This window comes from Podarcis pityusensis, assembly GCF_964106645.2.
Source record: "Podarcis pityusensis genome assembly, chromosome: 11".
Classification (NCBI taxonomy): Eukaryota; Metazoa; Chordata; class Lepidosauria; order Squamata; family Lacertidae; genus Podarcis; species Podarcis pityusensis.
The window spans coordinates 31,449,331-31,510,278 of NC_138036.1; the positions used below are offsets into that span (position 1 = coordinate 31,449,331).

General features: G+C 41.7%; 4 protein-coding genes across 8 annotated transcripts in view; 3 read left to right on the forward strand and 1 right to left on the reverse strand.

Moving 5' to 3' along the window:
* The window catches only part of ATG10 (autophagy related 10), a 109,120-nt gene extending 92,707 nt beyond the window's left edge, over positions 1–16,413 (forward strand). For all 4 annotated transcript variants that reach the window (XM_080973077.1, XM_080973074.1, XM_080973075.1 and 1 more), the window contains 3 exons: positions 2,381–2,478; positions 3,480–3,595; positions 4,808–16,413. In XM_080973077.1, the coding sequence (XP_080829203.1) occupies positions 2,381–2,478; positions 3,480–3,591 (210 nt within the window). In that variant the 3' untranslated portion in view covers positions 3,592–3,595; positions 4,808–16,413. The remainder of the gene's footprint in view (positions 1–2,380; positions 2,479–3,479; positions 3,596–4,807) is intronic.
* A 6,392-nt stretch (positions 16,414–22,805) lies between these two features.
* LOC308458860 (small ribosomal subunit protein uS12) lies at positions 22,806–25,708 on the reverse strand. Its single transcript, XM_080973721.1, has 4 exons — positions 25,600–25,708; positions 24,523–24,682; positions 23,412–23,532; positions 22,806–22,998 (listed from the first exon to the last, which is right to left on the reverse strand). Exons 1-4 carry the CDS (start codon positions 25,601–25,603, stop codon positions 22,852–22,854), a joined length of 432 nt encoding a protein of 143 aa, XP_080829847.1. The 5' UTR covers positions 25,604–25,708; the 3' UTR covers positions 22,806–22,851.
* A 490-nt stretch (positions 25,709–26,198) lies between these two features.
* On the forward strand, positions 26,199–29,295 carry LOC308458861 (small ribosomal subunit protein uS12). The gene is made up of 4 exons (XM_080973722.1): positions 26,199–26,355; positions 27,249–27,408; positions 28,256–28,376; positions 29,102–29,295. The coding sequence occupies exons 1-4, from the start codon at positions 26,352–26,354 to the stop codon at positions 29,246–29,248; spliced, it is 432 nt and encodes a 143-aa protein (XP_080829848.1). The 5' UTR covers positions 26,199–26,351; the 3' UTR covers positions 29,249–29,295.
* An 8,487-nt stretch (positions 29,296–37,782) lies between these two features.
* LOC308458953 (V-type proton ATPase subunit S1-like protein) lies at positions 37,783–56,617 on the forward strand. 2 transcript variants are annotated; one of them, XM_080973836.1, is made up of 7 exons: positions 37,783–37,957; positions 44,576–44,616; positions 45,752–45,813; positions 47,484–47,716; positions 49,816–49,866; positions 50,332–50,575; positions 55,155–56,617. In XM_080973836.1, the coding sequence occupies exons 1-7, from the start codon at positions 37,863–37,865 to the stop codon at positions 55,455–55,457; spliced, it is 1,029 nt and encodes a 342-aa protein (XP_080829962.1). In that variant the 5' UTR covers positions 37,783–37,862; the 3' UTR covers positions 55,458–56,617. The 2 variants fall into 2 exon arrangements, with proteins under 2 accessions (XP_080829962.1, XP_080829963.1); XM_080973837.1 differs by having other exon boundaries at positions 37,929–37,957; positions 45,752–45,839.
* Positions 56,618–60,948: the final 4,331 nt, after the last annotated feature.

Sequence of the window (60,948 nt, forward strand, 5' to 3'; positions counted from 1 at the left end):
TCATTCAGATTGGCATTTACTTCATAATACAGAATGGCATCAGTTCACTAGCATGGATAGCAGATGGTAGCATCCTTGCATGAATTTGTAGTTTGGGTTGTCTTCTGAATTAAAATAAAAGGAGCCTCAACAATTTTTAGTGTTCTTCTACATAAATTTTGTTGAATTAGTAAATGTTGCTCTGTTGGGGTTGTATCCGATTGTGTCTTTCCGTTGACAAAAGGCTCTTTGATCCAGTGAATGATTTATGTGAATGAAAAGGGGGATGGAGTATTTTCCACAGATCCTGCCTTTCTCCTACAATCTTCCCCACACTACTTCCCAAATTGTTCTCAATCCTCTGGAGCAGATTTGTTTGGGGCAGGACAGAGATACAAAGGAAAGGGGAAATTAGCAACAAAGTCCATTTTAGTATTTCAGGTCTAAACATGGGATTACATGTTTGCAGAATTCCAGTTTCTGGCTGGCAAGTCAGTCTTGAATGTTGGCACTTGCTGCATTTTGTTTCATTGTGTAATCAGACATGGAAATCAGTCCTGGGTCTACAAAAGTGTAGATGGTAAATTGAGATCTGTAGCAGTGCAGATGTAGGCTGTGCTTTAATGTGAAAGAACATTCATTGGTTTCAATGTACATGTAAGTTGGTGAATAGAGAAAGCATTAGTATTCAATCTTACAGACGGCCAGATAATTTACTTTCCAGCCTTCCTTAACCGGGTGGCTGTGCTGGCTGGGTCTGATGGGTGTTTTAGTCCCAAACACCCATATGGCATGGGTTGGAGTGCTGGGAGGCTGGTCTAGACTGTAGTTGTATTTGACATTCTTGGTATTTGTTTGGAATGTATTTTTTTAGTATGCTAGGCTCCAGTTTAAAATAATTACATTTGATGTGTGTGTGTGTGGAGGGGGCGGGTCACTGCAGAGCATAAAGGTAGCCTCAAAATGTCTTCTTAGGGAATACTGTTGTACTGCAGGAATGCATTGAAAAATAACTCTTGTTGTGAACCAAATGCAAATTCTGATATTCAAATCCAACAGTGACTAATATGCTTAGAATAGTTCAGTGGATCCAGCGTGGAACAGACCAAATTACGGAAATAAACATGGAATTTGTGGTACCTCTATAATTCCCTCTCCATACCTTCAAGAGAATAAGTTCTTTAAGGATTACATGTTTTTATTTATCCAGCAATTCTAATCCCTTATTTAATCCCTTTAATTTGTGTTTTCCCCAATAGCTTATTTTCTTTTGTATAGTCTTTATAAAGTGATACTCTAACATGAGCTGGTGTTCTTAAATATCTTCCGGGTGTTCTCAAAGTGTACTCATCTTACTATTTTTAATATAGACTATCTATTTAATCATCTGGCCTAATATCCAGATGATTCACTACTGTGATTGCACATAGTTATAATTCGTTGGCACACTGAATCCCTGAGGCCTAAGGCTGCTTTCTGCATGTACATACTAGACTTGGGAACTGCTAAAATATTAACAAATGGCAGAGAACCTGCATACCCAGAGAACCCAGTAGAGGGTTCTCTACTGTGTAAATTCATTTTTAGTAATAAAGTAATAAAATTTATTGTGCTTCTTTAAAAATGTTTACATCATTCATAGCTTTGTATAATTGGTATCTCTCGTCCTGTGTCAATATGCTAAATTGTGTTGGAATATAGCTTGATTATATAAATTTAGTTTTAACATAGGTCACTTTGATCACTGTTCAAAGTCTACTGAGGATACTCAAAGGACTGTCTCCTTCCATACATTCCTGTCTGCTCAGTGAGATCAACTGGTGAGATACATCCAAAGTGCCATTGGCAAGAACGTGTAAAAGTGCCTTCTCTGTTATTGTGGAACTCTTTGCCCTGGAAGACCTAGCTTACCATCATCACTATGATGCTATTCCAGTGCTGTTTGAGGATGTTTTTGTTTCAGCAGACTTTCAACCTGGCTGGAGTCTGATTATGCTTGGATTTCTCACTTTTAGTGCTTTTATCTACTGGACCTTTTTGTTCTAACTTGTTTGTGTTTTGTTGTTACGTTTAAAATGTTTACTTTTTTAAAAAGAGAAGAATGTTAATTGCCTTGGGTGTTTCATTTATTAATATTTCTGTAGAGAAGTGAATATGACACATAAATAAATGAGTGTAATCTATCAGAAAGAATATTGGTCTTGGATTTAGAAGTCCTAGTCTGAACTCTTAGATTTAGATTTATTGGTGTTTGGCAAGTTGCTATCGCTTAACCTTCGATTCCTCATCTGTAAAATGAGAACCCTAAGAACTTAACATTACAAATGCAATAATGATTGTAAACTACTTTGGATACTGCAAGTGCTATATAAATAATATAAGCATGGCTGATCTTTTTCAGGAGCATCCATTGCTTGGACAGCCTTTCTTTGTTCTTCATCCTTGCCGGACAAATGAATTTATGTCTGCGGTGTTATCCAGTTCGTATAAACAAAGCAGGCAAGTAGTATCAGTGTGAGGTTTATTAGGTTCTCATATTCACCCTAAATAACCATGTAAAAGTGTACTGTTGTAGCCAGACAAACTCAGGTTAAAAATAAGGCACAATTCTTTAAACTTCCTCTTTATCTTATACACCTGGGGGTGTTGCTGGATAGTCCTTGGACATTTTAGGAGATGTTTCTCAAATTTCATGTTCATAATATTTACTTGGTCTTCTTTGTTATTAATGTGTGGACTAGGCTCCTCTGGAATTTCTATGATTAAAAGACTTGAGTGGAAAATATAATCTCCAGGGGCTTCTTATGGCCTCTGGCTACTCATGTATGACCCAGGGAATTCTGAGAATTTGTGTTTTCATTTTTTCTTCTTCAAAAGAATTGTTCGACTGCATGGTTTCAAAGATAAATGTGTGATGGGAGATAAGATTACAAGCAAGGTCTGATCTTCTAGCTTCCATGATTTGGATACCCTTTCCCTAATTACTTCAGTGATTTAGAGGGACTCTGCTTGGAATATGCTAATATTTTGCAATGCTGTACCCACTGAACCCAACCTTGCAGGTCTTCAGAAGATCGTGTAAAATGTTCTTGTTTAAACAGGCTTTATGCTAGACCTAGCTTCAGAGCTTTAGTAGATTTGATTTGGGAGTATGTTTTTTTAGATCTGTTGAGATGTTTCATTGACAGTTCATTGTGTTGTTCTTTGTTTCATTTCTTTGGTTGTAGCTTTTATTATGTACAGATATGCTTTGTTTATAAAGAAAATCATTATTTCTGGATTTTTACGACCTTAAAGTTGGCGGTTTCAGATTATTGTTACACAAAACTTGGAATGTCACAACTTCTGTTTAGGACATTTTGGGATTTCCCCCTCCTCCATAGTAATGATGTGTGCAATGTTGTATCAATTTTATAAAAATTAGTAGCCATTTAAAATGATATCCAAGCTTTTAAAGACAGCTAGAGTGTAAAAAAAGCTATTTTCTTTTTGCTTTGTAGGAATACAAACTATATTATTTCATGGCTGAGTATCGTAGGCCCAATGGTGGGTCTCAGTCTGCCTCTGAGTTATGCAAAAGCCAATTCTGAGCAGACTACAAGTGCTGACTAAAGAGGTAAAAAATCTTACTTAAAATTGCATATTTAAAAGCCATTACTCTTTTCCAATTTGTTAAATACTCTTCTGGATCTGCTTATCAATGCTTAAAATATAACTGTTTTTGTTAGTTAATATCTTCATCATCACCTTAAACCTTAAACTTGTGCATCCTTTTTATTTCTGAAGTTAGCAATTGCAGATTATTATACTACAAGTACTTCACATCTACCAGCTAAGATGTCTGTGATGGTGATTGGCATTCTGGCTTAGGATACTTCATCTTTTTCTTCCTATGCATATTTTATCGCCATTTTTAAAAAAATGGTATTTTTCTTCTTCTGTAACTTTTGTTGTACACCACCCTGATACTTTGTAGAAGAATGAACACACACACATACATGTAAAACATATGGGGAACATGTGGTTATCCAGAAATCGCAGGTCTTCAGCCGCTATCATATGTGGTCATTTGCCATGTTGGCTGGGGCTAATGGGGGTTAGAAACCAACGCTGCTTTTCATGTAAAAATGGTGCCCAGAGTGTCATTTGCTTTTCCTTTGGTTGTATGACTTGTACAATTGGTTTTGTAGACATTCCTTAACTGTAAAACGCATTAAATATACAGTGGTACCTTGGGTTAAGAACTTAATTCGTTCTGGAGGTCTGTTCTTAACCTGATACTGTTCTTAACCTGAGGTACCACTTTAGCTGATGGGGCCTCCCGCTGCTGTCGCGGCACTGCTGCACGATTTCTGTTCTCATCCTGAAGCAAAGTTCTTAACCCGAGGTACTATTTCTGGGTTAGCGGAGTCTGTAACCTGAAGCATCTGTAACCTGAAGCGTCTATAACCCGAGGTACCACTGTATATTGAAGGGCCTTCTCTTTAGTTGTGCTGCTTCTGTGGAATCCCATCCCCCTGTAACAACAACTGGCATTTTGGGCATTTGGTTATGTGGGGTGGGGCTTACTTGCCTCCCCTAATATTTTATTCAAGTTGGCACCCCTGCTACTTATACCCAAGCACTTTTTCTCTGCAGTGAAGCAGTATATTGAAACACTGCCAATAACCTTTTTAGTAGCTGAAGGAGAGGTCACCAAAAAATTAAAAATAAAAAAACCCCTCAAAATCAGGAGTGACTTAATTTAAGCAAGTCTAGTGCATGCTGATATATCCATCCTGTTCCAGTTCCCAACTTTTGATTCTGCTTTTCATTATTTCTGTTTCAGATTCTGAACAGGAGCATGGGTAGTGGCGAAGCATAAAGATGTCCCACCAGTCCTGTAGCTCAGCTCAGACAGGAAACTGAGGATGACATCAACATCACCACAAGAAGCCTAAGCAGAGGCTATGGTTCATTAACATTCATGTGTTAATTATAACCAAGTCTTAGGAAGCAATTCTAATTGCAACAAGTATGATACATGGTCTTGGCTGGAAAGAAATGTCTGTTCTCTTTTCCCAAACTTGATACAGTAACTGTTTTGGGGTAACTTATTTATGAAGTAATTCACAAAGTATATCCACAAAAAGACAACATTGGTGATTGTCAAAGGAATTTGAAGTTTCTACCTACCTTAGCTTCTGTTGCTTTCAGCTACTTCTATGAAAAGGAATAATTTTGTAGGAAATGGTTCCCTTGCTGCTGTTTTGCCTTGGCTTAGACCCATTAGCGACATTTATAAGTTACCAATACACAGATTGCTTCACACATTACAGAAAACACTTTCCTTGAAGAATCAGCATGAAACTGCTGCTGCGCTCTTCGTGTGTTAGGATCAGACATGGTGTTTATAGGCTTCATACACAGGAACATCTAGAACTGGCTGTGAGTACTCACGTAGTCTGTACACACAGTCATATATACATGTAGCAATGCACACATTTGACTTGGGACCAAACTGGGTATGATGTGGCAGTCACAGTTGTTGTTTATGTGTCTTTCCTGGGGAAGGGGGTGTGATTTTTTACCTCAGAGGTGCTGTGCAGTATGAGCACTTCCTTTTTATTACCTTTTCATGGTCTGTCACCTAAACACTTTAGCCCTCAGATTTGTTCCAGTACCAGAAGTGAGCCAGGCTGTTGGGACAGGACTGGGGGGTGGATTGCCACGAGGACAGTTTCACCTTTGTACCTCTCTGATACTACAATTAAACTTCACCACCGGCCTGCCATTATATGTGAAACAGGAAACATGGCTGCTGGTTTCCCACCTAGTTTGTTTCATGTTATTTCTACAGTGAAGCATTTTCCATGTAGGAAAAATGTAATGTTAAATGTTGACCCTAATTTAAGCTGTCTTGGCTTTAAAATGGCCCTTGATGTTTTGTGTCACTTTCCCCCTGCCTTCTCTTTGTTCTGCCTTTCTCCTCAGAGTAGGCTTCGTAAAAAGTACAGCTACATTGAGAACCTGTTTAATACCAAGTAGCTTCAATTAGGACTCTGCTAAATGCCCAATAATAGTCTTCATGTTACATATGTTTATCTGGCTTATCCATTCAAGAGGTTAATTAACAGTTAATATATGAAATCAATTAGCAAAAAACGTCCAGATATTAATTTCACTACCATTTAAATCAGTCACTGCTCTATTAATGTCAGTCACGTTGCTGAGATGCATCATAGCACAGATATACCTCTTAGTTTCCCTCCCACTGTCCTGGACATACTACACACAATCTGTATTTCTTACTGCATTGAGTGGGTGTAGTTTAAAAGAATAAGGAATATAAAGATGACTAAAAATTCCAGTGTTGCATTGTTGAAGTTAAAAGTAAAGACTCCAAAGATCACTAACTGGTAATGGCAGCATGTTTCTTCATAATGTTAAAAAAATGGTTTAGCTTCCACTTAAGGTAGTTTAGTGGGTTTTATGGTAACTTCGGCTTGTACTAGTCTTTGGTTCATGAATAAAGACTACACCTTACTTTACCTAGGTAAGTCTCCACTATTATTAAGTGGATTCCACATGAATAATTATAACCACCACAGTGAGAAGTATTACTCTGGCCCAGTTTTCATGTGACTTTAAACCGTAAACCTCAATTTATTGTCAATGAACAGGAAGTTTGTGTGTGCTGTTCAAATGTTTGTGCTTCACTCTTCCCCTGCTCCCCATGCTAGGAAACAAGCCACAGACTGGCATGTGAACCAGAGGTGTAGCGTGGGGGGTGCTGTGGGGGTCATGGCCCCAAGCACAATTTTGAGAGGGGGCGCAAACAGGTGCCCCCACAGCAGGCTCCTTCATCGGAGCCTGGCTCTGTGCCAGAAGGAGCTGTGCCTTGACTGCGATACTTGTGCCTGGCCTGACCTGGTGGCAGAGAGCAGGAGGAGAGTAGGCAGCAGCTTCCCTACCCCTCTCCTACCCTGAACTGTGGTGCAAGGGAGGGTGCCCTCCGTGCCTTGCCCCCCCCCCACGGGTGCACCCACCGATGTGAACCCAGGATTCCGGTCTGTTTCAACCAAACAAACCACCAGTAGAAGCCAGGGTTTGTTCTTGGCTACCTGCTTGTGTTGTGTTTGGGGAAAAACAACTGTTCCGTGGAAGAATAGTAGGAGCTGTGTTTCCCAACCTGGCTTCCTTCAGATGTTGTGAACTCAAGTGACCCTTGGACATTTTGACTTGGCCCGATGGGAGTTGGAGTCCCAGACATCTAGAGGGCACCAAGTTGGGGAGGGCTATATTAGAGGATATGAACATGAACAGCTGACTTAACCAGTTCAGATAAATGGTTGATGAAACTAGGGATACTGCATCTGAACTTTGCCTTAGTCCATGTAGCCCAGAATTGTGTACTCTTAGTGGTAGTGACTTTCCATGGTATCAGAAAAAGAGAAGTCTTCTCATGGCGCCTGTTAAAACAACAACTTTAAAAAATAAAATAAAATGGAGAAGCTGGGACCTTCTGCATGCAAAGCATATGTCCCAGCATTAACTTTTGATGTCTCAACCAAAGAGAACAGGATTGCAAGCTACACAATGAAGTGTTTTGTACAGTTCCCTCCTCTCACATCTAAAAACAAAATAAATTACACAAAGCATACAAATAAACGATTTGTATTATTTGTGGGAATAACACAATTTGGTTTCATGCAAATTTTGGATTTGTTTTTTGTTTTAGTCTAGAGTATGCACAGCCTTCTATTTTGCCAATATTAAAGGAGTGCTATTTCTCAAGAAAATTATACAGTTTTATATGTTCCATTTATGAGGGCAAGATGTTTGGCACAGTTCCACTGCCCTTCTCCTGGTTCAATAGAGTTCAGACAGTCACCTGGGATTTTCCTTAAGTATGAGGAATTTAACCAGTGGCCTAATACCAGTGTTTTCAGATTAAGAAGTTCTAGTTTGCTTATAGCCATCAGTGAAAATGTAGAACTGCTGCTTACATATTTTAGGATTACTATTTAATTCTTTTTCCATTCTGATGCAAAAGGATCTAGCTTGTCAGACTATCTAACAATAAGTCAGCCGTTCAATGGTGTATCTTCATCACTGGCAACAACCAACAAAACCCATTTTCGGAAAACTATAACTTTATACTAGTGATTCAAGCCATTTGAGTGCCTTTTTATTCATGTTAGGTCACAATTCAACTAGTCAGTCATGGCTGTGAAGCAAGAATTGAGACAAAGAAAACATTTTTTCTAGGGCTTCTTCATTTTCCTCCCTCCCAGAGAAGTTTCTTTAGCAAAGCTAATTTGTATCTCTTTTCAAGATTTTATCTTTTAACACAAAACTAAAAAAAGAAAAAAAGAAAAGAGGAATGTCACGGACTGGAAGGAAACATAAGGATGCTATTCCATGCTGTGCAAACATTTCCCCCTGTTTCGTTCATTACTGCAGACACCCAGGTTGCCTTGCTGAAAGCATGGCATTTTGCCTTTGAAACCACATTGCCTTTTGCAGTGCATATGGCAAATGGGTAGCTGCACAGAGGGCTACTTAAATGCTTTCTCCCCAACATAACTCCAGAGGTTCTCTCAACTGACAGTGTTCCCTGCCTGCCCTTGTTTTGAGAAGCAAACTTTAATGTTCAAGTTGTCATCTGCCTCTGCAGCTGATAGACCTGTTTTCAGTGTCTGCTGAATATCGACAAGCTTAACTTCTAACAATAGAAAATGATAAGATAAACAAGAAGCATTTTGAAACAGAGAAAGTAGGGACCTTACCAAGACAAGGTTTTTCCAGATGAGAAATATACAGTATTCCAGCTATAATACATACACCTCTGTGGAATACATCTTCTCCCACCTTGTGCAGTGGAAAGATTAAACCATTCTGAATATTTTAAAGTACATAAACCCAGCTATTAATCAGCAACAAACCCATGACTGGTATTGGATGGGGCAAGGTACAAAGTAAAATATGTGGATATTGTAATCTGGGAGTACCTAAGAGTGTAGGCATCCTATTTTAAAATTGTGGTTGCAGTGAGCTAGAGATATTGTTTATTTTTTAAACAACAGAAACACATGCAATTTTATGAATATATAAATATCCACAAAACACATCTAAAGGGTTATTTACATCAGTAAAAATGACTTATGAATAATCCTTTTAAACTAACAGCTGAACTACTTCAGAAACAACCGAATATTTGCAGGAAGAAAGCATTTACAAGTTCTATTCTTTGTGTACTTTTAATTAGTTTATTGCCAAATTCACTACTTCAGAACTTGTATAGTTAGACCAGGTAGGTTACTCTGTTATTCCTACTTGGCAGTAACAATGGAACAATGTAACCTGTAAATGATGGTTTGCCAACTCTCAATTTTCTCAGAAGAGCAGAAAAAGATAATATAAATTCTGATGTGTGTGTATATTTGTACCCCCACACTATCTTGCAAACTGACGAGAAGAAACATTCTAAAAAGCAGTTAAGATACCAAGTATATACAATATAGTCAGTAAAATACTAACAGCTTCAGCTCCAGTGACCAAATTCTAGTCCAGACAGAAAGGTTGCTTAGACTGCATACAAACCATGGATTTAAAGCACAGTCGTCGTCGTCCCCCCAAGAATCATGGGATGTGTAATTCACCCCCACAGAGCTATGATTCCCAGTAGCCTTAACAAATTACTGTTCTCAATATTGTTTGTGCAGGGTGTGTGTCTTAAAAGTATGGTGATTATTGCAACCATAGTTCCTAGAAAATACTCCTGCTCAACTTTTGGCAGACCTCCAGAGCCAAAGATTTCATCATTGTGGGGTAGCCACCAATAATATTTCAACATTTTCTTGACAGCACACTCCTCATGAGTAATTTATTTAAGATTTTTCATTATAACCTAACAGTAAACGCTGAAAGAAAATGAGGGGGAAATGGAGCTAAAATAAGAAAATGGTAAAGTTTTGAAAAGCACATGTTATGCATTTTAGTGGTACAAAACTGGAAGAAAAGAAGCTATTCTAATCATTAGATAATGTCGTTTGTCTTGGGCTTCTGCAGAGGTTATTGAAAAGTCAGTCTTCTGTTTTTAAACACAAAAGCAGGAAGCTGAGGAACAACACAGAAGAAGGTGAAGAGGGAAGCAAGATGTTAAAATGGAAAGGCAATGAAAAGGGAAAGAAGGTGAGCTGGAGTAAGTTGTTATATATGAACTGGGCCAGGCATCAAGCGTACCAGGTTGTAGCAGGTGCAGCTTTGGGGCAATATGGCTGTAATCAAAGTGCTGCTACTAAATGGGATAAGAGGCAAAGGGAAACATGGCCTAATTTTTAATAACTTGCAAGTGCTCCCAAATGTAGTTGTTGTTTTTACATACCGGTATGTAACAGTACTGATAAGAGGGTGCATTTGGGATAGTTCCAGGTGACAAGAAGTGAGGAGAAAGTTGCGCTTCAAGGGAGAAATACCCAAAGCGTGAGAGTTTGGTGTGCTACAATTGCACTGTTTGAAGGTTCCAAAGGCATATCGCTTATATGTGAGCATTCAGGAACTGAGGTTGCAGCTGTATAAATTGGAGCTCTCTTCCATTTGGAACAATTTTTTAAGCATTGTGATTGTTTTATTTGTATCTTTATAATTGTATCTTCTGTTGTTGTAACCCACTCTGGGTCCTTATGGTAAAGAGTGCGTAAGAAAGCGTATCAATAAGTACACAACTAATCATTCACTGCACTAGAATCATCGATAAAACTTTGTACCAGAAAGAAGCAATGATAACCATCCCTGGTCATTGTTACCACCTGATTTTAATTGAAGGAAAACCCTCAAAAAGTCAGGTGCACATTACTAGGGGAGGCTGGATCTCCTCTATGACACACTGCCCTGATAACAGGACACGCCGACGATTGAGATCAGCAAAATCACATTATTAAGTTCTTGCTGCATGGTAACTCTTCCTTCTGTGTTTTGGGGGCTCAGTGAAACATAGATGGACAGGAAGGAATCACTGCCACTTATTTCACAGCAGGAATTACGGCATCATCTCCTGGCCAGTCCTCTGTTTGCCAACAAATTTGTTTTCAGAGAGAAGCCCAGCAAATAAGCTAAGCAGAGAGAGAGGGGCAAACTGCCACTCTTATTTTGAAAAATCCTCAAATGCCTTCTGACCAAGCAAAATGTAGAAAACAGTGAACATTTTTTTTTAGTTCAGCTAGTCAAATATTAAGCAAGGTAGTGGTAGGGTTTATACATGAAAGGACCATGAGCTCAGCTCTTCTATGGAAAACGAAGTCCTAGGTTGAAATGGGAGCACTCTTTTCATTAATGTTTTGTCTGTCCTCCCTTTTCAAGGCACTATATTGCACTTGTCCCCTGTTGGTGGACCTGGTGGGTTCTGGGGGTGGAGTAAAGTATTCCATAAAACTGAACCTGAGTGGCGTGGAGCAACCTCCCAGGCAGAAGCCTGAATGAAGTGGTGATGCCCTGTGCATGTGGTTATAGGGAAAGTGTGTCTCACTGCTAGAGGTGCTTTTCCACAGGGAGTCTGGGCTCATACCTGAGTGTTCATAACAAAAAGCACATGGAGAGTTCCTGGGATATCCTGAGTTAATTAACTGTCATGCCACAGGGTGAAAGCCCAGCAATAGTGACATCTCTTCTCATCTGGTCTATTTTTAGCAAGATGTTCTTGCCTTTGCTGAAAGGGGTGAACATGGAAGTTCTCGGAAATGCAGAAAAAGGAATACTCTTGACCTAATTAACACAGTCTATTAGCAATGTGCCCTCATTCTTGCTGAGAAAGGGACAGGCTTGGGCTTCTCAAGAAGTGTGAAAGGGTGCTTAATTTAATTAGGTGTGTGCTTGCTGGTTGATACTCATTTATTACTAATGGGAGATTATTGGCTGAATTAAGGGTTTAGCTTGCATGTAGAAGCGGTACTGGATTCTGGATTTAATTGGGGCAAGGTGCAGACTGTTGCTTATGAATGGCATGTGTCTGGGAGGGGATTATCATTGGCTCAAGGCACAAGGGCTTTCCCTCTCCACCACAGCGATACTTTCACTGCTGAGAACCAAACAAATTACATAGGCTTGGGTCATGTACAGAGTTCAAACTGAACACAGCTTTTTATTTAACAGCCCAGTACTGTAAAGCTTTCTGATATCATGTAGCTAATCTAGGCTAGCCAATTACACACCAGCCCTGCTCCATCCCCCATGAAAAGAAAAGGATATGCATCATCAAAGAGTAGCGGAAAAGAAGACTGCAATTTGCATAAAACTTGCAGGAACCAATTTATGTGTACAGATGCAAATTTAGAAGATGTTTACTATAATTGCAATTGAAATATGTTACATATTGTCATAATCAGGCAGGCTGACCAGGGACCTGTGTGCATTCTGTCTGCTCTGCAGGTGCTGCTGGTGGCCAATTTCAAAACCCCTGCTCTTCTTTTTCATGGTTTATTGTATTCATACTGGACTTGCCTTTCAAATAGAGGACTGTCCTCTATAAAATAGGACACATGAGCTTCTTAGGCTCAACTCAGTGTTGTTTCGATTGAGTTTCAATCAGTACCCACATACAAATCCCAAAAATTGCTAGATACAGTTGTTGTTTTTTTAAAAAAACTTGAGGTCATAGTACTAGGTTGGAAACTAGACTGGCAGACTTCCAGCTCCAACCTCTTGTTCATATTTATACACCTGGCCTACAAATCAGGAATTTTGATGAGTGTTAGGAGGAGTTAGACAGAAAAATAAAATAAATATGTTGTCGTTTTCGTTCCATTCTGTCCTTTTAAATCCCTTTGTTTTATAATCTTACATGTAGGGATGGGGGCTACATAAAAATTAATAGCAGAGGAGCTATTTATTAGGTGTAAAACCATTTTTATATTAAGGTCAAGCAACTGGATCATTTTTAAACATTTACTTTGGCTTCAAAGGCCCTACTTTGGCTTCCTTGAGGCAACATTTATTTTCCACCCAGTAAAAAGTGTGAACTTGACTCAGCTGGCAGGAAGTAATGCAAAGGTACACAAATGCTCTCATTGGCAGACTCTAGGTGATCTCTGCTGGGCAAAAGAGGGTTTTGCTTGAAGTGTAGCATTAGCTGTTTCAGTTTAACAAGTGGAGACCCCTGCCTTTTCTTTTTAAAAACAACAACAGGGAATCTCTCTTATTCTTGCCCACTCTTTTTCACACACGCTCTGCTGCCAGCCAGTTCTTTCTCTTGCCTGAACAGAACACAGCAGTTAGTTTACATTCACAGAAGAGTCCCAGTAGGTCAGACCAAAGGCCCATCAATTCAACACCCTTTTCTCATAGTGACCAAGTGGGTGTCTCTGCAAAGCCAGCAAGCAGGACCTGAGTGCAACAGCAGTTTTCCCACAGAGATGACAGAAATCAGTGGTTAGCTTTTGTGCACAGGATAAGTAATTGTAGGGAGCAGCCTTCCTCCCATTTTCAGCTCAAAGCTGGAGAGCAGCTGGAGCTTGTTCTTACACCAAAGATCCACATCTCTCTCCAGCTTAATTCTGGAGCTGGGGAAAGGAGCAGAGAATTGCTCCTGGCCTATGCTGTGTTTTAGAGGTATGGTACAAGACCAGGGACAAGGCCAGTCAAAAACACGTTGACCCCTCTTCAGACTTGCCTCCTTAAGATAGCTTAAGATAACAGCCCAGTTGTGTTTCTCAGCTTTGCAAGGGTATGTTGAAAGTTGGCCTAGTCAGGAGACACTTTCTGTGATGACCCTCTGTTGGGTTGAAATAACGACAGACGAGTAGCAAGTGTCATGTGAGAGGCATCTCTCGAGCAAGTCCCAAGGAGACTCTTTTATTGAATATTACAACATTGCCACAGGTGCGCTCGTTGCTGATTGGTTGACACAAATACAAAGCAACTTGTTGCTGATTGGTTAACACAAGTACAAAGCAAAGGTTACATATAGGCATTAATCACCAATAGATTAAAGGCTGGGAAAGGGAGCACAGAACTAGACAGGCATGATACCTCCTAATTAAATTATAACTAGTGATTGATATAGCAAGACTAAAACAATTACTAATGATTGATCATAACATGAAAGAATATAATAATCGCGTTCCGTAGATGTGGTCAACTATGCATTAAGAACAGGTCAGAGTATAATGTTTTCATGAACTTGATATGAACTGAACATCCTAGGGAGATGAGGGAATGTCTTGGTATTTAGAACGGGTTGTGCAGCATGTGCAGAAGGAAAGCTTAGAAGCAAGACTTCCCATCATGCCACAGTCATGTGCAGAAGCAGAGAAAAGATTAGAAGCAAGACTTCCCATCATGCCACAGTCATGTGCAGAAGCAGAGCTTCCCTTCAACCCTCCTCTCCCACTACTGCTCTGTCCTGTACCATATTCTATGTGGACTTGAGAGTGCAGAGTACGTGCTTTGGGTTTGGCTTCATAATCCCTGACAACAAATGGGCAGGTGGGAGACCGAACACTGGAAAGAAAGCAATTAACGACGATGCTTCAAACTACTGTAGTGTGTGCAGAGTGGGTTTTTCTTCTTTTTTCCTGGCCAGCAGCCATGTAAGTGGCCTAATAGCTTATATGCATGCCGGACTTTTATTTGCAAATTATGTATATAAAGTGCTCCCATCCATTTAAGATGTAACCTAATACCACAGATAGTCAACAGCGAGCACTTTGATATGTGACTCGTTTTATCTAATGGAAGTTAGATGATGGAAGTTGTAAGCCGATGAGTACAAGAAGTATGTCCAGTATAAATGAAATGCACACACCCAGAAACACTAGGAGTGAGGATGGAGGAGGTAAAGTTATTTATTTCAAATGGTTATATCCAATCTTCGCATTCATGAGGATCTGCAAGGTGCCTTAGCAAGAATGAAAAAAGCTCATGTGAAACAATCATGCAGCAACAATAAAGCAAAATGTAATGTAATTATCCCAAATAATATCTAAAATAGCAGGTTTTGTTTTTTAAACTTGTGCTCTAAAGCTGACTAGTGAGGGGGCATGTGAGTCCTTGAGAGGGTGTTCTATAGTCTAGGTGCCACAACTGAGGAAGGCCCTGTGTTGTGTGATACGCACTGTACATTAGAATGCCTAGGGAATATGCAACAGTCTCTCTGAGGACAATCTAAGTGAGTGGATAGGTTCATACAGAATAAGATGGTCCATAAAATATTCAGGCCTCAGATAATTTAGGACTTCATAGATAAAAAACAACACAACTCAAAATGGGCTTGAATTGTGAGGAAGAGCAGCTGAACAAATGGGCATTAAACGAGCAGTTGTAGATCGTGGTGTATTTGCTTCCTGATTCCAAATGCTGGTTTCTGCAACTGCAATGAAGTGGATAGATTCCGTTGTTTGGAAGCCCAAGAGACACAGGCAAGTGCTAGAAGCAGCTTCATACTGCAGTCCTGTGAACACTTATCAGGGACTAAGCCCCACTGAACATAGTTTTTCCTTCTGTTTAACTGTGTAAACAGGATTGCACTGCCAGGGGCTTGCTCTGCATTCTTCATGAAAGAAGAAAAAGCTCTACTCACTCTAGCTGAATGAAATTCAAAGTGAGGTGCCAAGGGGTTACGGATTGGGCCCTTGGTTTTCCTAACACGTCTGCATTGTTTAGCTTTGGGATCCCCTTCCGCTCCTTATTGTGAAATCCCTTCCAAGATGGCTAAATTTGCAAGTAGCAGAATAGAACAGGAGGTTTATGTAAACAAATTATGTGGACCTTAAATGAACTTCTTCCTGAGGTTTGAATTACCATTATCGCCTTTTTGGGGAAATTTTGATTTGTGCCACTATTTTGTAAGTCCAATTTTTGTATATTTTCATGTTAAGACCATTGCTATGACTTTTTTTTGGTTAAACATACTTGCTGTTGACTGATAATTCCCCTCCTTCCCTTATTCCAAGTAAACTTTTTTCCATGCCATTAAACAATAAACCTGTTGTCTTAACTACTTCCTTTAGCTCACTGAATACCTCCCTGAAGTCCCCTTTTCTGATTTGTTGTTGCCTTCAGCAGCATTGGGAAAACCCCACTCTCCGTTGAGTGAATGTGTCTGAACGAGCCTCTCTACAGTTCTTTCCAAAATATGTATCTCTCAATTGTTCTTCCATTATGTGTATTTTCTTGCGGGGAAGCAAAAAAATAAAATAAAAAAATCTTACAAATCCTTCAAGACCCAGCAGCAGCAGTCTTCCCTTCTAGAGACAGAAGCAGTTTGGCATGCCTTGAAGTAAATGGGAGACATTTAGTCCTTCAATGCATCAAGCTTGATCAATTCAACCCCTTACATCAAACAATTCCAAGGGATTTTCCACTAAAGAAGCTCTGAACATTTTACAGTCAACAGCCCATACGCCGCCTCTGAATTTTTCTCAGCATCTTAAGAGTGGCATCTAGTGGCAGAACGCCCTCATATCCCTAACTGCCATTGTGAAGCAACCTTAGCTGCAGATGTATGCAAGCACATTTCAGAACAGGAGCCATGTTAGTCTTAGTCTATAAGGGCAAAACGCACTGTAGCACTTTAGAAGCAAATTTATTAGGAATCTGCAATTCATTCAGTGTTTATGAAATACCTTCTTTTTGTTCATTTCTAGAGGGTGTGTGCATACAGCACCAAAGACAAGAAAGCCTAAAACGTGAGGAGGCCTCCAAATGGTACTGAGGAGAACAATAAATACATTTAATAAAATATTAAGCTGGCCAGTTCACATCAGTGAAGATCTTCCTTTCAAGATGCTAAAATACAAGTCATATAATAAATTAAAAAATAGATCTCCTAATGCAGAATTATATTGTTATATACATAGTCACTAATTAAACACTCCATATTAAAAAGGCCTATTGTGTATAATGAAATAGATTTTAAAACCGTTATCTTAAGCAATCAATACAAATGATGGATCTATTACAGCTAAGGTGCTTCTTTTTCCACTACAGAACTTAAATGCTCAATCCTTTCTCATAACTAAAGCACTAATGTTGTCATTATAAATCCCTTCATAAGCATAAATTCCTGAAAAAACTTAAATAATCACTAGCAAGTCTAATATATTGTTATGAGTTGTGGGTGCAAGACACCCTAAGTTCTGAGTCAAGCTAGTGTTAGAATTTAATTAAGGCTTGTGTGTTAAAACTGTGCCAGACTCCCACGTATTAAAATCTAATCAAGACATTTGTGTATTATGCTGCATCAGACACCTCTTTAATCCTAGGAAACCGGCAAGTGTCAAAAGCTAAATTAGTCAGGCTAATTAAGACAATACAGAGCATCAAGGGCAAAACTCATTTGCAAATGAGTGGGCTCCATCCTTCAACTGAGAGATAGGACTCAGCTACATTAGAAAAAAACCACAAACCTGTGTTTTGAATGTGTTATAAACATACACCACCACATGGCAATGGAGAGCAAAATAAAATTTCTAAGCAATTTTCCAGTGTTTTTCCCCCCTTTCGTTATAACAATTTCATTTCTGACTTATTTATAGCAGTTTTTTCCTGTGTGTAAGTCCACCCTTAGCTTAAAAGACAATGTCGTGTTTTAGGTTAGAGAGTTTAGGACTGTAGTTAGGAGTTATGCAACAGAGTTTGTAAGCAGACAGAGAGCAACTTTTGAAAGCAATTTTTAGGGTCTGCTTAAGTCCAAGGCTGCTGTGGCTATGGGAGAAGCCAGGACCTCTTGGGGTGTTAATGCTGGGTTCCCTTTCATTGTAAGCTCAGGTTGTATATATGTGCAAATAAACATATATTTTCCAAAAGCAAACACAGGGCCTAGGAAAAGCATGCCTTGAACCCCTAGAATTTTGTACTGCTCAGATTGAGGTGGTGTGCAACACTATTGATGTTCTTGAGCCATTTCCAGACCATTGGTATTTTGCAGAGGAGATTTGATTGCTTACTGGCAAATACAGATCACATAATCCAAGTAAATTTGGCACTCATATATATGTACACACACACACACACACACACACACACACACACACACACAAATACAACAAAGAAGGAAAAATCTCCAGACTTTTTGCACTAAGGAAAGTGCTGGGGAAATGCACTGGCAAATGTGGGTAACAGTTATTTGGTGTGGCATCATATAACATCTCCACAAATATATCAGAACGAATTCTCAAAAAAACGATTGTTTTCTTTTTACAGTGGTGCCTCGCAAGACGAAATTAATTCGTTCCGTGAGTTTTTTCGTCTTGCGGTTTTTTTCGTCTTGCGAAGCACGGTGTCGGAAAAGTTTTGGAAAAGCTTCAAAAATCACCAAAGTCTTCAAAAACCTCAAAAAAGGCTACCACACCGCGTTCTATGAGTTGCTCCTCGAAGTCAAGTCGCAACTGTATTAACGTTTTTAAGAAAAAGGAAACAAACTTGCAAGACGTTTCCGTCTTGCGAAGCAAGCCCATAGGGAAAATCGTCTTGCGAAGCAACTCAAAAAACCAAAAACCCTTTCGTTTTGCGAGTTTTCCGTCTTGCGAGGCATTCGTCTTGCGAGGTACCACTGTATTGCTGTTCTCTATTGTGTTTCTTCCCCACTTGTCAACAGAAGGCCCCAGGGGGCAGGTTACAGCATATAAAAGCACAATTAAAACAGTAAAATAACAGCAGCAAACCTGATAAAAACGAAGGCATGAATATACAGTACGTACAACTTGTTGGAACGCTAAAAAAAAACTTACCCTATTCTGATTACCGCTGTAGCAATATCAGCATGGGATAATGAGTTATTGTCCCTTCAGATAGCAGTTGGTATCTCAACAGTACTGTAGCAGAAACTACCTTTTTATGAGGGGTTTCCCAAACATCATTGTCCCTTGGAAAACATGTGGGTGGTTATTTATTATATATTTACTACAAGTACAGATCACCTTTCTGCCAAGGCACATAAGGCAGCTTCCAATTTTCAAACAGGAAAACAAAGAAATGGTATGAGATGTAGAGAGATAGAGTCTTCTCAGGCTGACTGATGGTCTGTGGGGGAGCAGAAGGAACCAACTTCCTGGCCCTCACCTCTGCCTTCCATCAGGGCACACAGACCATTTTTTACAAAAAGCAACCCTAGGGAAAGTGAGGGAGGGGCAGCCCCAACATTTTTCTCTGGCTGTAGATGGTTCTGTCTGGATCAGATGATATGCTGAACTTAGCAATAAGTTAAGGCTGCCATCTTTTACTCACTTGCCAGGGAGAAAGTCACACTGAACTTAGTGGGACTTACTAATGAGTAGACAAATGCTGTAAAGCTGATCGTTGAATGGCTAGGCCTTCAGATGTTTTGGACTACAACTATCATCGGCTCCAGCTGGCATGGACAATAGTCAGGGATGATGGGAGTTGTAGTCCAAAAAACGTCTGGAGGGTGCCATGTTGGCTATCCCTGGCCTACATTATGAAGCCAAATAACCGTGAATTCATCGTTCACAGACTTAACACACAACTTCCCCCTCTTTTGTTTTCCAAATACAGTGGTATCTCGGGTTAAGTCTTTAATTCGTTCCGGAGGTCCGTTCTTAACCTGAAACTGTTCTTAACTTGAGGTACCACTTTAGCTAATGAGGCCTAGTGCTGCCGCTGTGCGATTTCTGTTCTCATCCTGAAGCAAAGTTCTTAACCCGAGGTACTATTTCTGGGTTAGTGGAGTCTGTAACCTGAAGTGTATGTAACCCGAGGTACCCCTGTAGTCCATTCTGTAAAGACTCTAAAACCTTGCTTTCCAATTTTGGTAAGAATTCAACAACCACCATAAAACGAATCCAAGATTATCTAAGCCACATAAATTTACTCAAGTTTTAGTATTGCTACTGCTGGCTGAGGAAGTGTCTGCCAGGTTGCGTGCAGATTGAAACCACCTCCTGGCACGGAATGATCTAAGGAGAGTAGCTTTCAAGAGACAGGCCAAGTGGAGGGATTTCCCATGCGGCTGCCAAGGCTGAACCGAAAAGCAAGCCCTTACTGGATCGTCTGTTACCTTCAGGTACATATCTGAGGCAGGATAGGCCCCTCATCTTCTCCAAACTGTGCCAAGGCATGAAGATGGCTTGAGCATCTCTAGATCCATAGTGCTGCCCGTGTGGAACATGTCTATGACTCCCCCTCTTCCGCTACCGTGGTGTCATAATCGAGAGCAAGCAGCCTGACAGAAAGGCGGCTCTCTGCCAACATGCCAGTAAATGCGCTTTTACTGCAGACAATCCTTCGGGGTTGTATTCTGATGAGTGAGCAGTTTCCAACAGCAATGGTGCTCCTCTTTTGGCTAAGGATTGATGAAGAAAAGGATAATGAAAGAAACGATTCCCACTACTACGCCTAATATAGCAGCAGTAAGAGCAGCCTCTTCATAAATTGCATTAGAAGATGCATTTACTCGAGAGACTGAAAGCGTAAGCTGATTTACTCTGTTCTTTGGAAGTGTACTAACTCTTGCCATCAATATAGTGATTGTATCCGTGAAGCAGGACAGCTTTAGCTTCACATATTTACATTTCCTCCCCAGCGTTGCCAAATCTGTGAAACAACATGCTTTTCTCTTATTTCCAGCACCCTATTAAATAAAAGCTCCCCATTGCTTTCTGCTGGAAACATGGGTGTTAAAGGTAAAGGGACCCCTGACCATTAGGTCCAGTCGTGGCCGACTCTGAGGTTGCAGCGCTCATCTCGCTTTATTGGCCAAGGGAGCCGGCGTACAGCTTCCAGGTCATGTGGCCAGCATGACTAAGCCACTTCTGGCGAACCAGAGCAGCGCACGGAAACAGCGTTCACCTTCCCGCCGGAGGGGTACCTATTTATCTACTTGCACTTTGACGTGCTTTCAAACAGGGACCGAGCAATGGAAGCTCACCCCATCGCGGGGATTTGAACCACCGACCTTCTGATTGGCAAGTCCTAGGCTCTGTGGTTTAACCCACAGCGCCACCTGTGTCCCTAACATGGGTGTTGGGGAATCCTAAAATTTATATGTAGAGATACGCACACACCCAGGTAATCAGCAAGAGGTTTAGAGTAATCTTTTGAGACTACTATTAAAATTGGTTGCCAGACTCAGACTCCCTGCACTTTTCTGAAGCAAAGGCTTCCTGGGCCATCTGGCAGCTCACATAAATGCAACTTGTTATGATCTATTGGTTTTGCTTCTGCAAATGTTACAAGATTTGGAAACCCCAAATTGCAGTAATATAAACAGGAGTTTTGGTCCCTTTTATGATTAGATGAGTTTGGGGGTGCTGCTGGAACCAACCTTTTCAGGGCAGCTGGTTGTGGTGGCAAAGAATAGAAACCTGAAGTTACCTAACAGACTAGAAACCAAGAACTGAAAAGGGTCTCAGTAAATGGATAGCAAAAATCCTTTCATGGCTGGGGTGGGTGGGAAGGGGACTTAGTGCTTGTGTTTTGATTGGTTGAAGGTAGAAAGAAAGGCACAAGGGTTTTCTAGATTGCTAGAGAAAGAGAATCAGAGCTGTTTCCATTTATGCATGGACATCTGCAGCTACATCAAAACACAGAAGACTGGTAGCGAGCCCCAGATGCTACTTCATCTATAAAGATACTACTTTATTTGCAAGTATCATCCCCAAAAGACACAGAACATATTATTATGGCTTCAGGCATGATAGTATGGATCCAAACAAATTTCACAATGTAGTTTCTTTTTAAAACATTCTCCTTGGTTAGCTTACTCTGTTTTAAAAATGGCCTGTGCCATTACTGCATTTCCCCAGCTAGCAGTTTGAGGGGTACGTTGCTCTCTGGCTTATGGGATTCCCCATACACACTTGGTTGGTCACTGTGAGAACAGGATACTGGACTATAGGCCTTTGGTCTGATCATGCAGGACTCTTGTGTTAAGTGAAAAACTGTTATTTGTTCTGGAGACCTGGGAAGAGCCAACAAATGGAAGTTTCTGTGGCAGAGTAAATAAAGCAATTCCTTTCATTTGACCAAACAGTGAAAACGAATGCCAGATACATGAGATCTTAAAGTTACCTAGAATCATAGAATCATAGAGTTGGAAGAGACCACAAGGGCCATCGAGTCCAACCCCCTGCCAAGCAGGAAACACCATCAGAGCACTCCTGACATATGGTTGTCAAGCCTCTGCTTAAAGACCTCCAAAGGAGACTCCACCACACTCCTTGGCAGCAAATTCCACTGTTGAACAGCTCTTACTGTCAGGAAGTTCTTCCTAATGTTTAGGTGGAATCTTCTTTCTTGTAGTTTGGCTCCATTGCTCCGTGTCCGCTTCTCTGGAGCAGCAGAAAACAACCTTTCTCCCTCCTCTATGTGACATCCTTTTATATATTTGAACATGGATATCATATCACCTATAACTTTATTCAAATGCAGGTGTGCAAAGCAAGTGAAAAATGTAAACACAAGTGTTCCCATAGTGGTAAGTTAACTTGTCATCTGAGTGTGCTTCAAGTGAAGTAGTTAGAAACTGGAAGCTCAACTAGATAGACCCATTGTCTGATCATCACTGATGCTCAGAATTAAACAGGAGCTATGTTATTTGGAATACAAACTTTATGGTAGTGATTAATCAAGTCATGCCTCCTGCCATAAAACAAATGCCTCAAACTCTAGAACTAGGGAGATAAAAATTTTGTTTTGGAAATGAAACATATTTCAAGACCATCTTTCTTAAGCTCTGCTAAACAAAACCGGGAACCCTTGCAGGATGTACCTACCCATAACCCAATAATGACTTCCCCAATTAAAGAATAGGTACTAGAGATGTTGAACTTTCATTTCTAAACAATCTACGTATAATGCCAAAATCACTTTTTAAAAAAACCACAAAGGTATTTCTTAGAAGAAAACTTTATTGATCATCTTGATAACAACATAACTTTATGACCGGGGTCTCTCCTTTTTGCCTTTGTACAAGGCTAACAGAGAAACATTTGCTACTTTGACGACCTTGAAACGAACTCCTGGGATGTCACCAACAGCATGACCTTTCCGACCAAAGCCAGCGACCAGAACTTCATCGTTCTCCTGGAATTAAAACAAAACAAGTCAATTATTTTCTCACTGCAAATAAGGAGTTTGCAAGTATCAAACATTATAGCCAACCAAATTCTCCTCCACTCTGCTCACTGGCAAAGCCTTCAGCCCTATTAGCAAGAGCTACCCTGGATAGGGGTGTCTCTTTTCCTGAGCTGCTGAGATGCATTTACTGTATCTCCATTCTTGAGAAAAGTGTGGATTCTTAGAAATCAAGTTCAAGTGCGAAATATTATCCTACAGTCACCACCATAAAATTAAATTACAAAGCTTTAAATCACAATAATATTGCAGTATTGTCCCTGTTTCTACTACATAGAGCAGCAAAACATACTAGTAAAAACTGGGTGGAGTATTTTTTTGCATATTGTTTTATTAGGGTATTTTTTTTTTTAATAAATTACCTCAATGAAGTTCAAACAACCATCATTAGGAACAAATGCAGTTATTTTTTTGCCATTCTTGATCAGCTGGACTCGGACACACTTCCTGATGGCAGAATTTGGCTGCTTAGCCTCCACGCCACTAACACAAAAAAAGGAAGAAATAGACACTGTATATTTAGTACAGCAAAAAACACTACATTCATCAGAACTTTGACTCTAAGCAGATATATTTCACAAAAGTCAAACTAAATAATGCCATCTAAAGTATTTTTTTTTGTATGAACAGCTTGAATTCACTGTGTTTAGATGAGAACAAGATATTAATAGGATTGTGCTGTTAATCTTTCAATAAAAGGTAAAGGACCCCTGACAGTTAAGTCCAGTTGCAGACGACTCTGGGGTTGCGGTGCTCATCTCGCTTTACAGGCCAAGGGAGCTGGCGTTTGTCTGCAGACAGTTTTTCCGGGTCATGTGGCCAGCATGACTAAGCCGCATCTGGTGCAACAGAACAACTGAAACCAGAGCAGCACACAGAAATGCCGTTTACCTTCCCGCCAGAGCGGTACCTGTTTATCTCCTTGCACTTTGATATGCTTTCGAACTGCTATGTTGGCAGGAGCTGGGACTGAGCAACAGAAGCTCACCCCATTGTGGGGATTCGAACCACCGACCTTCTGATAAGCAAGCCCAAGAGGCTCAGTGGTTTAGACCACAGCACCACCCGCGTCAATAGATGACCCAAATTGGCAATTCTACTTCAAGCTTTGCAAGTTTTATATCTTACTTTTTTCCTTAAGAGTTAAAATACCTAAATGGAATATGTTTGAAATGAAAAGACTAACTAAACAGTCAAGTATTTGTTATTTGTAGAAACACCTACTGCTGACTTAATCAGTTAATCCCTGGACTGGCTCAAGCTTGAAATTTCCTAAGGGCCAGAATAAATTAAATCACTAATTTCCAGGTGCAGGAAATAGGCAAATGTTGACAGTGCTCCCCTGTCTTGTGTTTCAACAATTCAATTTAGATTGTATTTATGTCACCAGTACTGCTATGCAGTACGAAATTCTTTACAGGAAATCTGGCAGGTGCAAATAAACACACTATAGGTGTTTTTGATGAAACTCACACTTTTTCCAGGACAATTCCTTTGGCATGGGAAGCTCCCCCAAAAGGGTTGGCTTTCAAAGCAGTACCCAGATGGGCCTTCTTGTATTGTTTGTCATGCCACTTCTGATCACGTCGGTGACTGCGCAACTTCCTGGCAGTACGAAGTCCGCGACACTTGCCTAGAAAACAGTACATTAGAGGTTACTGAAGACATGCGCCTAAGTTCGTACAACTACCAACCACCATGTACCTCAATTCACTCTAGTACCCCCTATCTGCAGTGTGACAGAATTCACATTACCCATTTTCTGTCTTTCTATTTGGGACTACACTGTAAACTTATGGAAAACTTTCTAAAACTAAATATTTTTTTCCTTGCACAATCGTTTTTAAAGCCTTGATGGTAGCCAATAAACTGCAGGACCTGGAACGTGGTGCCCATCTTGCAAACTATAGTAAGCTGAGCTGCAAACCCCAGCTTCCTAACAGTTCACACAGGATACTCCATGCAGTAGCACATGTAATCCTGGTGGAAGTTTATATGGCACCACACAGATTTCGCAGATGTCTGCTGCACACCTCTTCCACTCAAATAATAATTCGCAGGCATAACGACTGGCATTTCCCCTGCAAAGAAATATTTCCTATTCTTTTATTTTTTACCCTGATTCATACAGCCATGCACTTCAACGGGGGTTGGGGTGCTGATCCCTCAAATTATCCCATACATTATTCCACTGCCTTATTCCTTACGGTGGACAACTAGATTTCACTGAGTTGAAGCATTCCCCAGCCTTCCTCCTAGCCGCTGATCGACCTTTCTAGGCGCGCTTTTTAATTAGCAGGCACCGCCGCATCTTGAGGCAGCGAGTTCCACCGGTCATTACAAGCCGCGTGCGTGACTTCCGAGGCCTGCGCCTGTCGGAGGCGGCCATGCGCCTAACATCTCAAAGGATCGGGCGGCTGCGGGGGCTCTAGAAAGGGCTGAAGGGGGAGGGGGCATCATTCCCCCTGCATATCAGGGGCCGCGGGGTCTCTCTCTCTCCTCGCCGCTCCCACTGGGATAACGTGGCGCCCGCGACTCGGAGCCACTCACCCATCGTGCCGTCCGACGATCCCGAGGAGGAAAGAGAAAGGCCCACAATCCACCTCGGCAAAGAGACCCCGCTCCGAGGACCTCGGGAATGGGCTGCCTAAGCCGGTGCCTGACCGGGGAGGGAAAAGTTTGAGCGGGTTGGAAAAGATGGCGGCTGCCGCGCGATGCATTGTGGGAGTCGTAGTTCTCAGGCCGCGCCCTCTCTGCCGCCCCCCTCCCCTCAGATATTAAAAGAAAAAGACCACACACACCGTTCTTTTCTATGCTTATACGTAATGGGGGGTGTATTACAGAGGTGGGAAGACTTTGTAGCCGGTGTTCTGGTCGCGACTTCCGCCTTTCCTTTACGCCTTTATGTCTCGAGCGTGGCCTCTTCCACCACGGAGAAGCTACGGCTAGAGCGCCTCTTAGGCCGTCCAATATGGCCGCTTTTATTTAAAGCCGGAAATTGACTCCCCCCCCCCCAAAAAACCCCCTGCACGTTCCTAATTTATCAGCGGAGCTTCAAGTTATTTCTTGACACGCATACACACACCCTTCATCTTTCGGCACCCGCTCGGCGCTTCGTTTTCACAGCCACCTCTTTCACCTCAGTGAGGCGTTTCGGAAGGAAGGGAGACAGGCGCGAAAGTAGACGCCCCGGTTGAGGTCCTCGGCAAGAAGCTGCCGCGGTGGGTTGTGGGTCATCCTCGCTCTCTCCCTCTCTCTCAGGCTCCTTCGGGCGAACCGGCAGCAGCTGCAGCAGGAGGAAGATGGGTGAGCGGAGCGGGGCGTTTTGGATTTAGGGACGCGCGAGTTGCCCCTTCCCTGGGCTGCCTTGTTAAGAGGTCCTCAATAACGTGGTCGAGCTGGCTTGAGACAAGAAATGACATGGCAAACACGTGTTTTCCGTGCAGACGTGACGTTTCAGTTTGCGGGCTGCTCTTTTTTATTGAGGGGGGGGGGAGACCTTCAGAGCAGTTATCACTCCTCTGCACACACGTGCCTAAGGTGCCGGTGAAAAGAATGCAAGGCAACCAGAAACAAATCGTTATGGCAGGGGTATGTTTCTCCAAGGTACCTACTTTGATACTTTTTACACCTCAGGTTAAAGCTCCCGCGCCTCCCCCCCCCCCAAATGTTCCTGGACTGTTTAACTTTTCAAACTTCGTAGTACCGTTCTATGCATTTTCTGCTGCCCACTATTCTATTATTGAATTTACTTCATTATTATTATTATTATTATTATTATTACTACTATTTTACCGGAAATATTGATTCACATCTTCGCTTGTAGGGATCCAGCAGAAACTCTTAGGCGGAGGAAGGGTGATGGCATTTTTTGCTGATGACCCTGCGACAGCTCTGAGCCATCTCCATCCCACTGCTGCAGCTTTTGTGGGGGCTGCAGCAAAAAGGAGGGTTTGGTGCAAATCACTCACGCCTCCCGCTTCCTCCAAGCATGTAGGGAACACTGCTGATTTCTAGTCTGAATATAAACGACTGAAGGATATATATTTTTGTAATAAAATAGCATATATTTAAGCTCAAGCATCAGAAGCTACAGCAGTGCTGGTTTAAGTCAAGTCCTTTAAAGACAAGCTTAGGGAAGTTGTCATTACTTGGTGCCTAAAGATGAAAGGCTTTCTCAATTTGTTATGTCCTTTCAGGCAAGTGCCGTGGGCTTCGGACAGCCAGGAAGCTGCGCAGTCATCGCCGAGACCAGAAATGGCATGACAAACAATACAAGAAGGCACATCTGGGTACTGCTTTGAAAGCCAACCCTTTTGGGGGAGCTTCCCATGCCAAAGGAATTGTCTTGGAAAAAGTGTGAGTGAAGCTTCTTAGTGGAACTAATGAGAGAGAAACTCTGAATGGTTTGTTTGCTTGTTTTGTCCTAGCACCAGAGAGGATATTGAAACATTGCTGCAGCGTATAGTAAAACATTTATTATACCAGTTGTTCCAAATCTGTACAGACTTAGGCATATCTAAGACCATTTATAACAGTGGACTTAGGAGACTCTCAGTAATGTTTTGTGGAGGGGAATGTAAACATTCAGGCCAGAAGTTAATGAAATTCAGGAAAGTATAGATTGAGAATCCTTAAGTTATTTAACCATGCTCATTCACACACGCAGAAAGCTTTGTTGGTAACACAGATATCATAGCGTTGGTTTATTTCTAAAACTGCAGGATAAAATTTCTGTGTAAATGTTTTACAGTCAAAAGTTCTAAAGGAATCACTTTCTGGAGAGGTTTTTTTTTTAATTCTTGTCACTCTGTTCTTATTGCTAAAGGTAGAAAATATTGGGTAACTTTTCCCCTTTAAAATTTGTGATTAGCATATGGGGTGATCGTCAGCTATATTTTACTCACAGCAGACCCAATAAAATGAATGAACATGGCTAAGTAAGGTCTATTAATTTTAGTAGGTCTGTTGTTGAGTAAAACTTAGTTGAACAAAACCCACTGTCTACAAAATTATGTTCCACTTCATTATTTTTTAAAATTAGGTTTAAGTAGTCTAGAATCAGTTACTGTATGTCTTCTGACTGCCAGCACAATCCTATAAATGTTTAAGTAAAAAATTATTAAATTTGAATTAAATATAACTAGCAATGGAACTTACGAGACTTATTACTCAAATAATTTATGTTGTCCACCTCATGTTTCAGCGGTGTTGAAGCTAAGCAGCCAAATTCTGCCATCAGGAAGTGTGTCCGAGTTCAGCTCATCAAGAATGGAAAGAAAATAACAGCCTTTGTTCCTAATGATGGTTGTCTGAACTTTATTGAGGTAAGTGTATTCCATTGAGGTAACCGTTAAAGTCCTGAGCCAAACAGGCCAGTACCAACATAAAATAGCACAAAACATTTTAGAACTATAAAGCTAAAGGACCCCTGGACAGTTAAGTCAAAGGTGACTATAGGGTGTGGTACTCATCTCGCTTCAGGCTGAGAAAACTGGCATTTGTCCTCAGACAGCTTTCCGGGTCATGTGGCCAGCATGACTAAACCGTGTCTGGTGCAATGGGACACTGTGCCGAGTTCCAGCGCGCGCGGAAACTCCATTTACTTTCTTGCCACAGTGGTACCTATTTATCTACTCTAACTGGTATGCTTTTGAACTACTTGGTTGGCAGGAGCTGGGACAAAGCAACGGAAACTCATCCCAACACGTGGATTTGAACTTCCAACTTTATGATTGGCAAGGCCAAGAGGCTCAGTGGTTTAGACCACAGCGCCACCACTTCCTGTTTTACAAATATACACAGCTCTAGAAATAGTTCTTTATACAGCAAATGGTATAATCACAGCAACCAGCCACAGTACCTACCCCTTTAAAAGTTTGAGCAAAGTGGTGCTATTGGTGAAAATAATACGCAGTTCAACTGAGAAAAAGAATGAATTAATTGAACATAACTATATTATAGCTGCTTGTAGTTATAAAGGCTTTAAAAAAATGTATGCATGTGTATTTGTTATGAAAAAACACTTCTTGCTTTCTCATTTTATCTGTAGGAGAACGATGAAGTCCTGGTTGCTGGGTTTGGTCGGAAAGGGCATGCTGTTGGTGACATTCCAGGAGTTCGTTTCAAGGTCGTCAAAGTAGCAAATGTTTCTCTGTTAGCATTGTACAAAGGCAAGAAAGAGAGACCAAGATCATAATATCTGTGATGCTGCATTCAGCTATAATAAAACTTCTCATTTGACAATATGTTTCTGAGGAATCTTTTCATAGTAGCCCAGCTTTTTGTAATATGGAAGTAATTTCACAGCAGAATTCTCTCTTGTACAAGTTGGGTTGTTTTAACTTTTACACGGCTTTTCTTATTGGTCCTGTGCAAATGTGGTTTCTAGTTGGTCTGTATATGATTGCAGCCTCAGTTGCAGAAGAATTTGGTTCCATTCTGAACCAAGGAAATGAAAGCGGTGTAAAGGAATGTCTACATATTAGCGACACTTTAAAATTCATTGAGTCAGTTCTTTAATACTTGTGCAGCAGTGTGTCACTTTCTTTTAAGTATTGACATAACTAAAAGTTAAATGACAATTTTTGCTTGATGCTTATGTTGCTGGGCTTGCTTATTAAAAAAAGGAGAAAACTAGCCTTTTAAGGAAAAATTGATTTTTGGCAGAACACAATAGTCCATATTTGTTTTTAGATAATGGCCTTTCGCTTGGAGTCTTAAAGTGACTTACTTTGACATGCTGCCATTGATTGGTTGAAGGCTACAAGGCTTTGTTCACTTAGTAGGAAATAAGCCTATTAAACCCAGTGGGACAGAGTTCTGAGTAAATTGGATAGATTTATGAAATTTCCTTTAAATTATCAATTGAAGCTTGCATAGGAGACTGAGACCAACCTATTTTAATTACTGATTTACTGAGACAATTTAATGCAGGTTTATTTGACTCTTCAGAGGTAATCTGCAATTAGAGTAAAGTATTCTGTTCCACATTTATGCTTGGATTCTCAGCAGCATCTTGCTGTGGCCTTTCACTTGTATACATATTAAACCAAGATTAATATTTTGACGTTCCATTCCTGTCTAATGTCAAGGAGTCGCCGACCTGCCTTGGATGCCAGCTGCTGTATATCCCAGCCCCAAGGTTCAGCTATACCTGTGCAGTGGTAAAGCTGCAGTATCAGAGAGATTAAGCAGACAGAAACTGTGTGATATATAGTAGGTGTATGTTCTCTGTCCACAATGTCATGTGTTGTACGCACGCAGTGCACTCCAAAACCATTATCAGAACACAAACACAACGTGGATTATAGTACACAGGACCATGAGCCTAGCAGCACAGATGTTGCTCTACACGCTCAAGTGGCTGGTGTCTTAACGACACCATAAGCCATAAGATGTTGCCTGGCACATGGCTGCCTATTTGCACTCTTGAATTATCCTTGTGCCTAAATGGGACCAGCTCTCCCAGCCATAAGAAATGGAGAAGTGCAAGGGCTACCATGGCCAGAGAAGCATAACATGTTGAAAGGAGACTACACAAAGTGAGAGGACAGAATTGCAACTAGGCAGGTTGGAGGATAGGATACCAATTTCATTGCACATTTCAGAGCAGGATTGCACAGAAGCCATCTTAGAGCACAGGAGCAGGATGGTAGTCTGGCTCAAATGGAACTGTTCCCTCGGTAGTAGGGGGGGGGAGGGAGATCCTGAACAGGTGTAAGATTTGGACAAATAGCTACGTCTCAGTGTGCTATATAGCTCAAACTTAGGGAATTTTGCTTGGCTTTTTTCTCAGTTGTATATAGATTATGCCTACAAAATGCTTGCTGCATAGTAGAATATAACATTTACAAAGCTTTGTTATGGTTGAGAACGTTGTACTTGTTCTGTGCTGTTACCTAAGCTCGTAAGGGCTTACGCATTATAACTCAAGAACCAGATGAGAGAGAGTGATAAGAGGGGAAGAGGAACACATAGACCTTTCATTGTGGGGTGCGTGTTCATGCGTGCGTGCGAGCTGGGGAAAATGGGTGTAGCGGGTTTCTATTGCTCCCTATGCCAATCTTTTCATACAATACTTACGTTAGGATGGGTTGTGTCCTGGGTTTTTTAAGTACTGATTTTGATCAAATACTAGTAATATCATTAGATTGCTGCTTTAAGCCCTGCTTTCCCCAAAACATCCCCAGATTTACTTAGGCTGTTTTCCATTGTTTAAAATTTTTCAAAAGACTTATGCTCAGAGACACATTTACTCTATTTGTTCTTGGCTCAGATAGCTTGTGGCCTGGTTTAAATTTTTCTCCACCTGGCAATGGGGGCCAGAAATAATTTTTGAAACAAGGGGAAAGAGCTTGTGCTTGGCATGCCAAAGGTCCCAGTTCCAATCTCTCAGCTTCAGGTAGTACTTGGAGAAACCTATCTTTCAATAGAACTTACTTCTGAGTAGAAATTGTTAGGATTGTGCTGTATGTATCTATGCAAGTCACACCACCAGGAACTGACCTGACAGCATTTTATGGCTACTTACGGAAACACAAGTGGTCCTAAAACAATATTCTATCAAGAAGGGGGGAATATTGGAGGTGTGATGGCTTTGTTGTGTGCCCAAAAACCGATTCAGTAAGTCTGTGCGGGTATGAAAATGACAGCCACATTAAAAGGGCGTGTACCTGTTTCATCTTCAAGCAGCTGTGATGTGTGAAGGCTATTGCACTTCACAAAGTGTTTAGCGTGAAGGGATCTTCAGTCCTGATGTGTCACCAGCTTTCTCTGTTCAGAGCTTTTCTCACCTCTGCTTGCCTGAGGAGGTGCTAGTCGCATGTATGAATTATCCATGCTGAAAACCATAAAACCTGGGGCCGTTGCCATTCCCTGGATGTAAATGTAGGCTGTGTATAATCTTTCAGGCATTAGGCAGCGCAGCTGGTGTCTTCAGGTCTTCATCAACGTTTATGTAATCCTGGTCGACACAAGGTTTGCTGAGTTGTGCAACATGTTCTGACTTCTTGCCGAATGTGTAAAACCAGAGAGGGTTGGGACATTGGCTGCCTCTGTTAGGGGAGCAAAGAAGCACTACTGACTAACCATTCTGTATCTTTCACATCCTGTTCAAATAGTGTTGTTCCCCAAACAGTTTTCTGTCAGGAGGATCTAAGAAGATACTATCTTCCCTGCCTATGCTTTTCTTTTTAATATCACCCGTAAAAGTTGTGGAATTTCACACTGGCCAGCTACATGGTTTTACTGTAAACGTTCTTGGCTGATGCCAGGCAAGAGGATTCCAGGTGGGGAGAAGAAGAAGAAGAAGAAGAAGAAGAAGAAGAAGAAGAAGAAGAAGAAGAAGAAGAAGAAGAAGAAGAGTTTGGATTTGATATCCCGCTTTATCACTACCCTAAGGAGTTTCAAAGCGGCAAACTTTCTCCTTTCCCTTCCTCCCCCACAACAAACACTCTGTGAGGTGAGTGGGGCTGAGAGACTTCAAAGAAGTGTGACTAGCCCAAGGTCACCCAGCAGCTGCATGTGGAGGAGCGGAGACGCGAACCCGGTTCCCCAGATTATGAGACTACTGCTCTTAACCACTACACCACACTGGCTCTCCCAGAAATCAGAGCAGCGCACGGAAACACTGTTTACCTTCCCACCAGAGTGGTACCTATTTATCTACTTGCACTTTGAGGTGCTTTTGAACTGCTAGGTTGGCAGGAGCAGGGACCGAGCAACGGGAGCTCACCCCGTCGTGGGGATTCGAACCGCCGACCTTCGGATCGGCAAGTCCTAGGCTCTGTGGTTTAACCCACAGCGCCACCTGCGTCCCAAAGAGTAGGCAAAGAGATGTCAGCAAGGCAAAAGAAACAAAAGAAGAAGAGGTGGGTCATTTACCATTGCGAAGAGCCTCCATATTGAACCTGTTTGTGTGAGGTACCATGCTGTGTTGCCATTATGGCTCTGTGACACCTCCAGGTTCAGACAATGAGTAGACTACTTTCAATGAGGTGCCCTCCAGATATTATTGGACCAGAACTCCCATCAGCTCCAGCCAGCATAATGGGAGTTAAGAACCAACAAGGACCACCTCTTTCCTTATGAACCTATCCAAACCCTGGGATCATCATGTGCCTCTTCCTCGAGAAGTCTGGAGGGTGGCAACATGAGAAAGGGCCTTCTCTGCAGTGGCTCCCCATCTATGGAATGCTCTCCCCAGGGAAGTTTGCCTGGTGCCTTCATTATACACCTTTAGGTGCCAGGCAAAAATGTTCCTTTTTAACCAGGACTTTGGTTGATTTGATTGACATCCTATGCCCTTTTAAAATGTGTGTGGGGTTTTTTTTTGGGGGGGGGGAAGGGGAGTTATTGGGAAGTTTTATTATTATATTATATTATTATATTATATTATATTATATTAATTTATTTAGTGGTCTTGTATTTTGATTTTATTTTGTGATCCGCCCTGAGACCTCTGGGTATAGGATGATATAATAATAATAATAATAATAATAATAATAATAATAATAATGTCTGTTAGGCACCACATTGGCTACCTCATGCCCGCTGAATACCAGCCATTGGATGCAGGACAACAATGGGAGATCTGGCAGTAACTGACCAGAAGTAAGACCTTGGGGTCATTGTGGATAACTTGAAGATGTTGACCCAGTGTGCAGCAGCAGCTTTAAAAAACCATATTCCGTGTTAGGGCTCATTAAGAAAGGATTGAAAATAAAACTGCCAATATCAGAGTTTCATTGTAACAAATCTATGGTGAGGTGGCATTTGGTGCGGTTCTGGCTGCCTCACCTCGAGAAGGCTATTGTAGAGCAGGAAGAGGTTCAAAAAAGGGCAACCACAGTGATCAATGGGCAAGAGCAACTCTCCTATGAGGTAATACAGCAGCATTTCAGGTTTTTTAGTTAAGAGTTGAGTAAGACGACTTGGTAGAGGTGTATAAAATTATGCACAAAGTGGGGAAAGTGGATAGAAAAAAGTGTTTCTCTTCCATAATATTAGAAAGCAAGGTGAATCTGTGAAACATGCACACTGTAACTTTAAAGCACCTCCAAAATATATTATTTCCTTCCAAGAATACCCTCACAGAGCTACTGTTCCCACCAACTCCTACAGTGCCCAGAATTCACCTGAAGAAGAAAAAAAGTAGACTTTGAATGTGCTTTAAAGGTGTAGTGTTGCATTCGGTGAACGTTTGTCGACTCAAGACAGACAAAGGAGAGTACATCTTCACTCAGTGCATAGTTAAACGATGGAATTTGTTCCCACAATATGCAGTGATAGCTTTAAAAGAGGTTTAGATAAATTTGTGGAAGATCAGGCCATCCATGGCTACTAGCCATGATGACTGTGTTATTAGAGGTAATATGCCTCTTATTGCCGTTTTCTTGGGACTCAACCGTGGGGAGAATGGAAATCCTGTTTGTGGGCTTCAGGACAGGATGTGAGGACAGAATGTTGGGCTGGGCCTGATCCAGCAGAGTTCTTCTTATGTTAGATGGTAGCTGCGCACTCAATTCTGTAAAGGCAAGACTGGTGTGCTCCTTTAAGCTTACAATGCTAGCAGGAAAAGGCCAGCCTAACCTTATCAACCAATCTCTTGTTTTTGCTTTGAAATGATTACTGCATTACAGCTCATTTTTCTGCACCATGCTAGTAGGTGAAGAAATGCCCGCACAGCAGTTCCCAAATTGCTTACCATGCTGGAGTCCACTTGTCTTTATTTAGATTTCAAGGAGGTTCTTAAAAATGGCTGGACTCACGCTTGCATCCGGAAAGCGGATTTTGATGATCGTTGCGGCATACCGTCGGCAACATCCTTTCTGCAAGTTTAAAACCAAATACCTTTTCTAATGATAACACATTCAGTTGCAGAATCTGAAGGACGGTCAGCGTACATTTTTGGCCCAGTTACTGCTGACAACTTACACCTCGCCTACTTTGTTATTAGTAATTTTTCTTTCCCCAAGGTCTTGTCTTCTGACAAAGGAGGAGACAGATGTGGGAATTTTAAAAAGAACAGTGAAGCTGTTAAAATGTGCTGATAGATAAGGGTAAAACTTGCAAGTGTTTGCATCTTTGGTCACTGAAGCATTCATGTATGGAAGAGAGGTTTTTGTTGGAAATATTTTCATTTCTGGATTGATGACCCCAGAAAGCTTAAGAGAGAGGGCATAAATGCCTTCCTAGGATCCTTGGGAGTTAGCCTGGGGACCTGTTTTCAGTGGAACATATGACTAGTAAGAATAAGGCAGTCTCTCTGAGCTTAGAAAGTGTTCTTTTCCTTACTAGGTTCAAATCCCACTCAGTTGGGAGCGGGGAGATCATGTTTTCACAAGCATACAGTTATGTTTTTGTACTCAGTATCATTTTGATTTGGCATGTTGTTTAAATGCTCTCTGGAAGACTCATGGCAGAGAAAAGCTTCTTTTGACCAGCCCCCCCCCCCTATATAGAGGTAAAAATGTTGGTGCCATATATGAATTGATGTCTTTTAAATGCTTCTAAAGTATGTAGATGGGTTCTCCTCCAGCCCTTCTTTTTAGTCCCTCAATAAGGTGAGTTGAAATAATTTCAGTCCTGTCTGCTTACATCGACTGAAATTCCCCCACCCACCCCAGTCCCCCTTCTGATCTTTATTTATCTCCACAAACAAATGTTTTATTGTGGTTTCTTTTTTTTTTCTTTAAAAAAAGGGGTGTGTTTTCTGCCAATGCACTTCAGCCATTACGGTGGTCTGATTCCTCTCTTTGTTTTGTTAGGCTGGGCTTTTGTTGTAAGACCTGCATTTGGGTTTCCTGTCAAATGAAAAGTGATCTGGACGCATATGGGCTGGAGAAGGATTTGGAGATTATCGTATACTCTCTGTATCACTCGAGGAAAAAAATAATTAAAGATGGTAAATCCCAAAGCCTAATGGCTGCAGATGCTAAACCCCCTGCTTTAATCCTATATCTAGGTTGCATTTGACTGGCCTTCTTAATCGGTCATTTCTTCGCATGATCACATCAGTAGGTATATGACACTAGCTAGTAAGGCAGCATATATTCAGGGCTGCATACATTGGACCCAAAGAACAACTAAATTCTTTCATCCAAATTTTGCAATCCAAATAAATTTATTAAACTTTAAGATGTCACGGGACTCTTCGTTATTTTTATAGCAGTAGATGAACCCGACTAATACATCATCAGCATCATTACTATTATTATTATTATCCTCCTCCTCCCAGTGGAAGACCTTGGGATCTCAAATTTCAGTGGCACCCTGTGCGATGCCAAAAATTGCCCGCCTTCTCATGCTCCATTCTAAATTTCCAGAGTCTACTGTTGTTCCCCTGAGGCTTGGTTCCCAGTGTGACAGAAGCGGTCACGCTCCCTGTAATAATCCACCTCTGCTCCTCTTCCACCCTTTACCATAAGTTCACAGGGTGGAGAAACATAAAAAGACAGTATTACGATCAATTAAAACAGTTAATCAGAATAATGGGATGGCTCCTAACACCTTTATATACCTCAGGTGTCGAGGGCAAGGGTAAAGAGATATATTCACATCATATGTAATGCAAATGTAGATGGATTTATTTTGCCCAATTTATTCGGCTTCTGTTCTTTGGATTTAGGATTTTATGAGCAAGGACTGAAATAATGAGAAAGGGCAAATGAATGGAGAGCAGGCAGTTTACAGCAATGAAGGACACTGGAGCCTATAACCCTTGAGAGTCCTTGATCATTCCACGTCTCCTTGCTGGAGGTCCCTGTTTCAATATGTGCTGCCCAGATGCTTCAAGCTTTCATGCATTACTCCACACAAAGCTACATTTTGCACCAGCAGGCAGTGGGGGGCTGTGCTGCTTACCTGATTTCCTAATGCTGGGGTTACTGCTAGTTACTGGCAGGGAAAGGGTGAGGTGGCAGGGAAATTGGTTCCACCACTGCCCCTGAACCAGACCAACCTGCTCCTCCTCCTTGCCCCTTTCCCTTCTTGTTAACCAACAGTGAATCTGGTCTTGGGAAGCCAGATAAGCGGTTTAGCCCACCCTCCCTTTCCAACCATTAGTGATAGAGATCCAGAGTGGTGGTGCTGGGCAAGAATGAGAGGGACTTGGGTTCAAATTCTGCTCTGCCATTAACCCTCCCCCTCCACATTTCCACAATTTAAAGTCCAGTCCTTCATATTTCCACATCACTGTGATTTTTTTAATCAATTTTTTTAAAAAAGGTTCTCGCAAAACTTTGTCAGCATTTTAGTGTACATTTCTCCTACCACACACATTTTTCTATGCAATTTAAACGAGCACGTTTTTGCAAGCAATTTCCTCTAGTAGAATGCATTTTTTGTATATTTCCCCCCCCCCCACGAATATGTGCATTTTTGTGCGCAGTATTTGCTTTGAAAACTGCATCTCAAAAATTCAGAGAACTGTGAATTTCAAAGGATACCTGTCCCCCCATCCCTAACTGCAGTCTTCTCTTCATTTAGGGAGCTTTAGTACGGAAGCGCACTTGTCAAAAGACGCTTCTTAATGATCAGCTCTTTTTCCTCAAGTGTTCAGTTGCGTCTCCCCCCTCGCTGGCATGAATTGTAAGTCATAAAAGAAAGCTGGCTCTATTCAATAGAGAAAGACAGCTCAGGACAGCCTCTTATTATGTATAGAGAGTATAGAGTAGCCCATGTGGCCTCAGATGCTGCTTCCCATTGGTTGGCTGTGCTATCCATCACATGGTTCCTGAGACTACTGGCTCAGCTCTCGTTGCTACACATGAACAGATGTGCTCGGTCTGGAGGGACCGATTCATTTCTCAATGGAAAGCAACACCACCTTTAGGCTTTTACTTCTCTTTTTCTGTGTAGGATTCTCAGCCCCTGTGGACCAAATATTTGGAAGGATGGAGAGGAGGTAAGTGATTTTGTGAATATTTGTAAATAGCACGGGTGTAGCTGATTTAATGTTGTTTATGCATGGGAGACTGCAAACATACCTTGTATTGTACATTTACAAGGTGGTTGGTTTTTTTAAAAAAACATATATTTTTAAACGCGCAATTAATGCAAAAGCAAACTGTTTCAGCCTTTAAAGATTCTGTAAGCTAGTTCCGTAAAAGCAGGCTTATGAACTTCAATGGGACTCCTCTTGAGAAACTGTATTATCAATTGCACATTAACGGGATCCTCTTTCATGTGATTTTATAGCTGAAGCTTGAAGATGAGAGATGAGTCTCTTTTGCATTTCTCTTTGCTTTTGTGACTTCACCTTGCTTCTGAAGTGTTAATAGCAGAGATATAAATAAAACAGCGTAGGTGTAAAACATGTTTGCAGAACACATTGTCGATGGCATTTTTTAAATGAAAAACACACAAAAGGAAGCTTATTGTATGAATATAGATGCAGTTTGAGCTTCATACAAAAAAGAAGACGCAACCTAATCTAAGCCCTCCTGTTTTCATCTCTGTGAACCTGTAACACACTGTTTCATTTGTGCAGTATAAATGGATCTCAGACATTTCAGCAGGTGTTGGGAGTTGACTTGAGGGAAGCAACAAAGAGAAGTAATCATAAAGGGGAAATAGCTAAACTGAATTCTAAGTATTTTGTCTTGCAGCCACTAATACATTTAACACATACAGGTCAGAAAACACTGATGAGGATCACACAACTACTGATGAAATCTGTGCATTTAGGGTAACAGGGGCATGTGGTGATTTGCTTAAGCTTGTATTAAGAGATCTGTGGCTTGGTTAACTGATGAATTAAAATGTGCTGTAACATTTAAGTTGTTTGCTCTGATGATGGTAGATTCCCAATTAAGAAGTGTTGCATGTCACGGAATAAGGTGATGTAACTTTCAAAGAACTGAATTTAAAAAACAACAACTTTACAGGGTCAGCTCACAAGTTGGCTCCAGATGTCTGATTTTATGTTGATGAAAGCATGGTCATGTGCTTGGTTTAACATGCATGAAACATAATTTTGAGGTGGTGGTGATTTTTAAAGCTGACATGTTCATTCCTCAACCATTAACTAGTAATTAGGAGGTACTTAACTAGTAATTTTACTTGATACTATTTTAAAGTTTGCATTATCTTTCAATGTATGTTAAATTTCTGCAAAAAGCAAAGATAAAGGAGTTAGGAAAGCAAGTTAAACCTTGCAGGAGCTGAGCTCATAAGCAAAACAAAGTTCCTTGTAAGAGTAAAGGGCCTTTTTCAATTAAGTGTCTGTTGAAATTATTTATTTTGTTTCATACCATTTATATACCTCTTGATTGTAAACAAAACAAAACATTGAAAGTGGTTTAGAGTTATCAAATCAGAACTTCATAAAGTGATGCGTGTCAGTGATACTGTCCTGAATATATTGTATCTACTGTGTTGTGCCTATCAACTTTCAAGAAAAATATTTGTGGAAAATATATCTATATACTGTATGTCTTGAATGTGATCTGCACTGTTTGGAAAGCAGGGTTCTCTTTGAGTCTGGAGTCACTCTGGGATAACTACGACCAATGCCTGTGGTTTGCCAAAGGGTGTGAGTCTTGATTTAGTGCCAAAGTCACTGGGGAAACTTACACCTGGAAATAAAAGCAGGAGGTCCTTAAGGGAAGCTGAAATTATTGCCATTATAAGAGTATACAACGGCATGCGTATAAAACACATATTCTTCTATATCTCATTGTCTGCACTACTAAGGTTGCTTCAGATGAAAGTGTTTGCATGTTGTGAGTGTGGAGAATCGGCTTGCCTGAATTCCAGGCGCCTCATCTGGCCTCCATGAGTCCAAATAGACAAGCAGAATCACCAGGAGCAGTGGTAATAAATAAAATGAAAATATCAGCTATTGTGGTGTCCCCATGTAGGAAGGAATTCTTTGAGAGACTTTATGCTCAGCTTCTTGTTTTGGCATTAACAGTGGCTGAAGATGCTGCTCTTAAATCCATCGGTGATGAGGCAGTGCTAAGGTGGAAAGTCATTACTGGTGGACATTATCATAGAAACGGAGAATTGTAGAGTTGGAAGCAACCGTGAGGGTAATCTAGTTCAATGTCCAGATAGATTACCACAACTACACAGCCTTCTGCTTGCTACTGATTGGATGTGCATGAGCATTGGGATGCACATCCCTGTGGGAACATGGGACTTGGTAGAAAACAGGTTCCTTCCTTTTTGCCCATATAACCCATTACTGTCTACTCTGACTGCCAGTGGCTCTCCGGGGTCTCAGATCTTTCACATCACCTGTTATTTGATCCTTTTTAACTGGACATACCTGGAAGTGCCTGGGAACTGAACCTGGCACGATTTGCACACCAAGCTTATATTCTACCATCTTAATTGTGATACTCACTTAAACACAATTGTACTGAGCCCAGTAAGCTTTTTAAAACACATAGTTCAAAATCAAACAAAATAACCTATTGTTATATTATACAACATACAAGTCCTTATCATGCCCTTTTTTTTTTGCAACATCATATTCCTGGATCATCTGTGATTCAGTCATATTAATTAACAAGTTCGTTGCTAACAAACTCTATCCTCTTGCATGACCTTTTTTCCAATAAGCAAACCAGATTTTGTTATCTTGTTGATGGATAATGCCATCTGATAAGTAGGCACTTATACTCTTTTATACATATAATCTTACGTAATTGGGCATTACTTAGTGATTAGCTGTTCCAGTGCCGTTCATTAGAGCTAAGCCAATTTCAGTTCTGCTAGTGACAGATCTGGAATAGATGAGATAACCAGCGCACAGGTATTAAATGATATAATGGGCCTAGTATTGCTCTGTTTACATCCAGATTGCATTTTGCTTGAAGGCCCAAATTATATAACACATGGATCATGGGCTGTGTACAGATTACTAGTTCTGCAAAACAACTGAATTGACTTTCCCTACTGTGGCATCAACTCTGATCAAATGTCAGTAATGTTATAACTGTACAAAGGTCATGAAGAAGGGGAATAGCCTCACGGAGTGGGGAGCCAGTAGCAACTGCTTCTTCTAGCTTCATACATGTCAGTGGAGAGATGAAATTAAGTAGATGGGATCCTGATTTGTCTTTTCAGGGGTCAGTTTGAAATACAATGAAAATGTCAGAAAGCAATTTGACCAGAGACAATATAGAGCACTCACAATATAGACACAGATGCCACAAGCAATGGCAATCTCTGAAAGGATATAAATGATATATAGGCTATGTATGTGTATATTTTATTTGTGTCCCTTTGCTGCAAAAAGGACCTACCCATCTCATATCTCCAGCTTTGACCTGAATGGGGAATTTGAGAAATGTCAGTGTTACATTGCCTGTAGCTCCAACGCTAAGGCCATCTTGCTTGCCAGGGTCTGGCTCCCCTCTCATCATGACAAGGAGGGCAAATTGCTGTGCTCAATGTTATGGAACTTTGTTTCAGAGCCAAACTTGGGCTGTGCATGCACATTTGAAGCACATGCCTTCCCTGAAAGAATTCTGGGCACTGTAGTTGACCCCTCACAGAGTTCCAGTTCCCAGCAACCCTTAACAAACTACAGTGCCCAGAATTCTTTGTGGGAGGAAAATGTGCTTTTATGTGCTACATGGAGTTACATTTACAGGTAGGTAGCCGTGTTGGTCTGCTGTAGTCGAAACAAAATAAAAAAAATCCAGTAGCACCTTAGATACCAACTAAGTTTGTCATTGGTATGAGAAGTGAAGAAGTGTGCATGCACATGAAAGCTCATACCAATGACAAACTTAGTTGGTCTCTAAGGTGCTACTGGAAGGAATTTTTTTATGGAGTTACATGTAACTTTATCCCCCCCCCCCCAACAAATGGCTTTTAAAAATAAAATGAGAAAATGAAAAGCAGCCAAGGGAGATGGCAGTCAGGAGTGGCTGGAAGGGCAGGTGGTTGCCATCTCTGTTTCATCTTAAAATTACTCAACCCCAGTTGCTTTTCTCCCTATAGGGAAAGATATAGATAGACTTATATGTTTTACACTGCAATGGAAAAGCAGTTTGAGAAGATGATTTTGACAAGAAAAAGAGTGGTCAGGATAACATTAAGCGCCTCTTCTCCACCTGTTCTTCCTTCGTTCTTAATTATAGCCTCCAGTGTGTGCTTAATTCGCTAAAATAGAAAAAAAATGTGCCTGGAAAAGTTACTTTAAATGTCACATAACATGTATTGTATCCCTTAGATATGTTGTTATGGGGAATCTACAGAACCCACAGAATGAATCCTAGGCCATGTTAACACATTGCAAGACCTTCACACGAGCCCATGGAACATGCCAGCATGCAAGGAGTGTGTCACGGTTTCCTAGACACAACGGTGACGAGGACAGTCTGCAAATTGCAAGGAAGCAAATAACCATCCAGGCTTCTTTGTGACAAACACCACCTGCTTCCCTCAAGGAGTGGGAAGCTCGCTGTTTGTATCTGTCAGTCTGTGGCATTCTGCAGAGGCTCGCAGATTACTCTTGCCACCAGGTTTCTAGCAGAGTTATGCATATTTCATTGGGGAGTGCACATTTAGCACTTTGTGGATGTTTTCCTGCTGAGAGTAGAATCTTGTTACTTTGGCGTGAAACACGGTTTCATTTTCTGGTGGTTTTCTGGGAGGCAGAAGGCAACCTCCCATAAGTGTCAGATTCTAAACCAGCATCTCATAGCAACTGCTCAGGGACACGCCATACGCCTCGCTGGGCGTCTAAACAAGCATATCCACCTTCTTGCTGTGAATTGATGTTTCACACCAATTAGGCTCCTTCGGAGACGAACTTTTCAAATGTGACATAAACCTTCGTTTCGTTCCAAACATCACACGAAGGGCCTTCACAGCAGCTGTGCTGGAAGTGCAATTCTCCAGGTGCTCCTCTAAACCATATGGCCTGGCTATGCCCTCTTATCTCACATTTCTAGGCAGATGCAATTAATCATATTAATTTTGCCCCTGGCACATTTTGCAGCTTTCTTTATCTCTCTTGTATGTGTTATCTGTCTAAAACATGGGCACTCACTAACTACCAAGAAGCGTATTGGTGAATTTTTTAAAAAATCAGCAGGACTACAGAATATTGTCAGACCCCTCAGGCTTTTGTAATCTTCTATTTTTATGACATTAATATTAAATCAAAAGGACATAAGAAGAGCCAGCTGCACATGTCCAAATGCCCATTTAGTCCAACATCCTTTTCTCACACTAGTCAACCAGATGCCTCAAACAGGACGTAAGCACCTAGGAGGTGACATTTGGGGGGGGCAAGCCCCCCCCCATATTTTCAGGGAAGGACTGGAACCCCCCATTCCACGGCAATCCTCAAAAGGATGTGCCAGGGTGAAGAGGCTTTGCTCTGCCACATCCTTTTCAGGATCGCTGGGCAGGGGCGTAGGAAGGGGGGTGCGGCCCAAAATGGCAGCATGGGGCTTATGTCCACTAGGCAGACTCCGTGGGCAGCTTGCCCTGCCCCCGTGGGCGGCCTGCCCCACCCCTGCTACTCCTGCTAGCTACGCCCCTGTCACTGGGATGCCTTTCCAGAAGTTCTTAGGCCCTGAAATATACTCGGAGTTGAGAGTGGATTTCATGCTCTTTGTTCAGCTCATAGTGGTGAGGAGGAATCGAAGTTCCACCAGAATGTCTGCTTTATATACATTATTTACACAATGGGCTTCACCTGTAGGGCAATCAGGTTGCAGATTCACTTCCACCTGGAGCTGGATTGGGTGGCTCCTGTGGACCAATCAGACTGCTGCATTCTGGACCCTATTGTTCTAGGACCAATCAGACTGCTCCATTCTGAATCCTATTGTTCTAGGACCAATCAGGTTTCTGCCTTTTAGATCCTATTCAACTCAGTACATAACTGGCCCATTGTTCCAAAAGCAAATGATGGATATTCCAATAGTCAGGATGTACCAAGGAGACAGTGTTAGAAACAGATATGAAAGCTAGGAGCAACAATGGAAAGTCTAGGTGCACTTTTTTAATAACAAGAATACAAAGCTGAAAATGAATGAACTGCAGCTAAAACACTGTGTTCATTTTTCACATGGTCTAATCCTTCCCCTGCCTACCCACCTAATATTCTTAAGAGGGCCTCTTCTCTAGTCTTCAGAGAGTAGCTGGAAGTGGGGAGGCAGTTTTCCACTCTGTAGTTTTTATCTGAAATCTTACGCTCAGAAACAGCTCACGCTAATGAGATTCCCAGTTGCAAAATGAGCCTAGAATGGGGGGGGGGGGTCCAAACACTGCAAGGAGAAAGTGGACAATAGTCAGTGTCTGCAAGAAGGCATCCCAAGGTGCAAGAAAATGGACCTATTAGCTATAGCCACAGAATAGACAACATGGTGGCTAGTTAAGGCTGTGTTTTCCATGGCCTTTGAGATTTCATTTGCATTTAATAAATGCATTGTTTTTCAGGTTATCTTGCAGTTCTGCTTTAGCTAAACACTGATCTCCCCCAGCATAAGTACGGTCCAGAAGTTGAGAGAATAGTGCTGATTTACTGTTTTGTGTGTCTGCTTTGTTGCAGTTTCTTTGCATTCTCTGACCAAGACTTGCTACAAAGAAATGGTAAGGTTTTCAGCTTCCTTTTGAATGAAGTGGCACCAATATTCTTGGTCACTGTATACAATTTATGATTTAAAAAAAGGATTGAAGCTTTTTGTCCATATGAGAACCTGACCAAGGATTTAGGACATTGTGTGGCCTTAGTTCTCTGACAAGAGTCTTCCTTTGCATAAAACGGGCCTTCTCAGTGGTGGTGCCCTGGCTATGGTCTGCTCTGACACCTAAATTATGTTCCAAAACCCAAACTTAGAAAAAAATATATCCAAAAACCGCCCCCTGCCAAAGTTTCTTTTTTTGATGTATATCAAAGCACAAATTGCTTTGCCTTTGCTGGGTTTTTTTGTGCTTACAGTATATATATATGTGTGTGTGTGTGTGTGTGTGTGTGTGTATATATATATATATATATATATATATATATGATTTTACTGTATTTGTTGACTTTTGGAAATCACCCAGAGAACTTTAATTGATGGACAGTTTAGAAACAGGACAAACAAACAAACAAACAAACAAGGAAGATTAATAAAGCCTCCCGTTTAGTACTGACTACACTGAAACACTGCGTTCTTACTGCAGTGTAAATATACCCTTTCCTCTTCCTGTGGGTGGGACTGGGTGTGTCTAAAAGTAGAGGCTAAGCAAAAGATGTGCAGTGCTATAGCCTGAGAATGATAGGAAAGAGGGAACAGGAGGGAGAGCATCTCAAGATGTTTATGAGCACCTGCTCACAGTGTAACTGGCTTGCTTGGCTGCACCTTGGAGAAAGTCCCAGAATCATTAAAAGGCCCAGTTTTGGTTAGCTGTTCTTTCTCAAGAAAGAAGAGGTACATAAATGTACTTCCTATTCTACACAAAAATCAGTTTGTAGCATATTATGAAAAGGGAAGACAGAATTAAAAAATGATGGGTGGTATTCAGCTGACTTTTACTTGGGGTAGATATGTCCGTCATGTTCATTATTTTCAATGGGTCTGAATAAAACTTAGATGAATACAACTCTGTAGTGTTAGAATTATATTTTAATGAGAAGATTGTAGAATAGGACGTGGTGTTCTTTTTTTGCATTAAGTAATGTATGTTGTTGAAAGGCGTTCAAGCCTATATACAACAAATATTTTTATTTCTTCTTCTTCAGGCCGACGATATGATGGCAGTGTGAAGCCAAAACTTAATTTACAACAAATAGCATTTGCACAGGTATGGAGGTACCAGGAAACTGGATTGTAAGTTCTTCCATGATGCACATAACCATACTTTTCTTCTGAATTCTATAGGGTAGCTGTTACGCTGGTCTGAATTTTTTTTGCAGTGGAATATGTAGTTTGTGTATTGGAAAGCTGTTATCTTTTTCATCCGTGAAGCAAATAATCAAAATAAAAAATAAAGGTTCCGGATGTATTTTGAAAGGTGCTTGGCACCTTTCAAGTTCCGTTTGATTAGACCAACTTTTACTTTGGCACAGTTTCCATTGACTGCAAAGGCAATGCTGTATAATCAAGAGACATTAAGATCTTAGTTGAAAATATTGGGGCAGAATGCATAATTTCGGTGCAGCCTCTGAGTTTTTAATCTTGGTGTGAACTTTGCTTGGATAACACATTGCTTACTACCTAAAAATGCAAGGTACCTGTTTCAGAGACCCTACAAAAAATATACTAATTCTCAGAACCAGGGGTTCAAAAGCTTTTAATGACATATGCCTATTAGTAGAGCTTTGCATTTCTTCAAAACTTAAAAGTCTGCAAATATCTGAGCTATGTACTTGAACAATTAGGGGGTGTTCACATGTTATCTTGCACCTGTGCCCAAGTTGTTTATACCTGTGTTCGGCTGCTCCTGAAAAAGAATCTACCGTGATTCTTTCCCTTATGTCAGTTTTCTGCCCACCAAGTCATTAATGCCATGTTTTCTGTGTTACTCACTGCTGACCTAAGATTTGATATCTTGTGTTCCAAGTTCCCACAAAACCACTGATAGCTTTTAGGCTTCAGTTTGAGAATCTATTCCCTAAGTGGACAAGCAAATAGTTAGACAAGTAAGATAAGCAGATTTTATTTTCACCACCACACTTCCACAAAAATGTAATTAAAATTGCTTTCTTTCTTTCTACATTTCTATTTTCTACATTTGTTGAACTCCTATCCTGACTTTTACCATGACACAATGAGTTTCACAGAAGTATTTTTAATGAGCTAAGAGATATTCCTGCATAATGGTGTGTGGGGAAAAACTCATGTCCTTCATATCACAGATAAATTGTCCACATTAGATGATCTGCAGTTGGAATGTCACCTGGAAAAGCAGGGAATAGTTAATCTGGTGCCTTCCAGATGTTATGAACTACAACTTCCATCAGCTGCAGCCAGTATGACCAGCGGCCAGGAATGATGGGAGTAGTAGTCCCATCTTTGTAGCTCCACATTGGCTGTCCCTGAATTGTTAATGTGTGTCAGGTATGCTTCGTCAATGCTCATGAAGTTCACCTGAGGATTATTATTTTAGCATTTCTGTTGCACGGTACTAACAACATATATCCCATTTTATCCATGCAGAATCCTGGAAGCCAGTTTTAAAAATGGTCTGGTGAGCTTTTATGCCTCAGCCAGGATTTGAGCTTTTGTGTTTCAAACCTACCCACCTACAAGTCTCTGCTTTACACTGAGCCTTGGCATTGGGAGTAGGGAAAGTAAATTACTGCTTTTCAGCATACACCACAAACCCTTTATGGTGAAATGCTTTATGCTGAAATAACAGGGACTGCATTTGGCTTAAAGATTCAAAGATAATTTGCATGTTGCTATTAGTATTAATTATTTCATAGCAAAGGCAAACCTGCTAACTCTGAACTCTTCCTTGATTATATGCAGATTGTGAATTACAATGGAAGCAGCAAAGAGAATTCAGAGAGAGAGTCTGTCATCCACACTCACTACAGCCCTCTCAACATCACAGTCAATGGAAGCCATTGTATTCTTTTTTGGGCCAGAAGGATCATGATTAGGTTTCAGAATCACACACAGCTGGACCTAACAGACAAGACATTTGGTGTCCATGCCACCGTGGATGTTGCAGATTCAAACTGCAGTGAAGAAAATGCAATGTAAGATTATGACCTACTGTGCTCATGAGTTGCTTGTGCCTGGTGTACAATTGAAGCAAATTTAGAAACACCCACATAGTATTGTCTTTGCGTCGGTGCCGCCTGTGATGCTACGTGGCTGAGCTGTTTCGATGGCTTGAAATGTTCACCAACATCCCTATTGCTCAGGCTATAAAGTTAATAGAGTATTTGCAGTCCAGCTTCTGTGAAAAAGGTAAACCTGCCAGTTTATCTGAGATGAACACTTCACACAGGGCCAAGAGACAGTAAGAAATAGGTTTGTTGTGCATGCTGGGTGGACTGGGGAAAGGTTCCAAGATGTAGGTGAGAGGAAGGACAGAGAGCCATGAGCCAAGATATCTGAAGGAAGGATGCACAGCTAGGCAGTGGACTGAAAAACTGGAACCTGAGGGAAGGGTAGGTGAAGAAATGTTGGTTTGGGGAAACAGGGAAACTGAAGCAAGAAGAGGCTAATTATACTAGTTTCCAGAGTTCCCTGGGAAGAGGGATCAATTTTCAAAGCACACTGGGAATTGTAGCTCTGTGAGGGGAATAGGGATCCCCCAACAATTCTCAGCAGCCTTAACAAACTACCACTCCCATAATTACTTGAGGGAGAAGGCCACGACTGTTGAAAGTGGTATCGTTGTGCTTTAAATGTATGTGTATTGTGGCCTAAGAAAGAGCATGATTCCCAGCTCCCTCAGTCAGGTGGTGGTGCAATCCTTCCAAATCCTTCATTGGATTTGGAAGATCTCAATAAATTTAGGCTAGTCACAGTTGTCTTCCGGGATGAGGTTCTTCAGCTGATGGTCATTGACCAGAATCTCTCACAGTTTGAACACACCTGGTTCCTTGGCCGTCCTCCAAGTGTCTCCTTTGCAGAAGTATGGAAGGTTGCCACAAGAGAGAGAGAGGAACAGACTTGCAACAGACATTGATATCAGATTGTTAATTTATAGCCTGTATGGTTTGCTGGTTTTGTTAATGGCTGTTTAAATGGTGCTTATGTGGATGGTTGGAAGTTTTAAACAGGTTCAATTTATTTATGATCACTTTGAGCCTGTGGTTTTATGGAATTGCCTCAGTTTTTATATTTTACTGTCCTGCGCAACCCCCCAGGACCGTATGTTATGAGATGGGAAAAACCCCAGCAAGTTAGCTTGAGGGAAGTGTTTCCAGCCTTGTCCCTGTGGGTGCCATGGCACCGGCAAAGGGGTTCTTTGCTGTCTCCAGGCACCATAATCCTCAAATTTTCAGCTTTCATGCTTTTTTAAAAAAAGGAAGTTTCTTGCATTTGTAGAACCTGATAAATGAGGCAAAACATACAGACGCAATTCTTCTCATTATTAGCCTGCTTCACCTTTGCAGTGTCACCCCTCACTCCCCCAAAAACGAGGGAAAATCCCCCCCAGCATATTCTAAATGTGCAGGTGAAAGGCAGAGAGATGCATTGGGGACAGAGAGGGAGAGGCATGTGTGGCCTGTGTGTGAGAGGAGAGGGAGGGAAGGAAGGGGCGTGTTATGCTGCTGTCTGTGAGAAAAGTGTTTGTGTGAGAGTGGTATGACTATATAGTCTGTGTGTATGGGAGAGGGAGAGGGAGAGGGAGAGGGAGAGATGCACTTGGGGGGGGGGAGAGCTATGTACATATGAGGCATGTGAGTGTTGAGTGTGATAGAGTTGCCTGTGTCTCTGTATGTGTGCTGGGAGTGTGTGCAGTATGTGAGGCAGCGACTGCAGTGTCACCCCTTGTATGTTTCTCCTGGTACTAGGGAATGTTCCCTGTTGTGACTAAAAAGCATCATCATCACTGTGCGTGCTTGTGAGGGATCAGTATTGTGTGACCTCCACAATCAGGACCAGCCAGTACTCTCTCTAATTTTGTGTTATGTCATGTCCCCATGTCAGTCATGTTGTGTTATTCCAGGCGCCCAAATCCAGCACTAGGGCCTACAGCACTTTCTCAAAACTCAAAATGTGCCCACTGGTCCAAAAAGGTTGGCAATCTCTGGCTTGAATAATATAGTTTAGCTACCTTTCTTCTTTCTTCTTTTTCACATTTATGAATCTAAGCTGACATTGTTCTTTTTTGTCATAGGCTTTCACTTAATTTTGGTGACATTGACAATTTGAAGGGATTTGTCATCAGGTACGTCTTCAAACATGAATTCATTTTTTTCCTGGATCAGGAAACATCTTATATTAAAGCCTGTTTGAACTGTTTGCTTATCACTAAGCAAACTGGAGGCTTTAAAGCATTTTAGATAGTCCTATAATGCAGGAAAATGCTGTCATAAAACACTACCTTAAAATACAATTCCATTCATTTCTGTAGGAGTGTTAACCATGTGTCTAACTCTTCCTTGTTGAAATGAATGGGGCTTAGAAGTATTTAACTTTGACTGGCAATGTGCTTGGTGTTGATAGCCCCAATTATGAATTTTATGAGAAGCAAAATTCTGTCCTCAATTGACTGGAAATGCAAAGTGGTTTTTGCCTGACCCCATAATACAATTGGGTATTTCCCCTTGGTAAAAAGTAATGGAAGGAAACAGTGATATCTGTTGCATCCAAGACTCTGTTTCTCTTATTTCTCTGATTCCTCCTCTCCCAGATTCATGCTGACCAACAGTTATTACAAGCTGTCCATTCAAAACTGGTTTACCTTACATAGAATCCAACTCATTTACAACCATTCCGTACAAGCAACGTTCAATGCGACACGAATACATGCACCAGCGAGCTACTCCTATCACTGTGAACATGTTAGCAACTTGCAGAGGTATGATGCGCTCCTGACGCCCAGCTCCACAAATGATGCAGCCAAGCTCTGGGAAGTCACTTTTATTGACTTTCAGGTAATATGAGGAAAAACCAAAGCAAGTACATCTGGTCAACCTGTGGTCCTCCAGGTGTTAATGGACTACAACTCCCATATTCCCTGACCTTTGGCCATGCTGACTGGGGCTGATGGGAGTTGGAGTCCAACAATGTTTGACGGACTCAAGTTCCTGCCCCTGATGTGCATGGTGGCAGCAAGAAAGCTTAATGATCTACTGAAAGCAGATTACGATACGATAATCTTTATTGTCATTGTCCCATAAGTGAAAAAGTAGGATTTGAACAGGAAAGAATGTAGTTTCACCTTTGTTATATGACATGCAGTACAATTGTAAGCATATTTACTCAGAAGTAATTCTCATTATGTTGGTTAAATATATATATATTGTAAAGCATTTTTATTCCCCATTCAAAAGGATTACAAATGCCAAGGATAAGACAGTCCCTGGCTTCAAGTTTAGAATCTAAAAGACATGGCACAAAGGGAAAAAGGGTTAGGAGGGAGTAGAAAAACAAAAATCCAGGAACTTTTTCTTAGTTATGTTCAATGGGACTCTCTACGAAATGTGTTTAGCACTGTAACCATAATATTGTTTAGGGTTGATTCATTTGTCTATGGGGTGATTTTGGAACAGCTTGCAAGACAGGGTTCAGGTGTTGCTGGACTACAGTTCCCATTGTACCTGACCCGATCATTGGCCATGCTGGTTGGGGATGATGGTTGAAGTGCAACAACATCTAGAGGGCCACAGTCTTACTGCCCATGTTGAATAGACATTTGTTGATGACTCTGATTGGGCTTCATGTGCAAAGCAATAATACTTTCTATGATGTTTGGGAAATCTTCATGCAGGACTATGCTCTGCATCCTCAAATATCGGCCAGTCAACTTCATGGGGGAACATAAGAAGAGCCTGCTGGATCAGGCCAGAGGCCCATTTAGTCCAGCATCACAGTGCCCAAGCAGATGCCTTTGGGAAGCCCAAATGCAGGACCTGAGCTCAACAGCCCTCTCCCCACTTGTGATTCCCTGGAAATAAGAAGTGATCCAGAAACCACATAAATCCGAGTACCTATATTTAACCTGACTTACAAAATAATCCTAAGCATTTCAACTGAGTAGAGTGAGGCCTACTAAGTTTAACAGGGCTTAGTAAGTATGTCTAGAATCATATCCCATGGCTAGCTAAACCCAGCGCATTTGTCACTGACAATGACAGCTTCACATTTATCTTTCACTCCTTTTAATGCAATGTTTAGGTGGGAAAATACATGATGGGGCATCACCATTATTCTTTCTCTTCTCTCTCTCTCTCTGTCTCCATGTAGGCTGGGAGGAAGCAATAGCATGTTGCCATTTCTGGTGACAAATGCACATTTAATAAAATGTCTAGTTTGAGCCTTCTTCTCATTGCCTTGTTTTATGTGGGGATAGATCCCTGATTGCTCTGCCTTCCACAGTTCAGTGACAAGATCACTCTTGGGTCAGTTGCTGAGGTCAGCTAAGGAGAGGATATAAGGGCTGCTACTGACTCTTATCTCCTTATGAGGATCAGAGGAAAGGGCGAGAGGGCAAGCCTAACTGCTCACTCCAAAAGAGACAATTTAGCCACCAAGGAATCTCCCTTTGTGTCACCCCTTCTTGTGGGATGTGGAACGAGCCAGCCTCCTTCCTTTGAAGTTGCAGTTGAAATGTGTAGCTGAAATTCTCAACAGCCTCAAGTTGTGTCCTGAGGCTTTTACTCATCTACATGGTGGGTGCTGGAGTCTAGACATCTATCATCTGTTTTTGATCACAGAACACTGTGGGGAGTTTACCTTCTGAAAAAAAAGGTCAGGTGGCAGCTTCTGTACTGTATCAGGATAGCCATATCCTCAGCTGGTTCCCTATCGGGTTTTGATTTTAAATATATAACTCAACATTTTTACATGAGAATATTTCAAATCTTAAACTGATTATGCTGTTGGGAAGAGACTCTTTTTCCCTCGCTTATTTTTACATGTTGGCTAGGGTGCCCACTCCTATTTTTCAGCATTGTTGATTTTCAGCTTCTATAAGAATAAATTTCTTCCTGGAGAGAATTTTTACTTTGAAACTGGCTGCTGGGCTCCTGATTCTTCTGTGTTTGATGGAAGAGCAATCTACGCACCTCAGGTTGTTGTGCTCATGTCCTGCTCACAGACTTTCCACTGGCATCTGGCTTGGCCACTGTGAGAACAGGATGCTGGGTTAGATTGGCCTGATCCAGTAAGCTCTTCTTATGCTCTTATGTATAGGCCCATTACCCAGTGTCTAAATGTAGGTGAGCTGACATGTCACCCCTCAGATAAATAGCAAAATCATCTCCACCTCTGTAATGGGTTTTTCTAGGGTTCCTGCCTTTCTCTTTCTCAACATGTATAGCATACACACTCACTTCAATCCAGGTGTAGTGGGAGGTTCTGCTGTTTTGACTCCTCCAATCCTAACCTGGTTTGATAAAATTAACATCCTGGTTCTGTTGCTCAATGGGCTATCGACCACAGCTATTTTCATGTATAGTTTGGGGATCAGTGGAAGAGTCATGAGCAATGTAGATTGGGAAGGGGACATTAGTGAGCCCCTGTATTAACTTGGATAAATGATTCAAGATATTTCATACCACTTCTAGACAAGAGCAGGAAGGTCTGTGGCACACAGTCATGTGTTGCAATGCTCCCTGGCTCAGCAGGGCCTGTGTATGTTTTGTAGAGGACACTATTATATCAGCTCAGATCTGTACTTGACTTGTGGTGCTTATTTTGAAAAGGTTGGCAACTGCTATTCAGAGGGTCTTTCTGGTAGACAAGGGGGTAGGAGAGGTGACGAGTCACAGGGAGATAAGGATAGAACTCCAAAAATGCTGTACATGGAACAATGAGTGCTGCTTAGTTGCAGTTCTAAAGGCCCTTAAAATAGCTAGAGATGGGTGAGCACCCCATCCCTAGTGGGGAGAAAGACCTATTTCCCCCAAAGTTCTAAACATATTAATAATTTGCAGCCCCCATGTGATCTCGCCAATTCTCTTACTTGGTAGTTATTGTTGTGGCATCTTCAGTGCAACTGTTGTCTCTCTCCTTTCGTCCTGGACTGCTCCAGTGGTAGAGAAGGAAGCATCTGAGGCCTAGCTCTGTTTTCCACTGGTAGGGCAACCTGGGCGGAATTGCATTGCTCTCCTGCCTTGCCAACACTGTGTGCCACTTCTGGTTGCTGAGAGGGGAAGGGGGAAGCAGCAGGGAACTCAGCATGATGCTCTCTGTGCCGTGCTTGCACTGTGCTGAGCTCCCCACTGCCGTGCCTTCTCCCACTCTCAGTAACCAGAACATTGACCTGTGGAGTCCTGTCAGCCACACCTGGTAGGGACCTTGGGAAATGAGGTTTTCCCAGGGCACTAAACAAACATCAGGTGGGAGATATTCTTCCACAGCTCAGGTTAAAATCAGAGCCGAGTAAGAACGTCACAATATTTATCCTTCAAAGAAAGCTGATGCATTCTGAGAGTTATAGCCTGAGCCTGAGATGTATGAACAACTGCATCACCCACAGCATCAACACAAGTAAATTCTGCAAACCTTTATGTCTCTATCTGTATAAACAGGGCTACCTCAACAAATCAGTTGATTATTGGTTGCCTTGGTAGCAGACAGCAATAAAATAGTACGTTTAAAAGCCAGGCTTACACTGAATTACAACGATTGATGTTCAAGAATCTTGATTGCTTGTCAAGGCCCCCAAGCCAGTCCCCCAGAAGAAATAAATTCACACAGACACAGATTTTGGTTTAAGGTTAATGGGCAAAATTTAGGCCACAACTTTCTTGATTACAGCAAACGTGAGCGGTATTGGCTTAGGCATCGACAATAGACTATATCTGACTCCTGCCCACCTTGCAGGGAGTTGGGAAGGGTAAACCACCAATGAGGAAGCCACATCGGGGAAACCCGTCTGCAGCTCTCCTGAGTTCCCAGAGGCCTGGCATGGCCCTAGCCCCTCAAGCGGACTTTGGACAGGATCCAGGCCCTGGATTCCTTTAACAGAATACCCTTGAACATGGAGGGGCAGGCGATGGCTGACCTCCCCTCCCGCCCACATCAATAAACCAGTGCCTAACCGCCAAACCTTACAAAGTTGTGACGATTGCCAAGAGGTTGGTGAAAACCAAGTGGCCGGCACCAATCTGCCAAATAGAAAAATCCCTACTCGTCCCAAGACAGGTGACCAACCAAAGTCCAAAGTAAGGCCAGGGGGCACCTAAAACAAAATGAAGGGTGGGCAGGTGTTCGGCAGCGTGAAGCAGGTGCTCAGCACACATCAACGCTGCTGCTTTTATACCCCCCACGATCACCGCACTCAATCGCGATTGGCCAAAAGAGGCCTGGGGTGATCGTGGTGCCACCCTGGCGTAAAGGGCATCACTCCCCCCACGCCAGGGAGGGGGAAAAATTGTATTGTGGGCCCACCTGCAACCAGGACCATCCTTTAAGATGATCCAATTTAGCAATGGGGAGAAAATATTGAGATGCCTTTAGCCAGGAGAGAGAGGATTTTTAATCCACACCATTTTATTCTCCCAACAGATTCAAGGATTCAACATTGAAGACGGGCAGTTTGCTTATGCCAAAGACTGTGCCTCTTTATTCCCGCCAGCAATCCTGATGGGCCTGGTGATGTCTCTGATTTTGCTTCTAGTTCTGGCCTATGCTCTCCACATGCTGATACACTTGAAATCCCTTGACAGGCACTATGAATGCAAAGCTTCTCCTGCTTACTTCCCACAGATGAAAGATATTGATACGGTAGATGAAAAAGAACCCCTGAGAAACAATGGGATTGAAGTATATGAACTTAGAAGTCAACAGTACTCAAAAATCTATATTTAGCAGTTGTTTTTTTGTTTTCCATAGTTAGGCAGCATACTATTCCTGAGGAACTTTGGCATATGTGGGCTCATGTTAGAATTTTGAGCATCTCAACTTTGATTTAAAACAAGATTTCTAGTTCACATGGTTGTAAAGAAAAAAATGTGGAAGTGTTACAACAGTGTGTGTCCTAATTTCTCAGAAATTCCGATGCAAAATAACACCAATTTATATTGTGGTTCCAATAATGTAAGTAAACAGCATGGTTTTAGAAGTGACAGTCTCATGGTCAGGAACATTTTAGACCTGTCATATTGAGTGTATGGAATCTAGATGCCCAGAACACTCAGCTAACAAAGTGGGAACTTATGACACTTCAAAAACTGCCAAGACTTCCACCCCAAATGAGAGGAAAACATCCCAGCCAAAGGTGCATAGCAAAAATTGATGCTTGATCAAGCTTCTTCAGAAGCTAGAAAGTGAAGACTCTGCTCTTTTTTTTCTTCTTTTTTTTTTGCCATGACATGGGAAGACTCTGAACTACAGTTTTGCATGAAGTGAAATGACCCGCTCTACTTAGAGGTTGATGAACAGAGATTTTCTGGTGCTGAAATGGCGCCAATCTTTGGGCAGAAGGAAACAGCTGCACTTGATCTAATGCAGACATCCTTAACTTGGAGGCCCTCCAAATGTTTTGGACTACAATTCCCATCATTCCCAGCAATGGTCAAGTACTTACTTGTAGTCCAAAACGGTTGGAGGGAATCAGCTTGGGGAAGGTTTAAGTGCCCCATTGAGCTTCTCTCTTTCTGCAACATACATACGACTCCAATTTCGATGTAACAGAACATGTTAATTGCTGATCAGCTGCCAAATGGTGCGTACCTATTATTGTACCTGTTTGCATTACAGAAAAGTGATATTTCTGCTAATCAGCAAATGATGTGCTGCTTCTAAAGATGTTATGCAAATTGTGTCAGTTACATCTCAGTGTTATGCAGATTTGCTGTGGATCTCTTATCTTGTGACGCTTTTCCAAGGGTGCCCTCAGCACTGAGCAGATTTCTCACTTCTGTTGTATCTCAATTAAGTTATCAGCACTTTCTTTTTTGATGTTCCATTCTAATACTTAGCTAAATGTTTTTTACTACATGACTTCTCTGATAAATGATCAAAGGATATCAGACTGTTGGCATTAATTTCAAAAAATGTGTCATTGAGAACAAGGTAAAAGAAAGATCTCAGCGGGAAGGAAGAAATTAATGTAACGAAGATTAGCTCTGATACTGTAAAAGTAAAGCCCTAGTCTTCCCCACTCATTTACAAACCTTTGCAAATCGCGTTTCATAATGAAGGCTTTGAAAACACTGAATAAACACCCCTTCAAAAGCAATAGGCCTCTTAGCAACAGTATAAATAGAGTCCACTGATGGAAAGACTTCCTTAACATGTAGAAACTAGTTCAGTACTAATTTGTTAAATTAACCAGTTTTAGGTCAATCTTGCTTTGAGGTCGAACACAATCTGGATTTCTGTGATATTGCACTTGGGTTCCCCTGGGTTATGCAATGTAACCATCACCCCACCTGTAATGCCATTGGGCTCCCAAGAGGCACTTTAGGTGCATTCAAGTGGGATTTTAAAGTAACTGTCCCCACACTGCTAGAACAGAAGATCCTCACATTACATCAGCTACACATCTGCACCTTTAAGTCAGGGGTGTTCTGGATCCTTATCTACCCCTATAAGCTAAGTTTGACAGGTGGGTGGAGCCAGCTACCTGCCAATCACATGATAGCACCATGATTTCAGGTAAACTATTTTTGCCCATGCTGGTGAACAGCATATCGGTGGTGCCTGCCAAATCCCTTTGGCCCCAGCTTCTTTTTCTTGTCCCATACCTGACATCGTATATATCTATGGATACAAGGCAGAGCCCATAGATCATAAAGTAAAATAACTTGGAAGGCACCCTGAGGATCATCTAGTTCAATCCATAGCTATCAATGTTTTCCTTTTTTTAAGGGAAATTCCCTTATTCCGAATAGGATTCCTCGCAAGAAAAGGGAAAAGTTGACAGCTATGGTCCAATCCCCTGCAATGCAGGAATATGCAGCTGTCCCTTACAGGAATCAAACCTGCAACCTTGCCCTTATCACCATCACACTGGTGATAACCAACTGAGCAGTTCAGGCCAAATGGGGAAGCCTGACAGGCCCAACTATTTATATAGGCTGGAGCTTCCCCACCACTGCTTTGAGTGTGGACCTTTTCCTTCACGTGTATTGCCAATGTGGGAGGCCTGAGCCACATCAGGACCCTACCATGGAGGATAAGGAGCTTTATAGCTTTGTGCTTGTGATATGCATTGGGAACTCCCATTTGCTGATTTTCTCCTGCAAATTGCCCGTGAAGGGAACCTGAGACAGATCAGGACCATAGCCAGGGCCAAAGTCAACAAGCTGAAAAATAAAGCTAACAGAACATGTCTTGACAGGAGTTTTTTTGTGGGAAGAGGGCACAAAGAAGATGCTTTCAGCAACCCCCATCCTTAGGTAGCACCACCTCTTCTTCATCGCTGTTGCTGTGGCCGTGTTCACTTGCTGTTTTGTTCTGGGCAGTATCTGGAAGGGACTGATGCTGTTTTTTTGTCACTCATATCACTCCTCCCTCACCTGGAGAGGGTAGGTGAACACGGAGCAGCAGCAAGAGGAACAGCAGGGTCAGGGAGCTCTTCTCTTTGGAGTTGTGCCTTGACAGGTGTCCCCGGATCTCAATACTTGACGCTAACCCTGTATCCGGGGCTTCAACATGAGTTAGTACAAAATGGCGGACACACCACAAAATGATTTGCAAAAACCTGTGGCTGACCATGTGAAAGCTAAAACAAGAAGAACACTGGACTATTGCAGAGATGGGATCCTATATGTACAGCGTGTTTTATGTATCTTCATTTACAAAGTAGAGCAACCAGCCTGGCATATCAAGATCTCTCCCTGCAACGAATGCTCCATACGTTTTCTGCATGAGTCTGCCAGTAGCAAGAAAAAATAGACTTGTCTATGAGTGCCATCAGTTTGGTAACTGGAGAGAAAATGGGGCATCTCACCTGAGGCAGTGATAATGAACCTGTAATAGCCAATTTCCCTTGTAATAAAAGTAGATGGGTGAGGGGAAGACATGTTCTGCTTTAAATCAGCTTAGTGTGTTACATAAAGTGGCTATTGGGGAATTTGTGTGGTAATAACTGGAATGCACTGTTTTGAGTTATTTATATGGTGTGACAGATGTGCATGTTGTTGGTGGGCTACTTGGAGGGACAATCTCAGGCAATATTCTGACAAATAAACCCAAATGCAGGTCGATGGAATAACAATGAAACCCACCACAGGCACTTCGGCACAGACTCTTGTTTATATGGTACACAAGAGCCATCTAGTGGCCATTTGTAAACATTTGTTGTTGGAAAGATGCTATTTATTTATTACAGGATCACAACCTTTCTTCGAACCCACCAAAACGAGAAGGCAATGAATTATCTTTTGACATTCATAGAATGCTTCCTCATGGTAAAAAAAGGAAAAAAGGATGGAGACACAATCCCCCCCCTCCGTTAGATGGTTTTCTTTTCACCTGATCTCTTGTACCTTTTAGTCTTGCCCTCAATACTTTTCTCAGCCAGATCTCTCTGTCTTGATGTCTACCATATTGTGATGCTCTACAAACCCCTCTACTGCACGCACATATACACACACAGAGATGGCAAGAGGTGGGGGCATATTGCAAACAAGCTTCAGGATGACACTGCAGGTAGGCTGAAAGTCTGCTGTGCTATAAGGCGATTAGATGCAGCAACAGAATCTCAGAAGACGTCTCACTGCAGACTGGATTGGAAGGTTCTGCAGGCCTTGCTCACCTGAGGGTTCCCCATGCTTGCTTGATGTGATGATACATCAGATAATGTTTCTGTACTACTCCTGCCAAGTCCCACCCACCCACTAGTTGTGTCATATTGGAACCATGCAGAGCCTAATTGTGTGGGAACACAGTTTTATTGCTCCCTCATACACTCTTCTTATAGGTCAGATACAGACAAGCAGGGTGGTTCAAGGTTTTGGAGAGTCATTGGGCAGGACACGCTCTGTGCACCTCCCCTTCTGTCAGGGTGATCCCACCGTAGGGTTGCCACCCATCCCTTGAAAAACATGATCATCCTTTTTTTTGGAGGGGAGAAAAGCATCACCTGTCCTGTTTGGACTTCAAACGGGATGCCTTTTTTCACATATTCAAGCTCCTTCTCCTTCTCCAAACTGTGTGGACAGAGAGTGGGTCTGGTGGAAGGAGGAGAGTGAGAGCCTGAGTGGAAGTTTGCGCAGGCAGAAGGTTGATCCATGAGGAAGGGAGCCAAGAGAGCAAGAGTCATTGCAGGATGCGGGCAGAGGGTGGTATAGGGCCAGGAGGAGGAGTTTGAGAGAGTTTTTGAGTGGGCAGAGGGTGAGTTGCGGAGACCAAGAGAGGAGGCTTGCAGTGCAATGGCCTGCTATGGTGGAGTCTTGGGTTTTGTGGGGATGGTGGTGGGTGGGTCAGGGACAGAGACTCAGCATCAGAGAGCAAGAGAGAGAGTAATGGATTGCTTTGAAGTCATTTCTGCACCAGGTAATATTTAGCTCTCCCCCCCCCCCCATTTCCTCCCGATCTGTCCTTTATTTTGCCTGACCAAAGGGGGCAACCCTAGCCAACCACCACCTCCCTACTGCCATGGCAACCAGCTGCGGCCAGTTCTTCCCCCTCCTCACCAGTATTATTGTGCACTCACTTGCTAGGAAGAGCACTGGCAGGCATGCAAACCACCAGCCAATGGCAGCTGTTCCTCCTTCTCCCTACCAGCACTTGTCCACTGTGCTGGTAGGGAGAAGACGAACAAGTGAGGAAGTGATGGTGCAGAGGCTGTTGGCAGTGGGGCTCTGCAGCAAGAAGTGTGGGCCTCATTGGGGCTGATGGAAGTTGGAGTTCAACAACATCTGAGCACCCACAGGTTCCTCACTTCTTAGCTAGAGGAAAGACAACATAATTTACCTGCTTTTTTGTTTGTTTGTTTGTAATATACCTAATTAGCTCCCAGTGGATTCACTTGCAGGTTTTCTTTCTCTTCCTGCATATCACATTCCACAGATAAAGTGTGATAGCTTTCTATTTATTGATTTCTGTCTCTGTTCTTACTATGCAATTCTAATGTGACATTTTATGCCCCTTGCTAGTGATATTTGAGCATCCTGAAATACTGTTTCAGCCTTTGATGCTCCAGCTATTAAAGCACAGCAGTTACGTGTAAAGAGGGGCATCTTTTTTTGTGTTTTGGTTTCCCTTCTTCTTTTGCTTTTGAACAGTAGAGATGTCTTATATTAACAAGCAGGAACATCACTGTTAATTCTTTCCTCATACAGTCTCTTTCCCATGGGTCAACTTTTGCCCTTTTCTTTCTGCATTGTTGTAATTTCCCGTTCTCTTTTTT

Coding starts and splice junctions, on each gene's coding strand:
- LOC308458861 (XM_080973722.1), top strand. Junction 27,409..28,255: donor GGAATTGTCTTGGAAAAAGT/GTGAGTGAAGCT, acceptor CTCATGTTTCAG/CGGTGTTGAAGCTAAGCAGC. Junction 28,377..29,101: donor GTTGTCTGAACTTTATTGAG/GTAAGTGTATTC, acceptor TTTTATCTGTAG/GAGAACGATGAAGTCCTGGT.
- LOC308458860 (XM_080973721.1), bottom strand. Junction 23,533..24,522: donor GGAATTGTCCTGGAAAAAGT/GTGAGTTTCATC, acceptor TTTTTGTGTTAG/TGGCGTGGAGGCTAAGCAGC. Junction 22,999..23,411: donor GTTGTTTGAACTTCATTGAG/GTAATTTATTAA, acceptor TTTTAATTCCAG/GAGAACGATGAAGTTCTGGT.
- LOC308458953 (XM_080973836.1), top strand. CDS start 37,863: ATGGAAAGCAACACCACCTTTAGGCTTTTACTTCTCTTTTTCTGTGTA. Junction 37,958..44,575: donor TTTGGAAGGATGGAGAGGAG/GTAAGTGATTTT, acceptor GCTTTGTTGCAG/TTTCTTTGCATTCTCTGACC. Junction 45,814..47,483: donor AACAAATAGCATTTGCACAG/GTATGGAGGTAC, acceptor GATTATATGCAG/ATTGTGAATTACAATGGAAG.